The sequence below is a fragment of the Castor canadensis genome, chromosome 13 (assembly GCF_047511655.1).
Source record: "Castor canadensis chromosome 13, mCasCan1.hap1v2, whole genome shotgun sequence".
NCBI lineage: Eukaryota > Metazoa > Chordata > Mammalia > Rodentia > Castoridae > Castor > Castor canadensis.
Window position 1 is genome coordinate 35,564,207 of NC_133398.1, and position 60,948 is coordinate 35,625,154.

General features: G+C 44.1%; 1 pseudogene; it reads left to right on the forward strand.

Moving 5' to 3' along the window:
• Positions 1-48,970: 48,970 nt before the first annotated feature.
• LOC109682573 (ribosomal protein eL22-like pseudogene) lies at positions 48,971-49,425 on the forward strand (annotated as a pseudogene).
• The last annotated feature ends 11,523 nt before the right edge of the window (positions 49,426-60,948 follow it).

Genomic DNA, 60,948 nt, shown 5'->3' on the forward strand with positions numbered 1-60,948 from the left:
AACATCCATAAAAACCCCAGCCTTCACCTGAGCAGCGAGCTGGCTTCCAGTTCCCTAACTGTAGCCTTTCCTTTCTCTCTAATAAATCTTACTTTGTTTACTGGCTTTGGCTCATCATTCACTGCCTCGTGAGCCAGTTCTCCGGCCTGTGAAGGCAAGGACCCTCGACACCAGCATGTAACATCTTGGTGACGCACAAAGGGACCTAATCTCTTCTGAACCAAGGTCAGTATAGGTTGTGCCAAACTGGGATAGGCTGCCTAGGAATGTGACCATGAGCGTCCGGCACTCTGATGAAGTCTGTTTTCCAGGAGAGACCCCCCCACCACGGCCTAGCTACGGTGGAACTCTCAGGCCGACCCTCTCTCTCTCTCTCTGACTTGTTAAGGAGGATTTCTCCCTGGGAAAACTGAGGAAAAGCTTTGAGCCCACTACAGCTGAATGGCAGGCAATCTGAGGAAACTCAGTCGCCAGGTGGGGGATTATACCATACTGCCAATGCTACATGGGTGGAACCTGACTTCAGTGCACCGAGGCTTTTTTTTCTTTTTTCCTCTCCTTAAACTCTAACTCTCTCTTTCAAGATCTGACCAGCTTAAGGGGAGGTCCAAAAACAGCCGGTGGAAAGGAAAGTTTGTCTTCAAGCCAAAAATGGTGTTCTGGCCAGGGCACTCCCCAGTGTCACCCAAAGGCTGAAGATACAACTTCTTGACCTGCCCTGAGGCTCCAAAGGTGGCTAAGTCTCAGACCCTTTCACCCATGTCCGTGGCAAACAGACAATCAGATCTCTCATGCTTCCTTCATGGTTTCCGAGGCCTGAGAGTGGAGGTCACCCCTCGCTTCCAGTGCTCCAGTACTGCCTTCAGGCAGGATTGACCTGGACAGCAGTGATGATCAATAATCCCTCATATGTTGAGCCTGGAAACTCTCTTTTCCCCCAACCCTCAACCTCTCCTTCTTCTTTCCCAAGCAGTTCAGGATGAATGGCCTCACCCTTTTGTTCTAAATAGCTGTGGGCTTCCTTCAGTGAGCTTGGAAAATACACCTGTTCTGCTCCCTCCCTGGTCCCACCTTGTCCTTTACCTCTGTCTTCCCCTCCCTGGGCTTACTGGGATCCTGTCTTCCCATGAAAAACTTGTAGCATGGGACCTTATGCCTTAAGTTATTCCAACTAGTTTGTCAGTCCTCTCAGTCTGCCCTCTCAGTTGCTAGGCACCAGCGAGGCAAAAGCACTTACAAAAAAACTGCAGCTGCCACGCTCACGCCCTAACTCTGCCCCCAGAAGGGGAGGAGGGAAAGCAAACAGGCGCACTCCTGTACAGGATGCCGGCCCACTGAACACAGTGGGAACACCTGCCATAGCTAAGAGAATCCATAGAGAGGACCCAGCACATCCTAGGCCACCAGTCACACAAGGCGATGGATGCGACCTGCCACCACTTCTCCAAAATGGATGAGAGGAAAAATAAATGTGCGCAGGTGCATGTACACAGGAAGGGGGGAGGGGCGGCAGGTCACAGGATAGGATAGCTCATCCTGGGCATGGGAGCGGGCAACAGCGCTTTGCTCAAGCCCAGTTCCCAGCCCCACCTTATGCCTTGGGCCTGATCAACCCAGCCCTCATAAGCTAATTGTTATCTCAAGGCTATAGTCCCAGAAATAGCAAAATGGGTGTTACTGTGGTCTCTAAACTTCTCATTTAAAATTTCCTACACTTTTGGCCTCAGCATAAATTTTCCCTCCAAGTATTAGCACTAATCATCCCTTATGGTACTGTTATTGGCCTGGGATGCCCTCTGAACGCCCTTCTCTAACTTTACAGATGATGTATTCCTTTGTTAGAAAGGTAGCCTTTATTAAAGAGGTTGCCTGCTGTTAGATAAAAGGCAGGATCCTAGCGTTTTGTTTTGTTTTTTTCTCTTCTCACTACGTTGGTCAGGTGGTCTAACCTAACCAGTTCACTTTCCCTGGTCCTGACCATGGATCGGGGGGAAGTCATGAGACAGGGACACCTGGACTCATTGGTAAGGTCATTCCCACTCAGGATGCTGACCAGAAGGGAACTGACCCAGTTTATTGTTGTCATCTTTCTAGATGGGACCTGCCCCCTTGCAGTCTTCTTGCCTGTCTATTGAAATGTTGAAAGGAAGCTTCCAACATTGTTGGAAGCTTTGTATTGAGGCCTGGCCTCAGTTTACCTTGGGTGACAAAGAGAAGTGGCCTTCACAGGGTTCCCTAAATTGCAATACCATATTCCAATTAGACCTTTTCTGTAAAAGAGAGGAAAAAGTAAACTGAGGTCCCTTATACAAATTTTCTTTTATCTCCAGGACCACCCAGATTGGCTCCACAATTGCTATCTAGATACTCAAACACTGGCCAATCTTTGTAAACCACAGGATAAATATGGGAAAGGAGGACCAGAAATGCCCCTTATCAATGACAAGTCCTCCACCCCTACTGCTCCACCCTCTGCCCTACCTTCTAAGCCACCCTAATATTCAGAACCTCCTAATGGGTGCTTCCCCCTTCAACAGGTAATGGTAGGAAGATGGCAAGTCTATGTCCCCTTCCAGCTATCAGGCTAAGGGAAATTAAAAAAAAAACAAACATCTGGACAGCTCTACTGATGCACCAGATCAATACATTCAAGCTTTTATCTCTGTGATCCAAATCTTTAAATTGGCATGGAAGGATATTATGCTTCTATTAGACCAGACTCTTTCCTCATTAGAAAAACAATAGGTTCTGGCCCAGGCCACTCAGGTTGGAAATGGTTACCATTTACAATGAGCTCAAATACCTGTGGCACCCATGGGAATGAATGTCCCTATACCTACAGGGGCACAGGCAGTCCCCTTAACAGATCCACACTAAAAGGGGCTGGTGATATGGCTCAAACAGTAAAGTACTGCGTTACAGGCACAAGTCCTGAGTTCAAACCCAAGTACAGCCAAAAGAAAAAAATATATTTAGGTCTAAGGACATCACTCAGTGGGAGAATGTCTGCCCAGCATGTGCAAGGTCCTGGGTTCAATTCCCCAACATTGCTAAATTTTAAAAAGAATGGTAAAAAAAAAATAAGTGGCATTAATGTTACTTAATCCATCTCATAGTGAAAGGGCTAAAAAGGACCAAAGTCAAACCTCTAAACTATTCCCAGGTGACTGTAGTACAGCAAGACCCTGAAGAAAACCCCCTTACCTTTCTGCAACATCTTAAGGATGCTATCAGAAAGCATACCACAGGGGACCCAGAGTCACAGGTGGGAGAGGTTCTCCTCAAAGATAAATTTCTAACAGTCAGTCCCAGATATTCATAGAAAACAGTCTGTGGCTGAAGGAAAAAAGTCATTGGATCAACTAATACAACTAGCCATGTCTATATACTATAACTGGGACATTACTAACGGAGAGAAAGATAAGAGACATCATGACCTCATTGCTGCCCCACCTGACTGGGGCCTGCATCCTGAACTTACTACCATGGTGGACAGGGGGCATTTCTGCAGAGGATGCTCAAAAGGGGGGACAGCATGGGAGACAGCCCCACCCCCAACTAGGACCCTGCCCTCTCTGCAAAGGTAACCACTGGAGGTCTAAGTGCCCCCATCTCTAGATGGAAGGTGAGGTGCCTCCTCCTATGGGTTGATGGGTCCCGGCCTCCTGTCCATGCTCCACTTCTTGGCATCAATGTTGAGGAGCCATAATGGCAAAAAAGCAAAAGGTCATTTTCCTCCTAGACAGTGGAGCTGTTTCTCTGTCTTACCATTCTCTCCTGGTCCCCGGTCCAATGACAAGGTTATCTTTCGGGGCATATTTGGCCAGCCCCTAGAGTGCTATTTTACCCAGCCTCTGGCCTGCTCTTGGGGAGACCTCCTCTTCTGTCACTCTTTCCTCATAGTACCTAAAACTCCAGTGTCCCTGCTGGCATGGGATTTACTATCTCAATTAAAAGCTTCAATTCTCCTCCCCTCAGACAGCTATCTCTGCTGCCCCCTCCTTCAGGAACAAATAGATCCCACAGTGTGGACTGATGGGATGACTGTAGGGTAAGCCTGGACAACCCTCCCTATTCAAATAAAACTCAAAGATCTCTCACAGTTTCCACACCCAAAAACAATATCCCCTCAAGCCTGAGGGACACGAAGCCTCATGCCTATCATAAATTCCTTAAAAAAACAAGGACTACTAATTAGTTGCTCCAGCCCCTATAATAAATTTAAAATTCTTAGTTAATCTTAAAATACAAGTTACAAAGTAAACAAGTGGAAAGGATATAGATAGGTATTGGGTGTTCTTAAAAGTGTGTAATAAAAGCTTTGGTGTGTGATAAAATTAAAGTTGACTGTAATCTAAGAATTGCCTAAAAGATTTTTAGGGTCATGCCAAACTAAAATCAAATTCTCTGTCTATAAAATAATAAGGTTATCTTAATATTGTTCTGCTCTAAGTAACATCTACAAAAAAAACTGTTATAGGAAAAGATTTTATCAAAGAAATTACTTGTGTTTTCTGTTGATCTTGTCAAGCTTTAAGTACTACTAAATCAGAGTTCATTTATGTATTTGCTCATGTGTCTTAAATGACCACCTTATAATTGTGTGGTGTCCATACTTTATCTAAATATGGCACAAACATTTACAAAGTTAAAAGTGTCAACTTACATAAAATAATGAGCTAAAGTTCTATTTTATCCAAAAGTGTTACATTTAACCTAAATCCTGACAGCCCTTGCCTCCCACAGGTCACCTACCTACATGTGTTCTTAAAGGGACAGACTCACTCCCTGAGTCATGAGGGAATCAATCCAATCCTCTGTTTTCCACTCCCCCATACCATAAAACAGCTTAGAGCTTCCTTGGGAATTACAGGATTTTGTAAAATCTAGATCCCTAGATATACAGACCTTACCAGACCCCTTTTTATGCTTCTACTAATATTCCTATTTGGGTCTTGTATCATAAATGTTCTCTCCAGATTTATATCTCAACAGGTCCAACAAATCAAACTCCAGCTTTTAGTCAGGAATACTCACCTCTGCCTAGGCATGAGCCCTCCATCCCGTTCTATCTGGGGCCCCTAGAAACTACACAGGTCAACCCCTGAGACAAGTACCCGCTCCCTTATCCCTCCATAGCCCCATTGTCAGCACAAAGCAGCTAGATGAGTCATCATCAACTCTCTCCCCAACAGCAGTTGAGTGCTTGTCTCAGAGAGGGGATTTGTTGGGTCTGAAGACCTAAGGCAGATGAGTGAGTATCCCATCCCCCACAGAGGGTAATATCATTCCTGCATCCTGAGGAGATGGGGGCCTGCATTCCTGCGTCCTAAAGGAGAGATACAGATCTGCCACAGGGCTGATGAGCAAAATGCTCTCAAGATTGTTCCCTTCCCCCAATAAGGTGCAAACCAAACCAGTTCACCTGAGAAAGCCCATGAATCCATGGCCAATGAGAAAAACTACTGTTAGGGTCCGAGTATCCTATTCCTCCGTGAGACAGAGAGTCACACGTGAATGCAATCAACAAAGCAGGGTTTATTGAGCTGGCAGGCCAGGGTCTAGCTCCCACACAGACACGCAGGTCCGGTCGGGCAGGCAAGACCCCGAGCCTCTTTAGGGAGGATCTTATATAGGCCCCTACTGGCTGTTATAGCAAAAGCCCGCGCAATACATAGCCAATGAGTTTGTAACACCGCATACATTTTCAGCCTATCCATTTAAGGGTACATTATTTCTTAGCCTATAGATTTAAAGGTCAGTATTTGCGCCACATTACATTTAGCAAGCAGGCAGGGCACATCTTGCACGTACATCTGGTCGTCTTTCGCAACCCGTTCGCGTTCCTCACATTCCACATGCCCGAGCCCTGCTTATCTTATCAGCACAGGGCATCCGGTACCGGTTTCTGCTAGGGGGATCTGCTGAGATAAGCTTATCCCTTTCATTCCCCCCTTTTCTCTAGCCTAAATTGAGGAATCATTCTCAAGGGGATGAAGGGCCTAATATTGTTGGCAAAGGACCAGAAGTTGGATAGTGTTAATTCGACCTTTGACAAAAGCCCTAAGTCGGTTTAAAATCCAAGGTCCTATGGTGACTAGTAATAGGAGGATTATTATTGGCCCTGCTAGTGCAGATAGGAGGGTAGCTAACCAAGGGGACTGGTTGAACCAAGATTCGTACCAGCCTTCCCCGGCCTCTCTTTCCCTTTTTCGTTGCTCTAGGCCTTTTCGAAGTTTGGACATGGAGTCGCGAACAACCCCGGTATGGTCGGCGTAAAAGCAACATTCCTCCCCTAGAGCAACACATAGTCCCCCCTGTTGGAAGAACAACAAGTCTAGGACCCGTCAGTTTTGAAGCACTACCTCAGATAGAGAGGTAAGGGATCTTTCTAGGTGACTAATGGAGGTTTCTATTCTCTCTATATCCTCATCTATGGCCGCACGCAGCGAGGACATCCCTTTATGTTGAGTAGCCAAGGAGGCTATGCCAGTTCCTGCCCCCGCTAACCCTAGGCTGAGTAGGGCAGCAATAGTTAATGCGGAAATAGGCTCTCTCTTCTTTCTCTCACCCGTTTCTGTATCCCAGTATGAATATAGGCTCTCCTCAGAATGATAGAGGATGCGGGGCAGCACAGCCACTAGGACACAGAAATCTTTAGAGCCGTTAAACACATTAGTTGATAGGCAAGGGGTGAGCCCAGACTGTGAGCATAACCACCATCCATTGTCTTTTGGAATTACCCATTTAATACCATTGCCCCAGGTGTGATTGTCTTTTATAACAGCACATAGGTCCTGTTTTTCCCTTGGCACCTTTCCTAAGCAGGTTCCTTGGCTGCTCACCTGTTGTATGGTCAGACCTCTCTTACGGTCTCCCCAGGAACATTGGGTGGGGTTTTCACTAGTCGAGGTATTGTAGGTGACGTTTAGCCCTATTGCCTCATAGAATGGGGGCCTCACATCATAGCACAGCCAGCAGGAGGTAGTCATATTAGGGTTGGTGTGGTTTAATGTTAGGAATGCAGCATCTACCAGATTCCAGAGGGGGTCTGGGGACCTGGTCATGAGACTGGGCTTCACCAAGGGAGGGCCGGTGTTTAATGGTCCTGGAGTTGTAATATTAGCCTTTGTGAGAGGCTGGGCAGGGACTGGGGTTGTGTGGGGTCAGAGAGGTGGCTCTACATAGGGCGGCTTAAGTACTTTGTTGGGGCCTACCATTTTGGGCAGTGGCCCCATGGGCTCAACTTTTAACCTGATTACTATGGATGAGCCAGAATGTCCACCATATTTATAAAACACAAGTCCCCACCTTCTGCCTTGTATCCACCCAGGGGTGTCCGCTTTGCCATTGTCAGTGAAGGTGACCTTGATTCTGTCTAGGTCGGTGGGTTGGCATTCTTGGGTGGGTAATGGCCAATTTTTAGTTTTCTCGTTTCTCGTACAACCCATATCCGAGTCAGACGAGTCATGGCATCCTGGTATCCCCTTATTTACAAAGGCAAATTTAACCAGGTCCGGTCTTGTCACCCCCCATCTCCAATTACCATCATTAGATGTAACACATGCCCATGACTTACAGAAGAAGTCCTGCATCCCCCCACAATCTCTACTTATCTTGTGGCCGGGGCAAGCATAAAAACCATAACGTCGGGCTGACTCCGGGGCAGTAACTTGTAGGCAGGATTGATGTCTCTGAAGCAAAATTGAAGCTCCGGCCACCAAGTTCCTATGGGGGCAGTGCAAGTAGTCTCGTTGAGGGTGGTATGTGTCTCCCCATCGGTGAGTATCCAGGTTTGCTTATAGGGCTGGTGAGGGTTGGTTTCTGCGAGGCTCCTGCTCTTGGCATTGAGCAAGATCAGAGTGACCAGCCAACCCATCGGTGGCTGCTCCTGAAGACTCTGCATGTTTTCGGGGCCACAAGAGCTTCAGCTTCAATGGGTTGTCTGGGTGCCGCCATACAGTCCACTCTCCAGCCTTTTTTTGTTCTTGATGATTGGCTTGACACATGTGGGAGTGATGGATCCAAGGCCCAATGCTGTCAACCTTGAGGGCGGTGGGGGTAGTAAACAGTACAACATAAGGTCCTTTCCATCTAGGCTCTAGGGTTTTGGACTGATGCCTTTTAGCCCATACCATGTCACCCGGGACTATGCCATGTTCCGGAGTTGGGACCCTCTCAGTAGTATGGTATGTTTGAATCGAGGGCCAGATTTGTTGTTGCACCTTAGCTAGAGCCTGTAGCATAGTCAAGTAATTTGGGGCCAGATTACCTAGTCCCGGGCTTAAGGTCCTTTGAACGATGGGGGGTGGAGCCCCATACAGGATCTCAAAGGGAGTTAGCCCATGGACATACAGGGAGTTCCGGACTCGGAAGATGGCTAAAGGAAGGAGTGTCACCCAATCACCGCCAGTCTCCAGGGCCAATTTGGCTAGTCTCCTTTAGTGTCCTATTCATTCGTTCTACTTGCCCTGAGCTCTGGGGGTTATATTCACAATGTAGTTTCCAATTGGCCCCCATAGCCTGGGCTAGTCCCTGCAGGACTTTACTAACGAAAGCCGGACCATTATCTGACCCAATTGCCTGAGGCACCCCGTACCTGGGTATGATTTCCTCTAGTAAGGCTTTTGCCACTACCTGACTCATCTCCCTCTTTGTAGGAAATACCTCCACCCAGCCCGAAAAGGTATCTATGAACACTAGCAAATATTTGTACCCAAACTTCCCTGGTTTTACTTCGGTAAAATCCACTTCCCAGCTTCTTCCCAGGGCCCTCCCCCATTCCCGAATACCTGTGTGGTGCCCCTCCCTTCGTCCTGGTTTCATAGCTGTACAGCTAGCACAATCCTCTACAATTTGACGGACGGCTGCGGTCTGGTTCGGGAATCAGAGTTGTGCAGATGTCAGCAAGTCTAGCAATTTTCTCCGCCCCAGGTGGGTGGACTTATGTAAGTTAGCTAACAGGAATCGGCCGAATTTCTCGGGCAGGATTAGTTTGCCTTCCAAGTCACTTCTCCATTCATCCTCCCTTTTTCTAGTGATGGAGTGGGCTCTCATCCAAGTGAAATCCTCCAAGGAGTACTCTGGTCGGGGGGGTAGCGAAGGGAGCTCGGGGATAGGCACATCTATAGCCGCGACCATGGAGGGACTCACCATTGCTGCTCTCCTAGCTTCTTGATCCGCCCTGTTGTTACTGACAGCTTCCGGAGTCTTAGCAGACTGATGGCCTGGGACATACATCACTGCCACTGCCTTCGGTTTTTCCACTGCTATTAATAGACGCTGGACTTCGGCCAGGTTTTTCAAGCCTTTTCCTTCTGCTGTGCGAAATCCCCTTTCGCGATAGATGGCTCCGTGGACGTGGATGGTACCGAAGGCATAGCGGCTATCAGTGTAGATATTGACTCGTTTTCCTTCTGCCCTTTCCAGGGCCTCAGCCAAGGCAATTAATTCTGCCTTTTGGGCTGAGGTTCTGGGTGGGAGGGCGCTGCTCCATACCGTGTTTCCTTCTTGGTCGACCACTGCTGCCCCTGCCCTTCGGACTCCATTTTGGACAAAACTGCTTCCATCAGTGTACCAGTTTAATTTACAGCCGGACAGTGGGGTGTCCTTTAGGTCAACCCGTACCTGGGTAACTTCGGAGAGGAACTCCTTGCAGTCGTGGACAGGTGTCTGTAGTTCCGGGTTGGGCAACAGGGTGGCAGGGTTCAAAGTTGCGGGACCTGTGAAGGTGATCTGGGGGGAGTCCAGCAAGAGCGCCTGGTAGTGGGTGAGCCTGGCATTTGTCACCCATTTTCCAGGGGGTTGTTTAAGGATTCCCTCCACGGGGTGAGGGGCCGTAACTCGGAAGGCCTGTCCAAACGTTAATTTGTCTGCTTCTTTCACCAACATGGCAATGGCCACTATGATGCGGAGGCAGGGGGGCCATCCTGACGTGACTGCGTCTAATCTTTTTGAGAGATATGCTACGGGTCTCTTCCAGGGACCTAACTGCTGGGCCAGGACTCCTTTGGCTACCCCCTTTTTCTCATCCACAAACAGAGTGAACAATTTTGTGGGGTCTGGTAGGGTCAAGGCAGGGGCCTGGAGAAGGGAGGCCTTTAGCTGGTCAAAGGCCCGCTGTTGTTCCTCTCCCCATCTCTAATCCGGAGCCTCTTTGGTGGCCTCATATAGGGGTCTGGCTATCTCCGCAAATCCCAGAATCCAGAGTCTACAGAACCCTGCAGAGCCCAGGAATTCTCTCACTCCCTAGTGGATGTGGGGGGTGGAATAGTCAAAATAGTCTGTTTCATGGCATCCATCAGCCATCTGGCCCCGTCTGCGATCCGATAACCCAGATATGTCACTGACCTTTCACAGATGTGGGTCTTCTTGGCACTCGCCTGATATCCCAGCTCACCTAACTCCGTTAGCAGGTGTTCAGTAGCCTCGCTGCACTCCTCTCGGGTTTCTGCCGCCAACAGTAAGTCATCAACGTACTGTAGTAGAGTGACTCGTGGGTGGTTCCGGTGAAAGTGCTCCAGGTCCTGGCTCAGGGCCTCGTTAAACAGGGTGGGAGAGTTTTTAAATCCTTGTGGCAGTCTGGTCCAAGTGAGCTGTCCGGTCTGGCCCCCATCCTCTTGCCATTCTAATGCAAAGAGTGGCTGGCTGATTTCTGACAATGGAATGCTGAAGAAAGCATCTTTCAAATCAAGGGTTGTATACCATACTTGTGAGGGCAGTAGGTGACTGAGCAAGGTATAGGGATTCGGTACAGTGGGATGAATGTCCTCCGCCCGCTCATTTACCTTTCGCAGGTCTTGCACAGGCCTATAGTCCCCACTTCCCGGCTTTTGGACGGGGAGCAGAGGAGTATTCCAGGCGGACCGACATGGCCACAGTACTCCTTCCTTTATTAGTCTGCAGATATAAGGGGCTATGCCTCTTCGAGCCTCTTTGGGCATAGGATACTGTTTTACCCGAATGGGAAGAGCGGAAGCCTTCAATTGTATAACTACGGGAGGGAGATGTTTGGCGAGGCCAATTCCCGCAGTCTCTGCCCAGGCCGTGGGAAACCTTTTTAGCCATTGGGCTATGTCCCCTCCTGGCTCCTGTCAGCTCTCAAACAGTCGATATTCGTCAGCCAATGATAGGGACGGGACGTGTATCGGGCTCCCCTCCTGATCAGTCACAATTATTTCATCTGGTTCAAAATAGATACGGGCCCCTACTTTAGTGAGCAGGTCCCGTCCAAGCAAGGGAGCGGGGCTCTCAGGGACAACCAGGAAGGAGTGTGTGACCTGGTGTCTTCCTAAGTCTACCTTTCTTTTGGTAGTCCATGAGCATAACTGTGTACCCGTGGCCCCCTGAACGACACTTGTTCGTTCCTTGTTCAAAGGTCCATATGCCTTGTTTAAAACTGAATACTGGGTGCCGGTATCCACCATGAACCCCATCGGCTTCCCCTCCACACGCATAGTTACCCAAGACTCGGGGAGGGGGTCCGAGCCCCGTCTCCTTCAGTCCTCTTCTCTGGCTAGAAGGACTCTGGCCTGCTCCACTGTTTGTTCCCTTTCCCTGTTACCTCCCGGTCTCCTGCTAAACCCTCTTTTCCCCTTTAACTTAGGGCATTCTCTCTTCCAATGCCCAGTCTCCTTGCAGTAAAAACAATGCTCCTTATCTGGGGTCCTGGCGCGTCCCCCTTCCCTGGGTAGGTCCCGGACACCTGCTAGGAAGATACGGGCCATTTCTCTTTGCTGCTTTCGATTCTCCTTAGCCTGGAACTCCCTGTCCTCCTTTCTCAATTTTTCTTGGGTCTTCCTGTCTTCCTTTCTCCGCCTTTCCTCACTTTCTTCTGGCATTTCCCTTGTGGTAAAGACCTTTTCTGCTATCTGTAACATTTCCCTAATGGTAATCTCCCCTAGGTTTTCCTGTTTGTTGAGTTTTCTCCTAATGTCTGGAGCTGCCTGATTGATGAATGAGAATACCACAGCTGACTGGTGAATCTCCGCCTCTGGGTCAATAAGGGTGTATTGACGGTATGCCTCATAAAGGCACTCTAAGAAACTGGCCGGGCTTTCATTTTCCCCTTGGACAACTGCCTTTACTTTTGCAAAGTTGGTGGGCCTCCTAGTGGCCGCTCGGAGACCGGCCATAAGAGTCTGGTGGTAGATTCGGAGACGCTCCCTACCTTCTGCGGTCCCGAAATCCCAATCAGGGCGGTGTAAGGGGAAGGCCTCGTCTATGGCTGGTTGGAGGGTTGTGGGTCTCCCGTTGTCGCCCAAGACGTTCTTCCTGGCCTCGTGGAGGATGCGCTCCCACTCCTCCATCGTAAAAAGAGTATTGAGCAGCTGGTGACAGTCGTCCCATGTGGGGCGGTGTGTATGCATGACGGACTCCAGGAGATCTATGAGACACTTAGGATCTTCTGAAAAGGGTTGGTTTTGCGTCCTCCAGTTATATAGATCACTGGAGGAGAAGGGCCAGTACTGAAACTGTTGCCCCCCTCCCGGTCCCCCTTGGCCTACCATCCGAACTGGAAATGTGGGGACAGTTTCCTTTCCCTGTGTTGATGAGGGCCCATCTTCTCCCTCCCTTTCTCGTACCCCTCGGGGGCGGAGTCTTCGACCCATTCCTCCTCTGGTCACCTGTCCTGTTGAGGAGGATGAGGGAATTTCCTCCTCCGGAGCATTGGCCTGACCAGGGGGAGTCACGTATGGGGGCGGCCGATCCTCCTCTACCCCCGCGAGGGATGGGTAAAAGGGGGAACTCTCCGGTAAGACCGGGGGTGGTAAAGAGGGTGTCCTATTTTGAGGACTGGTCAGGGAGGGAAGGGTAGGTTTCTCTTCCTCTTTTATGACCAAGGCAGGCGTGACTGGGGTTTTAGCCCTGGGAGCCGAACTGGAGGGGTGAGTCAGAAAAGCTGTTAACCAAGGGGAGGGGGGTTCCCTGCCAAATCTTCCCAAACCAAAATGTAAGGGACCTGATCTGGGTGGCCTTGACTGCCTGGTCAGAAAACGACAGCCTTGACCTTAGTGATCAGGTCTAGGGAGAGGGAACCTTGATTGGGCCATCCAACTCCGAAGGTGGGCCATTCTGCAGAATAAAGGGTGTCGAACTTACCTTTCTTAATGACCAGACCCGCATTTAATGCCCTATTTTTGACTTCTGGAAAGTGAGAGAGAATCAAAGACTTAGGGGTTGTTTGTCCCTGTCCCATTGTGGGATGAGAAGCAACCACCAGGAGAGATAGAACAAAAAGGGTGAAAGCAACAATAACTCCACACACACAGAACACTCTCCACCACTCGTTTGGACCGGTCCTTCTCTCACACTGGTGCGCACCCCATTCAATCTCCTCACCGTCCAATTTGGATATCAGGCTGAAAGGCGTCCACTTGACGAGTGGTTGGTCGACTAGTTCAATTAGTTCCTCACCTGGCGCCAGGATTCCTGAAATGCTCGAGCCCAAATGAGAGGAAAGCCTCTCCCAGCAGGACCCTGCAGTCCTCCTAATGAGATTCCCAGAATGAATCTCCCCGGGGATTGGCCAAATCCCCACCGTGGCCCAAATGGGAACACTCTAGTTCCCTCCAAATGAGGATCTCAGATCCTCCTAACGCCTAGGACTTGGAATCACCTCTGCTTTCTCGTGGACGAGCTCTGTCTCTCGAAAAAGAGGATCTCGGTGGGACCTCCAAATGTTAGGGTCCGAGTATCCTATTCCTCCGTGAGACAGAGAGTCACGCGTGAATGCAATCAACAAAGCAGGGTTTATTGTGCTGGCAGGCCAGGGTCTAGCTCCCACACAGACACGCAGGTCCGGTCGGGCAGGCAAGACCCCGAGCCTCTTTAGGGAGGATCTTATATAGGCCCCTACTGGCCGTTATAGCAAAAGCCCGCGCAATACATAGCCAATGAGTTTGTAACACCACATACATTTTCAGCCTATCCATTTAAGGGTACATTATTTCTTAGCCTATAGATTTAAAGGTCAGTATTTGCGCCACATACATTTAGCAAGCAGGCAGGGCACATCTTGCACGTCCATCTGGTCGTCTTTCGCAACCCATTCGCGTTCCTCACATTCCACATGCCCGAGCCCTGCTTATCTTATCAGCACGGGGCATCCGGTACCGGTTTCTGCTAGGGGGATCTGCTGAGACAAGCTTATCCCTTTCACTACCTAACCCAGAGTTAAAACATCCATAAAAACCCCAGCCTTCACCTGAGCAGCGAGCCACCGGCTTCCAGGCTCCGCTGCAGTACCTTAGTTGTAGCCTTTCCTTTCTCTCTAATAAATCCTACTTTATACACCGGCTTTGGTTCATCATTCAGTTGCCTCATGAGCCAGTTCTCTGGCCTGTGAAGGCAAGGACCCTCGATACCGGCATGTAACAGAACCATCACTCAGCTAGCAGGACCTGGGGTCCAGGGCTCAAAGACCAATGGACAGAGCACCAGACTTTGAATAAAAGCCCAGTTGGCACTTTCCAGTTAGCAAAGATTGGCCAACCTCCCCCCACCGCCCCCAGCCCGGTTCACAAATGGGAAAACTAGCCCACCACTGGAAGGTGATCATTCAGAGGCCAGGCTCCAATACAAGGGTTTCTGAGTCCTTTCTGGGCACCGGCTGCCCCCCAGGAAAGAAAACCAGCAGGCAGGATGGGGTAACAACTTCAGGCACATGACCCCAAGAACTGGGGAAAAGGGAACCTTTGCAAGTGTGGAGTCAAGCCCTGTCCCTCCTACTATGTACCTGGCTCACCTGTGCCTGCTTTTCAAACAAGCCAGTTTAGCTTTGCTGGCTTCAAACTTAAAAATTAAATTCCTGCCTACTTTTTTAAAAATCTGAGTTTATACATTCAACATGCTTGCTTCCTCCCAGCCTCTTCCTTCTTATTCTTCCCTGCCCTTCCTCACACCGAATCCTAACTCAGTACCTGGGACATAGACGTCTCCATGATGGTCTTGTGAAGAACAGGTTCATTTATTTGTAAGCAGCTCCTGTGCCAGGTGCTGAGGGCACAGAGATGAACAGCAGTGACCCCTCATCCTGGCTAGTGGCTGTCTCCTTGAATTTTTTCCCCACAGCACAGGTCCAGCTTAGAGGAGCAGCTCAGACACCAGGGATTAAGTGAGCAGAGAAGCAGATGTTTTCATTCTGCCCCAACACTTTTTTCTTTTCTTTTTTTCTTTTTTTGGTGTTGGGGATCAACCCAGGGCTTTTCACACACTAGCTGAGCTACATCCCCAGCCCTTGATTTTTTTTTTTTTTTTCTGAGACAGGGTCTCACTATATAATCCAGGATGGCCTTGAACTTGTGATCCTCCTGCCTCTACCTCCACAGTGCTGGGACTACAGATATGCACCACTATACCCCACTAACCCCAAGGCATTTTAACCTTGATGAAAAATAAAAGCAGAGAAGTCGATAAGCCAGAACTGTTACAACCTCTTAGTATCTGTTTTTGTCTATCTCTCCCATTCTGTATCCATCATTGTCCTTCCCCTCTTCTCTTCCCTCTCAGACGTACCAACTGGCTCTAGTTCATATACTTTCTCACAATTTTTCCATGGATTTGCTTAGAAATAAAGGGAAGCTCTCACCTGTACCCAACCTATGATCAAGGTGTCTGGTAGCAATAATCAGCTTAAAATATAATTGGCAAGGGCTAAAAGGCCACATGGTGGAAATTTTTATTGACTAAAGATTGGCCAGAGAATCAAGTCTTCTTGACATTACATCGATTTGCTCAGTGTGGCTCAAGAAACTTGAACTTGGTGGAAATAGTGGCCATGAAAGAAAAGCTGCAATGGCAGATGCTATCATGAGTCAGTTAAAGAAAACAAAATCAAACAACTAATGGAGAAATTAAGTCTTCAGTGTGAAACCACAGCCTTGATGGAAATAATTTCAGTAAGATTAAAATGAGAATGGGAAAATTGAAGGGAAGAGATCAAATCAAAGAGAAAGTGACCAAAGGAGTCAATTAGCCTGCTTTTCAAAATAATTTCTCATTACAGTTAGTCACTATAAATCTTATTAAAATGTTGATAGCAGCAGAGTCAAATGCCCAGACATGAGGTACAGTGAGGGAACATGGATGAGTGGCCTTGGTTTACCTGCCTGCTGTCTCTTCTTACCCTATGTACCCTCAGCTGCCTGTGACGAGTTGCCCTGGTTCCTCCTGATTTGTAATCTTCGCTGTCTTACTAGTGGTTTTTTTACTTTCAAAGGAGTTGAGTTTTTACACTAATCGCTACCTTCTAAATCAATTAATGAGACTTAAAAGGTCATTTATCATTGGAGATTGCAATTGGAATCAGCAAAGCACTACGTTGGCCTGTAGACGCTAAGGAATTGCATCCTACATTGATAATTGTACCCTGGCTTTAATGAGATTCTTATTAACATATACATTATTAATTAGACCATTAATGCAGATGTCATTCTGAGTCACACCAGGAATCCCAATGGCTTGTGTGGTTATTAAACCTCACTAATTTGCACAATGAATTAATATTATATTAAAGGTTCTCTCCACTGTGTATACTAAATTAAACGCTTACTTTCGACATCACCACAGCATCCACACGTACTTGCTAAGGAAAGGAGTAAGAAGGAAGCATTTCCATTCTAAGATCTGAGAGCTTCTTGTCTTGCCAACAACTTTGGTGGCTGTAAGTAGACAGGGAAGGAAAAGCTAGGAATAGGAGAGCAGGAAGCCCCCTACTTGAACCCCCTATGCCTCAGGAAGAGCCTGCTGTTCCTTCATTAGCAAGGGGTCCTAATGTGTCTCCAATGTTTTCAATTTTTCCTTATTACAAAGTATCATTTGTTCATTGTAAATAATTTAGGAAATACACATAAGCAAAACAGGAGAAAAATTTTATTACCCATTCTCTCAGCATTCAGTAATTACCTCTCTGAATATTCTCATGTGATATTTTAGTCTGTTTCTCTATACTTAAATCTATAATACTCTGCACATTGTTTGAAAACCCACCTTTGTAAGTTAATATTTCATGAACACTTTTCCATATCATTAAATGTTCTTCTAAAGCATGATTGTCACATTACATATCTAGCATCTTCACTCTTAGTGGCTTTGGGACAATGTCCACTTGGTTGAGCTACAGTCCTCTCATTATTCATTCAGACACTAACTTGCATATTACCATGAAGGTTTTTTGTAGATGTGATTAAGAGTCATAATCAGGTGCCTTTGAAGTAAGGGAAAATAGCCTAGACAACCCAAGTGGGCCTAATTCAATCAGCTGAATGAGCAGAGTTCTTGCTGCCCTGAAAAAGAAAAAAATCCTACCTGTGGACAGCCTTTCTCGATATCCCCCCTGAAGACTCCAGACTCACCTAACAAGCCCCACAATTATGGAAGCTGATTCCTCAAAATACAATTCTCTCTCTCTCTCATACACACATACTTCATCCCTCAGTATATGAAAGGTATTGGTTCCAGGACCCAGAGGATGCCAAAACCCACAGATGCTCAAGCCCCATATGTAAATGGTGTAGTATTTGCACAGAACTCTCACAATCCTCCTGTCTACTTTAAATCATTTCTAGGTTACTTATAATACCCAACACGATGTACACGATATGTAAATGGTTATTATACTGTATTGTTTAGGGAATAATGACAAGAAAAAACTCTGTTGAGTCAGATGGAATTTTATACTCTATCCTTAGTTGGTTGAGCCCACAGATGCAGAACCACAGATACAGAAGGCCACTAAATATACATACATAAATGTGTATATATATATATACATATATAACACATATATATGTAATTTTATATATAAGCAATTTTATAGATATATATGTATATATATAATTCCTACTCAATCTGTTTCTTTGGTTGAGCCCTACTTTTTGATATGGCTAAACAATAAATTATATATCCAACCCCCTATTTTTGGTCATTGTGCTGGATTGCTTTGCTGTTGGCTTGGCACCCTTGCTCCTGTTTCAGGCTGGAACTACATTTCCAGTCTGCTGTTTCCTGAATGGTTCCAGGATAGAGATGGCAATGGGAGAAGCTCATACAAAATTTGGCAGAAGCAAAGGGGGAGACATTGTTGTTGAGAGGGTGTGGCAGTCAGACCTGTGATAGTGTCACCAGACATGGCAGCTTTGACAAACATGGAGGCTTGGCAGATCTGGCCATCAGCTCCTGTTCCAAGGACCCACATTGGTGGCCAGATGCGATCTGTTTCTCAGATTCCCCCAGCGCTACCTGCTCCTGTGCATCAGGCAGTAGGGGAGTACAACAGCTTCTCCAACCCTTTCTTTCTCCTTGTAGGACTCACTCTCACAGCTACTCCTACTTGACACAATCCCTAACTCCCACATGAAACCTTGTACTCCTGTAATCCTTGGAATGGCTGTGTTTCCCTCATGAAAAGTACTAGTGGTTCAGGGAAACAGATCCTTAAGAACGGGGATGAGAAATTCTTTCACTAATTAGGGACATTAATGATACCATGTCTAGGTCATGGTACTCCATGACACAAAGTGGCCAAACATTGAAGCCAGGTACCTATGGAAAGAAAGGCAGGTGACCAAGCAAGCCCTGCAGTAGAACAGCATGGTATAAACCATAGTGTTAGCTACTTCTAACTATGCTGGAAAATGGGAAGGAAGGAAATTGTGAGCTCAGGCTTTAAGTGCCCAACTCGAGGCCCAGGTAGGAAAAGAGAAGGTTTTGGTGACTGCTGTGAAATAATCCTTGGGTTCAATGTCACAGAATTCATTGATCTGACCAAGTTCCTCATCACCTTGAAACAGCAGGCAGGACAGAACAGTGAGTGACCTTTTATGGTACCAGCTGGGTGACAAGCCTTTGCAGGGCTGGGGGTTCATACTTTAACTCAGTGACAAATATGTGGTACTATATCTCTCAAAACCAGGATTCATGGGTCCAGGAATCTATGGGAGGAAAGAGAAGTGACTCACCTTACTACTATCCTTTATGGTGTACAAGCAATGTTTTGTGTCTGTTCTTGAGACTTTGGACTTTCTGGGGTAGAAGTCTTGATTCCTAAGAGAAGACTACTTCCAGAAATGGACACAACAGTGGGTCCATCCAACTGGAAGTTGAGATGCCACCTGGCCACTTTGGGCTCCTCTTGCCAATGAACCAAGAGACAAAGAAGGATGTTACTGTACTCACAGAAGTACTTAGTCCTAATTACCAAGAGGAAATTGAGTTACTTCTACACACTGAGGGCAATGAGAAGTCTTTCTTGGATCCAGGTGATTTTTGTGGGATGGCTCTTAATACTTCCATGCGTTGTAGTAAAAGTTCATGGTAAACAATGCATAGTTGAGCAATGCAGGCTCTTCAGGAATGCCGATTTGAGTTACCCCACTGGACAAGAAATCGTAACCAGCCAGGTGCTTGTTTAGGGCAAAAAAGGGTAAGAAGAGAGATAGAAGGGAGTAGACAGGAATTAAAATGTTCTAGAAGTGAAGCATACAGACTCTTTGCTCTGACAGTGTCCCCTTGTTATTGTAAGGACTCTAAAACAGCAAATTCTTTTAATTGAAATTTTACAAGTTTTCCAATAATAAAAAGCCATAATATTCCCAAACTTTACCCACTTGGTGGAGTGGCCTCTGTCTCTAGCCTGCTGAGGACACACAGCTCTGTTCTCAGAGGAACGACTCTAGTCTTCAAGGCAACTTACGGCAAATTTCAACTAGATTTTCGCATAGAAAGTTTTAGATGAGTATCTTATTCGTTTCTTTTTTTTTTTTCAATTTTTCTTTTATTATACATATGTGCATATAGGCTTGGTTCATTTCTTCCCCCTGTCCCCACCCCCTCCCTTACCACCCACTCCACCCCTTCCCTCTCCCCCTCCTCATTACCCAGCAGAAACTATTTTGCCCTTATTTCTAATTTTGTTGTAGAGAGAGTATAAGCAATAATAGGAAGGAACAAGGGTTTTTGCTGGTTGAGATAAGGATAGCTATACAGGGCATTGACTCACATTGATTTCCTGTGCGTGGGTGTTACCTTCTAGGTTAATTCTTTTTGATCTAACCTTTTCTCTAGTACCTGTTCCCCTTTTCCTATTGGCCTCAGTTGCTTTAAGGTATCTGCTTTAGTTTCTCTGCGTTAAGGGCAACAAATGCTAGCTAGTTTTTTAGGTGTCTTACCTATCCTCACCCCTTCCTGTGTGCTCTTGCTTTTATTATGTGCTCATAGTCCAATCCCCTTGTTGTGTTTGCCCTTGATCTAATGTCCACATATGAGGGAGAACATATGATTTTTGGTCTTTTGGGCCAGGCTAACCTCACTCAGAATGATGTTCTCCAATTCCATCCATTTACCAGCGAATGATAACATTTCGTTCTTCTTCATGGCTGCATAGAATTCCATTGTGTATAGATACCACATTTTCTTAATCCATTCGTCAGTGCTGGGGCATCTTGGCTGTTTCCATAACTTGGCTATTGTGAATAGTGCCACAATAAACATGGATGTGCAGGTGCCTCTGGAGTAACCTGTGTCACAGTCTTTTGGGTATATCCCCAAGAGTGGTATTGCTGGATCAAATGGTAGATCGATGTCTAGCTTTTTAAGTAGCCTCCAAATTTTTTTCCAGAGTGGTTGTACTAGTCTACATTCCCACCAACAGTGTAAGAGGGTTCTTTTTTCCCCGCATCCTCGCCAACACCTGTTGTTGGTGGTGTTGCTGATGATGGCTATTCTGACAGGGGTGAGGTGGAATCTTAGTGTGGTTTTAATTTGCATTTCCTTGATTGCTAGAGATGGTGAGCATTTTTTCATGTGTTTTCTGGCCATTTGAATTTCTTCTTTTGAGAAAGTTCTGTTTAGTTCACGTGCCCATTTCTTTATTGGTTCATTAGTTTTGGGAGAATTTAGTTTTTTAAGTTCCCTATATATTCTGGTTATCAGTCCTTTGTCTGATGTATAGTTGTTATTCGTTTCTTATATAATGGTTATTGTAACCAAGTTATTTTGTTTAAAATAAACAAAATTTTAGACCATAGTCACTTTATGAAACTTTACACTTAAGATTTGTGTACCATATTTATGTTACACAAAAAACAAACGAAATGAAGTATTTTAAAATAGAAAATTTAACTTTTATCCACAATAACTAGAAATAGACTAAAATATTTTTAAAATATCTAAGGGATACCTCTTGTTCCCTACCCACCTCTTGTCCTCTCCACCACCAAGTTTTTTCTTTTTCTTTTTTTTTTTTTTTTTTGTGGTATTGGGGTTTGAACTCAGGGCCTACATCTTGAGCCACCTCACCAGCCTATTTTTTGTGAAGGGTTTTTTTGAGATAGGGTCTTACGAATTATTTTCCCTGGCTGGTTTCCAACCCCAATTCTCCTGATCCTACCTCCTGAGTAGCTAGGATTATAGGAGTGAGCCATCAGCACCCAACTTCTACCACCATTTTTGCTCTAGCTGTTTTTGAGGCGGCCATCTGTATGCAAATATGGCTCCCACCCCTTGCCCATGGCACTCATTTTCTGCTCCTGAGTGACAAATGTGCAAACTTTGAAGTGCAAGGGAGTGACCCCTTCACAGGTCTACAACCTTACACCAGTGGGGAGCTGGGCAGCACAGGAGACACGCTCCCCTTCTTTTGCCTAGTGGGCAGATGGCTCCCCAGAGCGCCCCAGCCAGAGGGCCCAGGTGCTCACAGAGGTAGCCAGCTGCATAACTCAGGTTAGCTTCTCCACCTACCCACAGGCATTGTCTCAGCCTCTGCTTTTTAGAGAAACTGAGGCTAAGACATGCCTCTTGCTTTCAAACGATAATAAAAGACAAATTATCATCGCTTTAATGCTCAGTTGCTTCAATATCCTTTTTTCCCTAGAAATGGTTGCTAGATTGGACGGATTACAAATCATAAGTAATGTTAAATACATTTTATCTCAAAAAGTTATGTTCTCCATTAATAACCAATATTAGCAAAGTTGAACCGATTCTGAGAGCTATGAAGGTATTCAGAAGCGTGTCTGGTAAATTACTGCTCAAGTGTATTGCTGTGTTGCTAAATGTCAGCAGGAGAATTTAGAAAACAGTTTGAGGCTTTACTTCCTCACAGGTCGATGCCCATCAATAGCACAGCAGTCAGTTTCTATTGTAAATTTCCACATAGTTACAGTAGTTCAAGTTCATCATAATTCTGCAAATTATATATGTCATTTAGAAGAATGAAAGACCATAATATTTTCAGCACTTTCTTCTAAAAATAATACTGTTGTATCCAATATTTCCCAAAAGAAATTGATTTTGAAATTTTATACTGTGCTGATCACAGAATTCAGAGTTCCAAGGAGTCTTCTGGCTTTTTTTCTCATATTCTTTTCTTGAGAGAAGTTGGACGATTTGTTTAGACTCAAGAAAACATTTTGGGGGGGCTGGTAGAGTGGTTCAAGTGGTAGAGCACCTGCCTAGCAAGCGTGAGGCCCTGAGTTCAAACACCAGTACTGGACCAAAAACATTACATTTTGAGGGGGAGGATGGGGCATAGGGAAAGATACATTTTTCTTAAACATCATCATTGAATTTTTCTTCAAATAAATTTTAACTCCTTTGATATTTTCAAAGGTATTTTGTATGGTGATCCATGCATCCTTTTTTTTACTTATGCTACCAGTTTTCCATAAAACATGTCAGATTAGTACCAAGAAAATTAATTTAAATGTGGACATACTCTGAGGATTACATTCTATGATCTGTATTTCAATAAACTAGGTCTCTCCATTATAAAATATATTCTTCCTTCAAAAGCAGAAATGGAACAATATGAATCAACCCTGTTTGAACAAAACACTTTACTTCCATCTGCCAGAAAACTGTGATACATATTTATGTGCGTGTGTGTGTATGTAACACCCATCTTTAGAGTAAAAAAATTATAATAAAAGCATTTTCTAATTTTCAAAACATTTTGAAATTTTGAAAATTTCTGATTTTCAAAATGAGGTTGTTTGTAAAGCAAATGGCTCCCTGACACATGATACCCTTATGCAGTATGAAGTAACTGCATGTAGAAGCCCTGTACGCGCTGCATCCCTCAGGGTTTCGGGCCTTTAGCCTATTACTGTCCACTGTCCCCCATCCCCTTCACATTCCCTCTGCTCCAGCTGAACAACCATGTCCTACACCAGGCCTTTGCATCTGCTATGGTCTCTGCTCTGCCTGCCGTCCCTGCCCTGCTCTGCCCCTACCAAGTGACATCCTAACCAGTAGGAAGCTCCCTCTCCCTACCCTTGCAAGAACACTGTTTGCAAGACTTTTGGCCCTGACCTCCTGACCAGATTGTGAACTCTCCAAAACAGGGAATCAATCCACTTCACCTCCACTTCCTGGGTGAGGCCCAGGTTATAACAAGTCAGAAAAGTGGGATGAATCAAAGAATGCTAGGATCCAGGGAACTCTGAGAAACATTTCTTGGTGGTGGCGCTGGCTACTATTGGTGTGGTGGCGCTGGCTACTATTGGTATGTAGACAGGGCTGATTCTCTGACGATTCTTCGGAGGGGTGGGGGGGGTCCCTGCCCCCAGGACCAGGGAAGCAGGTAACTATGAAGAAAGAACTTCCTTAATCAGCCTCCAACTGAGCTCTTCTGTGGACACTGGGACCTTTGTTAACTGACTCCATAACATAGCATTTATTGGGCATGTAATATGTGATTGACCTTGAAATAAACTGGACATAGAATCTGCCCCAGGGAATTCACAATCTGGTGAGGAAAACACATGTGAATCCATGGTGACAGCCCAGGTGCTTTGGTTAGGTGCTTTGTTAGAGGTTCATAAAAGTGTTGTCTGGAGTCAGGGGTGAGGGGTTATGAAAGCGATATTTGCTAGAAGGAATTGGCTGGTGTGGACAATGGAGGCTCAAAAGTCCCAGGGCTGCTGTTGGCATCCTGGAGATCCAGGAGAGCCAATGGTGTAGGTTCCAGGAGAGCCAATGGTATAGGTTCCAGGCTGAGTCTGAAAGCAGAAGACCATGTCCCAAAGTCAGTCAGGCAGAGAGAAAGAATTCTTTCATACTTAGCATTTTATTCTATTCAGATCCTCAACAGATTGGATGAGGCCCAACCACACTGGGAAAAGAAATCTAGTCTACTGATTCTAATGTGAATCCTGTCCAGAAATGATGTTTAAATAACTGGCTTCTCCTGGGCCCAATTAGGCCAGGAGAACTGAGATGTCCCAGAAGGCTTGAGTGGATGTGGCACAGCTGAGGAATGGGTTTAGGGCTGAGATGCAGGGTGAGGAGGCGCTTCTCAGAGGACAAAGCCTGAAGATGGAATTCCAGGCAGAGGATACAGCATGAACAGAGACATGGAGATGGGAGGAGCCTGGCCTGTCAGGAACCATAGGGCATTTTTATATGTGTAGGTTATAGACCCTTGAGACAGGTATAAACAAGTTAAATCACGATGCCTGAGAGTTTATACTTTATCCTGAAACCAATAGAGGCCCATCCCTCATACTTTTTTTGAGGCATTGTCCCACTATATAGACCAGGCTGGCCTCAAACTCCTGATCCTCCTGCCTCAGCCTTCCAAATGCTGAAATTTCAAGCATGAACCACCACACCTGGGAATAGGGACCTTTTGATAGGATGTGAACAACAGAGTGACATGGCCAGGTTGGAGTTTTGTGAAGATCATCCTGATGTGATCCATAGGTCTTAGAGGGTGAGCCAAGCAACATGACCCTGAGGAGCCCGGAAAGGTAAAGAACAATCATATGGGTCACTCAGAGATCTGGTGAAAATAGTTCCTGATTCAGTAGGTCTGGAATGGCCCCAGATTCTGCATTTCAACAAACTCTCAAATGACGCAAATACTGCTGGTCCATGGCCCACACTGTGAAAAGCAAGGCAATGAAACCTATATCCTGGTCAGTCACTGGGGGTTGTGAATTTATAGACTCCCCCTTCCCATTCCAGGTATTCACTTCTACAGGATTAAAACCATTTTCTCTGGGCCTGCCTGCCCCATCCCTCTCCCACAGACAAAGAGAAATTAGGAAGTGCCTATGTCCTTAAGTGGAAGCAGGAGGTCATTGGTAGATGGACGTGGGTCACAGGTCATGTGTCTCGAAGCTGATGTACAGGCAGCTCCTGGTCCAGCAATAAGCATTAAAGGAACTCATTCACACAGGATGTGTCCAGCCCAGCTTCTGGAGTACCATGCTCAGTTCTGAAAGGAGCAATGATGAGTCTTGATTTATCTGGAGTGAGAAGACAGGGGGCAGCACCCGATTCTGGGAAGACCCAATGATCAAGATCTGTGACATCAGCCTGGAGAACAGTCTCAGTGTGACTTGATCATCTCCAAGTTTCTGAGGGACTGTCACAGGACAAAGGAACAGACATGATCTGTTATACCCAGGGACTGGGTTAAGACTAACCAATGGTGTGGAACCGCAGCAAGGGAAAAACAAAACAAAAAAAGAAACCTCACAGATTCCCAACGGAGTTGCCAAATAAGGGATGAGCTATATTGAATGGTAGTGAGCAACCTGCAGCCCAGTTGATTCCAGAGCCAACTCAGTTGTGACTCTGTGTAAATAACAAGGTACTGGTCATATTTTACATAATTTGTTTACACCTACTACTTTTTCCTGGTGTACCATGTTCCAAAGAAATCTTCCACCTTGATAGGAGTCAGGGATTGTGCTTGACCTCTGTCACTGTTTTTCTCTGTGGCCTTAGGAATATTTTCTACGCTTTCTGGACTTCAATTCTAACACTGAGCATCACACCCTGCCTCACCCAGTGCCAAATATGATAAGTGGAAATTGATGCAGGGTGAGGACCATCTTAACGTTTAATACATGGTTGATGAATTGACTTGGGTTCCACACAGCGTCTGGGACTGTTGAGCTAAATTGAACTGAAAATTGCATATGGCACAAAGCACAGAATGTTAGTGCTAGATTAAATTTATAAACCATTAGTCCCAGCAGCTTACGCTTCTTTCCCCGTCCTACTTTCATTTTCTTCTGAGGGATGAAGAAAATGACAAAAGTTGTTCTCGCTCTTCATAGAAAACACTGTCTCTGAATCATCTCACCTGTGCTTAAAAGTTCCGACTCCGAGCTGGGAACAATGGCTCACAACTGTAATCCTAGTTACTTGGAAGGTTGAGATCAGGAGGATCACAGTTCAAGGCTAATCTGGGAAAAAAGTTCTGGAGACCTCATCCCTCATCTCAATCAATAAAACGCTGGATGTGGGCTGGAGGCATGGCTCAAGTGGTATATCACCTGCCTGGCACATGTGAAGCTCTGAGTTCAAATTCTAGTACCACCAAAATAAAAAAATGTTGGGTGTGATGGCATGCTGCACAGGAAGTATAAATAGGAGGATCATGGTCCGCCGAGCTGACCCAGGCATAAACACGTGACCCTATCTCAAAAAGTAACTAAAACTGGTTGCCAGTGGCAACCAGTCATTCCAAGCTACACAGGAGGCTGAGATTAGGAGGACAACAGTTCCAGGCCAGCTGGGCAAAAAAAAAAGTTTATAAGACATCATCTCAATAGAAAAAAATCTGGGCTTGGTGGTGCCTACCTGTCATCCCAGCTACAGAGGCAAGCAGGACCACATCTCCAAAATGATCAAAGTAAAAAAGCTGAAAGCATGACTCAAGCAGTAGAATGCCTGTCTCACAAACACAAAACCCTGAGTTCAAACCCCAGTGCCACTAAATAGTAATAATAATAACTAAAACAAAAAGGACTGGGGTGTGACTTAAGAGGTACAGCACCTGCCTACCAAGAAAGACCCTGAGTTCAAGCCCCAGTACCACATACAAAAAAATTCTAAATCTGATTTTGAACCAGACCTAAGCTCCAGGCCTAGTTGACCTCTGCCCACCAATGTGGTACCCCATGTACCACAAAATTATTAAGTTCTATTGTTATGGTTTGATTGTTGTGAAATGTCTGCCATGGCTCATGTTCAATGCTTGGTCCTCAGCTGATGGCACTGTTTTGGGAGGTGGTGGAAGCTCGGGGAAGGGTGGGGGTCACTGGGTGACCCCTTCCTGTCTCTGACTGCTTCCATCAGCAATGAGGTGAAAGACCTCCTCTGCCATACTCTTCTGCTGTTATGATCTTCTGCCCAAGCAAATGGGACCAAACACCAATAGACTGATCCTGCTGAACCATGAGCCAAAATAAATCTCTCCTCCTAAGTCTCTCAGGTATTTTTTTACAGCTACCAGAAAAGTAACTAACACCCACACCCACACACCAAAACCTGCCTTCTGCTGAGTTCCGATATCCGTGACTGGCATCACCATCCTTTCAGTCTCTTAGTCAGAAGTTCTGAAGTCATTCTGAACTGTCTTGATGTCTTATAAACTGTGGCAGACTCTTGAGAGAGGAAAGTAATGAATGACTCCTGAGTTTATTATTTTTACATCAGTAATAAACTCCATTTTTTGTAAGCTTAGAATAATAATTTTTAAAAGACAGAATCAGTCTGAGAGTGCACCTTTCAACAAAGCATACAGGTATTTGCTGAAATAGCCAGATTATAAATTCTGTACTCATCATAGGTTTCCACACACACACACACCCTGAAGCAGCAGCCTCTCCCACCAGCTTGACCTTGCTGGCAGCCAGGCTGGACCACACTTGGCCACCTAGGAGAGGTAGCATCTGCTTGAAGGGCTGCAGAGGTCACAGCATGGACTGGGGATCAGGAAACCTGGTTTTACTTGCCCTGCCTGTGTAATGAGGGCCTCACTGTTCTGAACTGGATTAGAGCATCAGAGTGCAGACCCCCGGGCCTCGTGGATCGAGTGACGAGACCCTGGCAGGCTCCCAAGTCATTCTGATGTGTTTAGTTTGCTGACATCATTTTGAAAATCACCAGACTAGACCATTTCAAGGGATCCTTCTAAGAATGACCCTGATGAAGCTGAGACAGTCAGCCCCTCCTCTCTGGTGCTCAGAATAGGAACCAGATCTTAAGTGTGACTGGAACTGCTGCAAACCAAGGTTGTGTGATGTGTCATCTGAGCCAGGGAGCTTGGAACCAGATTAAGGAATGGACCAGCAGAACAGCTATCTGGGTTGGGGATTTATAAGGGGAACTAAAATATTTGTGGAAATATAACAAAATGTATTCCCCAGCCAGAATGCTCCTCAAGAATAGAATCAAGTCAGGATATAGTGGTTCAGAGCTGTAATCCCAACTACTTGGAAAGCCGAGATCAGTAGGATCTCAGTTGGAAGTCAGTCCTGGCAAAAAGTTCACTAGACCACATCTCAATAAGCTGTGTGTGGTGGCACATGCATGCCTGTCATCCTAGCTACATAAAAGGCCCTAGGTAAGAGGATCTACTTCAGGCCAGCCCTGAGTAAAAATGGTAGAGTTCCTGCCTAGCAACCAAAAGGCCCAGTGTTCAAACTCCAGTGTCATAAAAACATGGTGGCATACACCTGTAACCCCAACTACTCAGGAGGAGGAGGCAGGAGATCATTGTCCCAGGCTGACCTAAGCAAAAGCATGAGACCCTATCTGAAAAAGAAATCACAAGCAGAAGTGACAGAGTGCTTACCTAGCAAACAAGAGGACCTGGGTTCAAACCCCAGTGATGAAAAAAAGGGGGGGGGAGGGGAAGAAAGAATGGTACCGTGCATGGCTACCAAGAATTCTCTGATAACCTGCTTGGTCCAGTAACAAGATGGTGAACTACCTTCCAAATCAGGGCGCCTACTGAAAGCAACAGAAACTGACTCACTCTTGCTGGTAACAGCAGAAAGCACCCTTCATGGAAATATAGTGAGCAAGGAAGAGTTAGGACAAGGCAGGATTAGAAAATAGATACGGTCCAGACCACAGCTAAAAGCCATCATAGACAAGAGGATTGAGGACCCCACTACTAACCCCAAATCCTGCTAGTTGCACCTAGCACTGACATTGGATGCTACCACCTGCCACACTGCCACCACAGTCCTTGGGGGCTAGTGGTGTTGCAGCACTGGAGCAAGTACCTGAGTGCCTGTGCCCTGGTTGCAATGGAGCCCAGGGGTGTCCAGCCTTCTCTGCATCCATGGTAAGAGCCAGACCCCGCCTTCTACCAACACAGGTAGGGTATTCAGGTGTCCACAGGACTCACGTCCACTCCAGGAGGACCCCCTTACCTGTAGAGCTCTGGTTTTACAGAATGGAATAGTCAAGTTTGGGACCAGAAGTAAATGTCTCAGGACAACAGAAAGACAATGTTACCATGAGTTATCCCTCTTTCTTTTGAAGCTGAGTGAAATAACTCGCCTGCCTGGAGGACACCTCCATGGCTCCCCTAGAGCCTGCCCACTCCCTCACCTACTGGGAGGTGAGTCTCCCTGATATCCAAGGGAGTCTAAGCTGACCTGTGCAATGTGTCATGGGGGCCTTTCTGCAATTGCAATCTCGTGGCTGGAGAGTACAGTGACCTGTTTCTGGATCCTCACAATTATGATGGGGTGGTCTGACGAGAAGGAATGCACTGAGACTGAGAACTGACACACTCTTTTTTTTTTTTTTTTTATTCATATGTGCATACAAGGCTTGGTTCATTTCTCCCCCCTGTCCCCACCCCCTCCCTTACCACCCACTCTGCCCCCTCCCTCTCCACCCCTCCACCCCCCACCCCCCACCCCCACCTCAATACCCAGCAGAAACTATTTTGCCCTTATTTCTAATTTTGTTGTAGAGAGAGTATAAGTAACAACAGGAAGGGACAAGGGTTTTTGCTGGTTGAGATAAGGATAGCTATACAGGGCATTGACTCACATTGATTTCCTGTGCGTGGGTGTTACCTTCTAGGTTAATTCTTTTTGATCTAACCTTTTCTCTAGTACCTGGTCCCCTTTTCCTATTGGCCTCAGTTGCTTTTAAGGTATCTGCTTTAGTTTCTCTACGTTAAGGGCAACAAATGCTAGCTAGTTTTTAGGTGTCTTACCTATCCTCACCCCTTCCTTGTGTGCTTTCGCTTTTATCATGTGCTCATAGTCCAATCCCCTTGTTGTGTTTGCCCTTGATCTAATGTCCACATATGAGGGAGAACATATGATTTTTGGTCTTTTGGGCCAGGCTAACCTCACTCAGAATGATGTTCTCCAATTCCATCCATTTACCAGTGAATGATAACATTTCGTTCTTCTTCATGGCTGCATAGAATTCCGTTGTGTATAGATACCACATTTTCTTAATCCATTCGTCAGTGGTGGGGCATCTTGGCTGTTTCCATAACTTGGCTATTGTGAATAGTGCCACAATAAACATGGGTGTGCAGGTGCCTCTGGAGTAACAGTCTTTTGGGTATATCCCCAAGAGTGGTATTGCTGGATCAAATGGTAGATCGATGTCTAGCTTTTTAAGTAGCCTCCAAATTTTTTTCCAGAGTGGTTGTACTAGTCTACATTCCCACCAACAGTGTAAGAGGGTTCCTTTTTCCCCCGCATCCTCGCCAACACCTGTTGTTGGTGGTGTTGCTGATGATGGCTATTCTAACAGGGGTGAGATGGAATCTTAGCGTGGTTTTAATTTGCATTTCCTTCATTGCTAGAGATGGTGAGCATTTTTTCATGTGTTTTCTGGCCATTTGAATTTCTTCTTTTGAAAAAGTTCTGTTTAGTTCATTTGCCCATTTCTTTATTGGTTCATTAGTTTTGGGAGAATTTAGTTTTTTAAGTTCCCTATATATTCTGGTTATCAGTCCTTTGTCTGATGTATAGCTGGCAAATATTTTCTCCCACTCTGTGGGTGGTCTCTTCAGTTTAGAGACCATTTCTTTTGATGAACAGAAGCTTTTTAGCTTTATGAGGTCCCATTTATCTATGCTATCTCTTAGTTGCTGTGCTGCTGGGGTTTCATTGAGAAAGTTCTTACCTATACCTACTAACTCCAGAGTATTTCCTCCTACTCTTTCCTGTATCACCTTAAGAGTTTGGGGTCTGATATTAAGATCCTTGATCCATTTTGAGTTAATCTTGGTATAGGGTGATATACATGGATCTAGTTTCAGTTTTTTGCAGACTGCTAACCAGTTTTCCCAGCATTTTTTGTTGAAGAGGCTGCTATTTCTCCATCGTATATTTTTAGCTCCTTTGTCAAAGATAAGTTGGTTATACTCGTGTGGCTTCATATCTGGGTCCTCTATTCTGTTCCACTGGTCTTCATGTCTGTTTTTGTGCCAGTACCATGCTGTTTTTATTGTTACTGCTTTGTAATAGTTTGAAGTCAGGTATTGTGATACCTCCTGCATTGTTCTTTTGACTGAGTATTGCCTTGGCTATTCGTGGCCTCTTGTGTTTCCATATAAATTTCACAGTAGATTTTTCAATCTCTTTAATGAATGTCATTGGAATTTTGATGGGAATTGCATTAAACATGTAGATTACTTTTGGGAGTATTGACATTTTTACTATGTTGATTATACCAATCCATGAGCATGGGAGATCTCTCCACTTTCTATAGTCTTCCTCAGTCTCTTTCTTCAGAAGTGTATAGTTTTCCTTGTAGAGGTCATTCACATCTTTTGTTAGGTTTACACCTAGGTATTTGATTTTGTTTGAGGCTATTGTAAATGGAATTGTTTTCATACATTCTTTTTCCATTTGCTCGTTGTTAGTGTATAGAAATGCTAATGATTTTTCTATGTTGATTTTATATCCTGCTACCTTGCTGTAGCTATTGATGGTGTCTAGAAGCTTCTGAGTAGAGTTTTTTGGGTCTTTAAGGTATAGGATCATGTCATCTGCAAATAGGGATATTTTGACAGTTTCTTTACCTATTTGTATTCCTTTTATTCCTTCTTCTTGCCTAATTGCTTTGGCTAGGAATTCCAGTACTATGTTGAATAGGAGTGGAGATAGTGGGCATCCTTGTCTGGTTCCTGATTTTAGAGGGAATGGTTTCAGTTTTTCTCCATTAAGTATGATGCTGGCTGTAGGTTTGTCATATATAGCTTTTATAATGTTGAGGAACTTTCCTTCTATTCCTAGTTTTCTTAGAGCTTTTATCATGAAATGATGACACACTCTTTCATTGGTGCCACATACCTAGTTTCCCCGTGAGGGTACTTGAGCACTGGGGTTGACACCTTTGTATGCCCCTCCTCCCTCTTGTTGGTTTTCACTTGTCCACAGCTAATCATTTTGTAGGTAAAATTACCAAGCGCAAGAAAGTCAAGGAGGATGCCCCATCTGCAAGGACCCAGAGGAGCAGGCTTTTCCCCTTTACCATGGTGTCCGTTGGGACCAGCTTGGGTTGAATGGGGCCTATATCAGTCAGCTTTTGCTAATGACCCTAACATGTTGGTGACTCACAGTTAACAGCTATTTCTGGCTCATGGCTACATCTGCCGTGCATCAGTTTTGGCTATGTTTGCGTCGCCTTCATTGCAAGATGTAAATTAGCTAAGAGCACCTTATTTTGGTCCCTGGAGAGAAGGAAGAGCAATACTGGAATATGTGATGACTCTTAAAGCAGCTGCTCAAAACTGGCCATGTCAATTTCCCTCACTTTTCATTAGCCAAAGAGAGTCCCATGACCAAATCTGATGTCAGTAGAGTGGTAGAATTGTAATCCTCTCACAAGAAGGGCAGGAAATCGTGGGAAAATATAATCCAATCCACCATAGAGCCATCCACAGAAAACTGCGACAGAAGCCCCCGTCCAGTAGGCTCTGATCTACTGTCCTCTGTGTTTGCCCCCAGCTGTCCCCATCTGGGAAAGTATTCCTTCTGCACTTTCTCTAAGGTTTGGCTCCACAGTGCTTGTCCCATTTGAGAGATGAAGAGACTGAGGTCCATGGAGGTGACCAAGGTAACCAAACTCAACCCTAATGCCCTTCCCTGGAAAAGTGGCTCCATGCCAACCCTGTCCTCTTTCTTGCCTTCCCTGAGTTCCTCAAAAGAAAGGCTCTCTATGGAGCTATATACCTGCTATTAATCTATGTGCCTGTCAGTTTCCAAGCTGCTCTTGGTTCTGCCCTCACATGAGGAAACTGAGGCTCACAGGGTGAATGACTTGCCCAGGTCACACCCATAGAAGGCAGCAAACCAGACTGGAATCCAGGTTTGCCCAAGTCCAAAGGTGAGGTCTCACCTGCCCCTCATCCTGGCTCAATCCCTTCCTCCCCAGTCACCACCACATCCATGGCCATCCATGGCCTCATCATAGTCAGACTGTCACTGCCATGGGTCTGTTTCCCTCCCGACCAGTTCTAACCTATAATGTGACCCACAAAGCCAGCCAGCCCTTCAGCCGGTTGCCAGTCACAGAAATGAGGATAAATGTGGCTGTCAGTGTCTTTGTGCCTCTTTGTTTTTAATTTACTTAGAGTTGGGCAGCAGAGATGGCAGGAGAAGAAGCAGATGGCTCAGTGTGACAGATGGGATCCTATCTCGTGACACAGGACAAGGTGAGGAGAAAGCACAGGCTCTGTTTGAGACTGTGCTGCAAGAGCTCTGGCCAGGACCTTGATGCATGGCCAGCTTGCCAGCCTCCAGGGCACCAGGCATGACTCTCAGGGCTGGGCCCCACACCTTCTCCTGCCAGAGGGGACACTGAGGCAGGGCAGGGACTAGAACTAAGGTAGCTCCCATTGCACCTCTCCCAGAACTCTGGGAAGGACAGCAGGGAAAGAGGTAGAAAGGACAGGAATCTTACCTTTGGATTTCACGGTACCTCACCCTGGGTAGGTCCTGGAAGGACACGGTACTGTTTAAAGGCACAAAAGGAGAAGGGCCAAAGATGAAAGCCCCTTTTGGCTCCAAGTTCAGATTCAGGCAGGCAAAGGTGGCCCAAGAAGAATTGGAGAGCAGGGGCTGGGCCAGGCTGCAGAGTTCAGCACCATAGTGAGAATTTGGAGTCTCCAAAGCAATCCAGCTGAGAGGGTGAAAGGGGGAAAGAACAGAAGCTAGAGCCTGTGATGGCAAAATGCAAGCTTAGCTGTGTTTGGGGGAAGTCTATTTTTATGACAATAATGAGAAGGACTGAGAGTGGTGGCACATCCATAATCCCAGCATTTAATAGGTGGAGGCAGAAAAAGCAAGAGCTTGCATTTATATCTCATCAGTGGTGGAGAAAGAAACAAGATGAAAAGAAAAGGAATGGAACTAACTCAGAGCCAAAGATAACCATTGGAAAAGTCCTCTGAGAATTTATAGAAATTGTAGGGCCCATTGGTTTTTCCTCAGAACAGGAATGGAGATTTAGTCAATCTAGCTGTTAAAGGCTGCCCTTGGGAGAGTGTGTTACAAAAGCCATTTGGCAGGAGGGGCTTGGGTGTAGCTTAGTGGTAGAGCACTTGTCTAGGCATGAGCAAGACCTAGCACCACAAAAACAAAAAGCAACAACAACAAAACATACAAAATCCATTTGGTAGGAGAGAAGGGAAAGTGGACACGGGGAAGCATGTTTTCCAGGAGCATCACTCAAGAGGAGCAGATGAGGACAAGCAGGTACAGGGCTATAGGACCAGCCCAGGGTCCAAACCCTTCCTGTTCACAACCACATACAATCTGTACCTAACCTTGGAGCATGGGGACTATGACCACTTCCATTTTCCATATGAGAAAAGGGACTAAGAGATAACATGACTTGTCCAAGGCCACCCAGTATGTAAAAGACTCAAACATTCAAAATCAGCTCTGAAAGTCAGCTGTTTCTTCTCCCATGACACCTGGTCCCACTTGGGCATCCTAAGCTGGAAGGGAAGGGAAGGTTTTTGTCCTCGCTGAATGCTTTTCCTCACCTGTCTCCATGGGAGTTACACAGTATACTTGCTGTTTCTCGAGATGGCAGGGCTGGGTTCCGAGAGGTAGAACAGGCACTGTACAACTATAGCAGCAGCTGAGACCTTCAGCCACAGGGCCCCAGAGAAAGGTGCACTGTGCTCCCATTCCTGATGTGCCCAGGCTCCTGGTTACACAGATGGACCCAGGAGGAGGGCCATCCTGCTGGCTGAGAGATGAGGAAGCAGCAGGCAAGCAGGGGTTGGTTCTTGGAGGACTTCTGTACCTACTTACTGAGGACTTAAGACAGGCTTTGCTATCAGACCAGGGGCATCCAGAGATCCCCACCAGACATCCTTCAGATGGGAAATATAAATGCATTCAATAAAAAGCCTTTAAGAGGTGAGGCAGGATGCCAAACACCCAGATGCTAGCAACAGTGGGAGCCACTGCTGCCCCTCGACTAAAAGGGCAAAGGGAAGAAATGGTGTCATATAAGGCTAGTGAAAGCTGAAGCAACAGAGAAGTAGCCACTGGCAAAAAGGACCCAGACCCTGTGAGGGACATAATGCCAAAGCAGAAAGGGAGCAGGGAAGAAATGCCCTGAATTCAACCTCCTTCTGCCCTTTGATCTTCCATGCTGCTTCCCAGAGTGTGAACCTCATCCTATGCCCTGCAGCAAAGGAGCCTAGACAGTCCGATCCACTGGGGTCAGTTCCAGAGGCATAGAGCAGGGCAGGGAAGTCAGAGAAAAGCTGTTGTACAAAATAATAACGGAAAATTTCCCAAATCTAGAGAAAGATATTCCCATACAAATGCAAGAGGCCTCCAGGACACCAAACAGACCAGATCAAAATAGAACTACTCCACGACATATCATCATTAAAACAACAAGTTCAGAAACTAAGGAAAGAATATTGAAGGCTGTAAGAGAGAAAAAACAAGTAACATACAAAGGTAAACCCATCAAAATCACAGCAGACTTCTCAACAGAAACATTAAAAGCAAGAAGAGCGTGGGGTGAGATCTTCCGGGCACTGAATGAAAATAACTTCAACCCCAGGATACTCTACCCAGCAAAGCTATCATTCAAAATAGATGGAGCAATAAAAGTCTTCCACGATAAGCAGAAACTAAAACAATATGTGACCACAAAGCCACCATTACAAAAGATTCTGCAAGGGATCCTGCACACAGAAAGTGACACCCAACTTAACCATGAAAAGGCAGGCAGCACCAAACCACAGGATAAGAAAAAGCAAGACAGTAGAGAGTAACATCAAGTTAGGTACACACAATCAAACCTTAAAAAAACTAAGATAACTAAATGGCAGGAATCACCACATACCTATCAGTACTAACACTTAATGTTAATGGACTTAATTCACCCATCAAAAGACACCGTTTGACAAAATGGATTAAAAAAGAAGATCCAACAATTTGTTGCTTACAGGAGACTCATCTCACCGACAGAAATAAGCATATGCTTAGGATGAAAGGCTGGAAGAAGATTTACCAAGCCAATGGCCCCCGAAAACAAGCAGGAATAGCAATACTTATCTCTGACAAGTAGACTTCAAACCTACATTGATCAAACGAGATAAAGAAGGACATTCCATACTAATAAAAGGGGAAATAGACCAAAAGGAAATAATAATCATCAATCTGTACGCATCCAATGTCAACGGACCCAATTTCATCAAACATACCCTGAAAGACCTAAAAGCATATATAAACGCCAACACAGTGGTTGTGGGAGACTTTAACACTCCATTATCATCAATAGATAGGTCATCCAAACAAAAACTCAATAAAGAAATCCAAGATCTAAAATATGCAATAGATCAAGTGGACCTAGTAGATGTCTACAGAACATTTCATCCAACCTCTACACAATATACATTCTTCTCAGCAGCCCATGGAACCTTCTCCAAAATAGATCATATCCTAGGGCACAAAGCAAGCCTCAGCAAATATAAGAAAATAGAAATAATACCATGCATACTATCTGACCACAATGCAGTAAAAGTAGAACTCAACAACAAAAGTAAAGACAAAAAACATGCAAACAGCTGGAAACTAAATAACTCATTACTTAATGAAGAATGGATCATCGATGCAATAAAAGAGGAAATTAAAAAGTTCCTAGAAGTCAATGAAAATGAAAACACAACCTACCGGAACCTATGGGACACAGCTAAGGCAGTCTTGAGAGGAAAGTTTATAGCCATGAGTGCATATATTAAAAAGATTGAAAGATCCCAAATCAATGACCTAATGATACATCTCAAACTCCTAGAAAAACAAGAACAAGCAAATCCCAAAACAAATAGAAGGAGAGAAATAATAAAAATAAGAGCTGAAATCAACGAAATAGAAACCAAAAAACCATACAAAGAATTAATGAAACAAAAAGTTGGTTCTTTGAAAAAATAAACAAGATCGATAGACCCCTGGCAAACCTGACTAAAATGAGGAGAGAAAAAACCCAAATTAGTAGAATTAGGAATGCAAAAGGGGAGATAACAACAAACACCATGGAAGTCCAGGAAATCATCAGAGACTACTTTGAAACCTATATTCAAATAAATTTGAAAATCTAAAAGAAATGGACAGATTTCTAGATACATATGATCATCCAAAACTGAACCAAGAGGAAATTAATCACCTGAATAGACCTATAACACAAAATGAAATTGAAGCAGCAATCAAGAGTCTCCCCAAAAAGAAAAGTCCAGGACCTGATGGATTCTCTGCTGAATTCTATCAGACCTTTAAAGAAGAACTGATACCAACCCTCCTTAAACTGTTCCATGAAATAGAAAGGGAAGGAAAACTGCCAAACACATTTTATGAAGCCAGTATTACACTTATCCCAAAACCAGGCAAAGACACCTCCAAAAAGGAGAACTATAGGCCAATCTCCTTAATGAACATTGATGCAAAAATCCTCAACAAAATAATGGCAAATCGAATTCAGCAACACATCAAAAAGATTATTCACCACGACCAGGTAGGCTTCATCCCAAGGATGCAGGGGTGGTTCAACATACGAAAATCAATAAACGTAATAAACCACATTAACAGAAGCAAAGACAAAAACCACTTGATCATCTCAATAGATGCAGAAAAAGCCTTTGATAAGATCCAACATCATTTCATGATAAAAGCTCTAAGAAAACTAGGAATAGAAGGAAAGTTCCTCAACATTATAAAAGCTATATATGACAAACCTACAGCCAGCATTATACTTAACGGAGAAAAATTAAAACCATTCCCTCTAAAATCAGGAACCAGACAAGGATGCCCACTATCTCCACTCCTATTCAACATAGTACTGGAATTCCTAGCCAGAGCAATTAGGCAAGAAGAAGGAATAAAAGGAATACAAATAGGTAAAGAAACTGTCAAAATATCCCTATTTGCAGATGACATGATCCTATACCTTAAAGACCCAAAAAACTCTACTCAGAAGCTTCTAGACATCATCAATAGCTATAGCAAGGTAGCAGGATATAAAATCAACATAGAAAAATCATTAGCATTTCTATACACTAACAATGAGCAAACGGAAAAAGAATGTATGAAAACAATTCCATTTACAATAGCCTCAAAAAAAATCAAATACCTAGGTGTAAACCTAACAAAAGATGTGAAAGACCTCTACAAGGAAAACTATACACTTCTGAAGAAAGAGATTGAGGAAGACTATAGAAAGTGGAGAGATCTCCCATGCTCATGGATTGGTAGAATCAACATAGTAAAAATGTCGATACTCCCCAAAGTAATCTACATGTTTAATGCAATTCCCATCAAAATTCCAATGACATTCATTAAAGAGATTGAAAAATCTACTGTGAAATTTATATGGAAACACAAGAGGCCACGAATAGCCAAGGCAATACTCAGTCAAAAGAACAATGCAGGAGGTATCACAATACCTGACTTCAAACTATATTACAAAGCAATAACAATAAAAACAGCATGGTACTGGCACAAAAACAGACATGAAGACCAGTGGAACAGAATAGAGGATCCAGATATGAAGCCACACAACTATGAGCAACTTATCTTTGACAAAGGAGCTAAAAATATACGATGGAGAAATAGCAGCCTCTTCAACAAAAACTGCTGGGAAAACTGGTTAGCAGTCTGCAAAAAACTGAAACTAGATCCATGTACATCACCCTATACCAAGATTAACTCAAAATGGATCAAGGATCTTAATATCAGACCCCAAACTCTTAAGTTGATACAAGAAAGAGTAGGAAATACTCTGGAGTTAGTAGGTATAGGTAAGAACTTTCTCAATGAAACCCCAGCAGCACAGCAACTAAGAGATAGCATAGATAAATGGGACCTCATAAAACTAAAAAGCTTCTGTTCATCAAAAGAAATGGTCTCTAAACTGAAGAGAACACCCACAGAGTGGGAGAAAATATTTGCCAATTATACATCAGACAAAGGACTGATAACCAGAATGTACAGGGAACTTAAAAAACTAAATTCTCCCAAAACTAATGAACCAATAAAGAAATGGGCACGTGAACTAAACAGAACTTTCTCAAAAGAAGAAATTCAAATGGCCAGAAAACACATGAAAAAATGCTCACCATCTCTAGCAATAAAGGAAATGCAAATTAAAACCACACTAAGATTCCACCTCACCCCTGTTAGAATAGCCATCATCAGCAACACCACCAACAACAGGTGTTGGCGAGGATGCGAGGAAAAAGGAACCCTCTTACACTGTTGGTGGGAATGTAGACTAGTACAACCACTCTGGAAAAAAATTTGGAGGCTACTTAAAAAGCTGGACATCGATCTACCATTTGATCCAGCAATACCACTCTTGGGGATATACCCAAAAGACTGTTACTCCAGAGGCACCTGCACATCCATGTTTATTGCGGCACTATTCACAATAGCCAAGTTATGGAAACAGCCAAGATGCCCCACCACTGACGAATGGATTAAGAAAATGTGGTATCTATACACAATGGAATTTTATGCAGCCATGAAGAAGAATGAAATGTTATCATTCGCTGGTAAATGGATGGAATTGGAGAACATCATTCTGAGTGAGGTTAGCCTGGCCCAAAAGACCAAAAATTGTATGTTCTCCCTCATATGCGGACATTAGATCAAGGGCAAACACAACAAGGGGATTGGACTAGGAGCACATGATAAAAGCGAAAGCACACAAGGGAGGGGTGAGGATAGGTAAGACACCTAAAAAACTAGCTAGCATTTGTTGCCCTTAATGCAGAGAAACTAAAGCAGATACCTTAAAGCAACTGAGGCCAATAGGAAAAGGGGACCAGGAACTAGAGAAAAGGTTAGATCAAAAAGAATTAACCTAGAAGGTAACACCCACACACAGGAAATCAATGTGAGTCAATGCCCTGTATAGCTATCCTTATCTCAACCAGCAAAACCCCTTGTTCCTTCCTATTATTGCTTATACTCTCTCTACAACAAAATTAGAGTTAAGGGCAAAATAGTTTCTGCTGGGTATTGAGGGGGGGAGCGGGAGGGGGTGGAGTGGGTGGTAAGGGAGGGGGTGGGGGCAGGGGGGAGAAATGAACCAAGCCTTGTATGCACATATGAATAATAAAAGAAAAATAAAAAAAAAAAAAAAAAAAGAAAAGCTGTTGTAGATGGAAAAGAACCAGCCAACCCTGCAATGTGACTATAGGAGTTTTCCAAAGAACTCCTCTGATTAAGGCTGGATAGATCCTGTGTTATTTTGAGGTGACAGTTTGGAAATGATCACTCTGTAGTTAGGGACAGGCTGACCTTCACTGCTTCTGCCCTTTAATGAGATCTCTGCCTTTCTCATTGACCCAGAGCGTCTTAGAGCCACTTGTCTCAGACCACAGACAGAAGGACAGCAGAGCAGGCTAGAGAGGATTCATGCTCTTACCTCTTCCAGCACTGGGAGAGCCACTGGGGAGGGACAATACCAGAATTTGACCTGACACTAAACCCTCCCTTTCACACTATGACATGAAGCATTCGTGGAGGACTCAAAACTCTCATAAAACCTAATCAATATAAACAGCCACCTTCATGGATTGTTGCTATACACTGAAAATCACACAAGTCTCCACTGAAACACAGATCTTTTCCCTCCCCTCTGAGTTTTTCTCCTCTCCCCTTAGTCCTGCCCCAATCTGAAACTAACCACTAGAACTCAAAATCATTCTTGGAGAGAAAAACTAATTTGAAACCTCAAAGTCACTGGCAGAGGCACAGATGGTCCTCTAAGCGATCCTTCCCTTGACAGTGAGAGAAGGGGGTTGGGTGTGAGGGAAAGCTCCGACTGACAAGAGGATGTGGCAGAGACTCAATGGACTTCAATAGATTAGCAAACCCACATGGTTAGCATCAGCCAGAGCCCAGCTGTCCTTAGCCAGGGTCCCTAAACCCAGAGTTACTACAGTTTTGATGTCCCTGTTTTTTGAATCAGTAATTCAAGATTTACTTGCCCTCCTCCAAACCTCCATATTCTCCACATTCTTCAAGGCCTATCTCAAGAGGCATTGTCATCATTCATTCATTTATTCAACAAATATTTTTGAAACCTGCTTTAGGACAAATGCTTAAGATGCAACAGTAATCAAGACAGGCTTAAACCTGGCTCTCAGGGGTTTCCTTCATCACGCTGCTTCTCCCATGTTGATTTCTTAAACATCCTTCTCCAATGACCCTCTTGCACTTGACCTTCAACCATCTTCACATCGGTCTGTGTCTAATCCTTCCCACCAGAATACAGCTCCCAAAAGATTGAGACTGCTCCTCTAAATGGACCAGCACAGTGCCAAACACGCATCAGATCGGAATCCAGCAACGATCCTTCAAATAAATGAGGCCAATCCATCGCTTAACCTCAGCATCGTCTTCTGCATAATGGGAAACATCTCAGGGTTTTCTGAGTTGATGGATATGAATGCACTTTACAGTTTATAAGCCTCTAAGCCCCAGAAGGGAATAAGATTTTATTCACCACTAGGACCGCAAGGCAGTTAACCAGAAGGGAGAACCCTCCAGATCAGGGGTACCAGAGTGAATCTCACTAGTACCTGAGAGACAAAGCAACTGCTTAAGGCGCCCCCCACCCCAAACCCCTCCCTCCTTCTAAGAGGCAGGCCAATTTCCATTGGCTCATTTGTAATCATTACAGTTGTTCTCTGCATTTTTCTACTCTTTGCTCATGGAAGATGCCCCTAATCAGAGGAAGGGGCAAAGTCAAAGCAGCTAGAGATCTCCTTTTGTCTGCAAACCCCATCCAGTCCTACCTGCCTTGAAGCTGGAGGCAGGGTTGTCAGGAATGGGGTGCCTGTGCCATCTGCCCTTAGTGTCCAGCAGCTTATGACTTCTAACTTTTTCCTGGGCTGACCTGTGACGGAGGAGTTGGGGAGGTGATACCATTATTGGAGGGAACCCCTAGACCTTTTCATTAAGTGAATGCATTCCATCCATAGTTCATCCTCACCCAGGCAGGTTTTCTCACTCTTTTGACAAGAAAACAGACAGGTGGGGCCGTTTTGATTCAGGCTGCCTGGTTTCTTCCCCAGGGAAGCTGCTTCCTCTGGCTTGCATGATAATTGAATTTCACGGATGGAATCTTCCACATACTTCTCAATTAGGGATGTGTACAGGCAGCGAGATTTTTCAGGTGTTGATCTATGATTGTCACTCTCATTTTACCTTTAAATTAATCTCCTTAATTTCTGCCAGCTCTAAATCTGGCTTTGCTAAATAGCATTATTCTGACTTAAATGGTCTAATCTGTTGGTCGTAAACTGGGTACAGCTGAAAATCGTGTACGCAGGAGCCATCCCCATTAATCACAGCTGACAAGAAGTCAGAAATCAAGAAGCAAAAATGTCTCTGAAGGCAAAGAGGGGAGAGTCGGAAAAACAGGCAACCAGGTGTGATGGTGGAGCTAGAGGGGTAGGGACTCATCCCAGTGATGGCCAGATGGCCCTGGGTGAGTCCCTGCCTTCTGTGAGATTCAGTTTCTACCTCTGCTTTAAAAAAGAAGATGAGGGAGGAGGCAGGAAGGAAAGGAGGAAGGGAGGGGGGAAGAGAGGCAACAGAGTAGGGATCAGGTGATCAGAGTCCTCAGAGATCACATTCTCTGAGTCTGTATGTGACCTTTCAGAAAAATGCAACTGATGTGATACCTTGGTGTTGAGATCCACAGCTGCTACTGAACCTAAAGAACACCAAAAGAAGGCTAGTGGAGTGGCTGTCTAGCAAGCGTGAACTCCCTGAGTTCAAGTCCCAGTACCTCAAAAAAAAAAAAAAAAAAAAAGAATCCACAATCCCAACCACTCCACCACGCATTTTCCAAAACAAGGAAAGCAAGAGGTTTGGATAGGAAAGGAACATGAATCAGTGGCACAGCAAGACTCTGTACTCTTCAAGTTCCATCCATCTGAGCAGCCCAAGGAGGGGACCGAGTATGATGAAAACACGTAGGCTTGCTGCCTGGGCTCCCAGCATGAGGACAAGAAGTGCTGGTTCAGTTCTTTTGTCAAGCCACAGATCCAGTCACAACCCAAGTCCAGCTGGATAGAGGTGTGTGTGGTTTCTTTGGTTTTTCCCATTTTCTTTTAAAACCTGTTTATTGAAGAGCTGATTTTTATTGAGATTAAGGCTAGCTGTGGTGGTATATGCCTCTAATACCAGTCTTTGGGACGCTGGTCTAGACTACATAGTGAGACCCTGTCTCAAATATCAAAGCAAACAACAAAAAAGAATATAAAGTTTACACAGAAGCTGTGCGGCAATGGCAATTTTAGTTCTTGCAATCTCTGGAAACGTGTTTATCTAGTTAGTGCTAGCCGTTGTTCAGGCACCAGGGAGGCAGGTCAGGGACAGTGCCAGGTCCTTAACTTCCCTCAGCCCCCTGTCCTATTTCTGGAGTGCCCAGGCCACCTTTGCACCCCTGTATCCACTCCTGGCCTGGGGCCAGTGCTTGCCACAGGGAGCAGCACCCACAGACCCCCTGGATTCCAGTGTTTGCATCACTATTGGTCGGGTCTCCAACCCTCCCCATTTCTCTGGCTTGAGGGGATCCTGAAACTCAGGACTTTCAGTTGTGAAGAAAACAAGCTGGCGACCCTATGGCCAACTAGCCTGCTCCAGAATGGCACTGCTTCCACCTTCATCACTCTCCCCCCAGCGGCTGCTACTGCAGGTGAAGCAACCCCCAGCCCATCTCTTGCCCTGTCCTCCAAAATGGGGCCCTTTCAGATCTGGTCTTTGCCTAGCACTGTCTGTCACAGGTTTTTCTAACCCTCACACCACTGCCCTCAAGTGCTATTTCACACTCCCCGCAGCCCCACTCCATAAACCACCTTCCCTTCCTCCCTCCCAGATCCATTTGCTCTTCTAAGAGCATACAGGACAGCAGCTGAGCTGGAGCTCCCTCTCCTTCTGCTGTCTGTGTCTCACCTCCCACTGTATCTAGACGCACGCACCCCCCACCACCACCACCTCTCCACACTCACTGTCCTCTTGGCTCTCCCATATCTACAGTCACTTAATGACATACTCATGCCTGGAACCCTTGTATGCCCTCCTCCTCCAGCTCACTCCTTCCTCCATTCCTGCACTTTGGCTTCCACCTCCTCTAACACTGCTGTCTCCATCTCTCCAATGTCCTGCTAATTGCCAAATCCACTAGATACTCACTGTCCTTTGTTCTAAGTGTTTTACAGACATTAACTATCTGAGAAAGACTATGTGCAGTTAACATAAAATAAAATGATACAGCAACCTAGTAAGATATGTAATATTTACCTCCATTTCACAGCTGGGGAAACTGAAGTACAGAGAGGTTAAATGCCTTACCCAAGGTTTCACAGCCACTGGTAAAGATGGCTCAGAAGTCTGTGCACCTCTAAGTCCCTTCCAGGACTTCTCTGTCAACTTTGCCTATGATTCCAGTCCCTTCCTTCTAATCTTTGTGTCCCTAGGACCTGGGATAGGGTCTGACACCTATTGCCAATTGAGACATACTCCTGACCTCAGGGAAGTCACAGTCTAGAGGAGGAAACAGACAAGTGACCAAGCAATGGATGTTATGAGGAACCTGTTCAGAGGACTGTGGGGGCTCAAGGAGGAGAAGATGACAATTGTGATAAAAATAAATATCAGTTATGAGCCAAAATATATATATATATTCTTTCCAATAATAATAATAGCATATCAGTGACATCCATTTGACAGCAGCTACCATTGGTTGAATTCTATTATGTCCCAAGAACTACACTAAATAGTTTATGTTATTGAGTCTTCAAAGTAATCTTGTAAGGTAGATATTCTTTTTAAGCTTATTTTATAGATGAGAAAACCAAAGCTTAGAGAGGTCCTCAGGGGAAGGTGAGCATAAATGGAGTCTCAAAACAGAGCAGGGTTCTGGAAGGCTTCCCAGAGGATGCCCTGCACAAGCAGGGTTTTGAAGCCCAGATAGGAACCATCAGCACAGGGGATTTCAAGGAGAGGGACTCAGAGGCAAAAGAGCTGGAGCCACCAGGGAAGCTCAGTCACCTGGAACAGCCAGAGGTCAGAGGCCAAAGAAGAGTCAGAGAGGTGAGGAACAGGGAGCCTCACAGGTTTCCTGGGCAGTGGCTGTCAAATTGTGGTGTCCAGATTGCAAAAACCCAATCCTGGGTTTCTTCCCAGAGACCCCAAATCAGTAGATGGAAGATAAAGTTCAGAATTATTTTGGGGGGGGTCACATATGCCTTATTAAGATTCAGATATACTTAAACAGCTTTGTGAAATATAACGGACCAACAATGAACTGTACATATTTATGGTCTACTCTTTGACAAGGTTTGACATAGGTGTATACCCGAGAAACCACTACCACCATCAACACAGCACAGCCATCATCCTCAGAGGTGTCCTTCCTGTGTGAACCCTTTGACATTGTTCTAAAGCTGAGTGCTGAGATCAGATCTTATACCCAAATTCCCTGTTTCACTTTCTGTAACCCTGGTCTTGCACACAGAACTGTGTCTTCTTTCATTACCATGAGTTTGGTGCTCAGCAACGTGACCTCAGGGGAGCCACCCCCTTTAGACTGTCCTTTGTGTGATATGTCAGGAGCTGCACGGGGGCAAACTAATTAGTGACAAGAACAGCCCAAGGAAATCATGATCTTTGTTTTTGAGGTTTGCAGAACTAAAAAAATATCTGTACTAGGCAATTCCGATCAGATGCACATTAGCCACAAACCTCCACCTGTGAGAAGTTACCTGGGAGTGTGCAATCGCCCTCTCCTATAAAAACGCCTCCTAAATCAGCTTCCTGGCAAGGAAGCACTGCTGTCATCATAATGAGGTTCTTTCTCCACCACTGCCTTGCCTCTTGACTAGCCAGTTTCTGTCATGCAGTGAACAGACATGGTAGCAATTCTTTTTCAGAATTCTTTTGGCTGTTCTGAAACCTGACCATTTTAGTATAATTCCTAAAAGAAAAAAAAAATCCTATTAATTCCTAAAAGAAAAAAAAAAAAAAAAAAGCCTGCCTCTGGAAGTGTTATTGGGTTTGTGTGGCATCCATGGGTGAATTTGAAGAGAACTGACATCTAAATAGTATTGATTCTTCTTTTTTAAAACAAACAAACAAAACAAAACCTTTTTATTTCTCTTAGAATATTTTGTTTGGGAGTATAGGTCTTTTCAATTTTTCTTAGATTTCTTCTGGTTTTTTTTTTAGCTTATTTTTTGATGCTACTATAAGTGGTATTTTTTCTTTATTATTTCCTGTCTTCAGCTTATTTGGGGTTCATTGGCTTTCCTATTTCTAGTTTCTTAAGGTGAGATCTGAGGCTATTGGTTTGAGACTTTTTTTTTTCTTAAATAGTTATTTAGCATCACACATTTCCTCATAATTACTGCCTTGGTGGCATAATACAAATTTCAACATTGTATTTTCATTTCCTTGTGTTCAAAACATATTCTACGCTCCTTTTCATTTTCACTTTGATCATTGGACTGCTTAGTAGCATGTTACTTAGTTCCCAATATAAGATTTTGCAGAGATACTTCTACTGATTTATAATTTGATTCCGTCATGATTTAAGAAGGTACTTTGTAGGATGTGGATTGGGTTTAAATGTATGAGACTTCTTTTATGACCCATGTATTAGTCAGACTTCTCATCAATCTGAACAAAATACCTGAGAGATCAGTCTAAAAGGAGGAAGGATTTATTTTGGATCACAGTTTCAGAGACTTCAGTTCATAGTCCTTGGCTGCATTGACTCTAGGTCCATGATAATATGGCAGAAGGAAGAGGTGGAGGAGGGGCTGCTCATCTCATGGTGGACAGGAAACAGAGAGGAAGGGACTGGGGACCGGGAGATTCTTCAAAACACATCCCCAGTGACCTACTTCTTCTAGGTAGGTCCCACCTCCCAAAGTTTTCACAAACTCCCAAAGTAGCACCACCAGCTGGGGACCAAGCATTCAACACAAGAACCTATGGTGGACATTTCACATTCAAACCATAACAGCCTAGAATGATGATCTATCTCAGTAAATGTGTCATGTGCACTTGAAGAGAACCTACATCTTGCTGTTGTTGGAAGAAGTGGTCTATAAATGTTAGTTGGGTCAAGTTGCTTGTTAATGCTACTTAAGCCTACTATATTCTTATTTATTTTTTCTGTCTACTCATGTATTGATTGAGAGAGGGTATTGAAATCTTCAATGGTAATTGTCAAGTCTTCTGCTTTAGTTCTGTCAGCTTTTGCATCTTGTATTTTTAAGCTTTATTTATTGATTTTTATTCATATGTGCGTACAAGGCTTGGGTCATTTCTCCCCCCTGCCCCCACCCCCTCCCTTACCACCCACTCTGCCCCCTCCCTCTCCCCTCCCCGCCCCCTCAATACCCAGCAGAAACTATTTTGCCCTTATTTCTAATTTTGTTGTAGAGAGAGTATAAGCAATAATAGGAAGGAACAAGGGTTTTTGCTGGTTGAGATAAGGATAGCTATACAGGGCATTGACTCACATTGATTTCCTGTGCGTGGGTGTCACCTTCTAGGTTAATTCTTTTTGATCTCACCTTTTCTCTAGTTCCTGGTCCCCTTCTCCTATTGGCCTCAGTTGCTTTTAAGGTATCTGCTTTAGTTTCTCTGAGTTGAGGGCAACAAATGCTAGCTAATTTTTTAGGTGTCTTACCTATCCTCATATGTCCCTTGTGTGCACTCTCTTTTAATTTTTAAGCTTTATTAGGTACAAAACCATTTAGGATTGTGTTATCTTGATTGGCCCGCTTTATCATTAACAAGTAAACTTCTATTCTTTGTTTCAAAATATGCTTTATTTGATTCTAATATACCCACTCCTGTTTTCATTAGTATATTTTTTCTATCCATTCTTGTTCACCTTATTTGTATCTTTATATTTAAAGTATTTTTTATTTAGCAATTACTTGGCGCTTTCTTTTTAATGCAATCTAAAGGTCTAAAAGTCTCTGCTTTTTAATTAGGGCATTAAGGTCCTTTACATTTAATGTGCTTATTGATATTGTGAGGCTTAAATCTATCACCTAGCTATTTGTTTCCTATTTCATTCAGCTATTCTTTGTTTCCTTTATCTTTCTTCTTCTTTTTTCTTTTCTTGGCAGTACTGGGGATTGAACTCAGGGCCTTGCACTTGGTAGGCAGGCACTCTATCATTGAGCCACTCCACCAGTCTTATTTCTTTTATCTTTTCCTTACTTTGATGAACTAAATATTTTATGATTCCATTTATCATATTTGTTGACTTATTAGTTATAATTCTTTGTTTTATAAGTTTAGTAGTTGCTTGGGGACTTATAAAATATATCTTTTATTTTGCTTTGGTTTGTTTTGGTTTGGTTTTTGAGGCAAGGTCTCACTATGTAGCCTAAGCTGGCCTCAAACTCATGTTCCTCCTGCCTTAACCTCTCTACTCCTTGGATTACAGGTATGTACCACCCTGCCTGGCTTAAAATACAAATTTAGTTGAATGTGGTCTATGATATTATACCACTTTACTCCTTAATGTACAGGATAAGAATCTTATATTAGTATATTTTATCATGCCCAACATTTGTACTATTATTGTATAAATAAAATATATTTATTTTATACTGTAATTATTTTTATGTTAATAGTAAATGATCTTTAAAATAATTTTAACTCTTGGATCCCATGGCTGACTATTAAGATGGCGCCGCAGAAAGACAAGAAGCCTAAGAGGTCAACTTGGAAGTTTAATTTGGACCTTACTCATCCAGTAGAAGATGGAATTTTTGATTCTGGAAATTTTGAACAATTTCTTCGGGAGAAGGTTAAAGTCAATGGAAAAACCGGTAATCTTGGAAATGTTGTTCACATTGAATGCTTCAAAAATAAAATCACAGTTGTTTCTGAAAAACAGTTCTCTAAAAGGTATTTGAAATACCTTACCAAGAAGTACCTTAAGAAGAATAATCTTCGTGATTGGCTTCGTGTGGTTGCATCTGACAAGGAGACTTACGAACTTCGTTATTTCCAGATTAGTCAAGATGAAGATGGATCTGAATCTGAGGACTAGTTTGGTCCCTTCTTCAGGGAGACAAATAGGCTTATTTTTATCAGTGAATAAAAACAGTGTACTCTTAAACTTATTCTTTTATTTAAGAGATAGTATTTGATTTTGATTTTCGTTTGATGAGTTCTGTAGCAATATTTTAGAAGTTTATAACTAGTAGAATTTGCCAGGATTTCTGATTTTTATTTATACACGTTTCAATATAATGTATAGGAAATTGAAGCACATTTCATATATAGCCTTACATTTTGGGATTTACAAAAACCAACAGTCTCGTTTTTGTACAGTTGTAAGTGTCCTGGTTGCCTAGAACAATTATTGCACATAGGTGTTTAGTTACTGACTTATTTCCTGCCTTCATAGGATGATAATTAGCATAAAGGCTGAGTGAGTTCTAAGCTGATATTTAATTGTCTATTAAAAATATTCTGGGCCTGGTGCCACCATAAACTTTAAAAAAAAAAATAATAATTTTAAGTAATATGAAAAAATCTTACATATTTACCAAGTTACTATTTCTAGTATTTTCCATTACTTTCTGTGGAACCATAATTCTATCTGGTATCTTTTTCTTCTGTCTGCTCAACTTCCTTTAGCGTTTCTTTTAGAGTAGGTGTGTTAATTTTGCATTCTCTCAGTTTTTATATGTCTGAAAAGTTTTTATTTTTGTCCTTGTTTTTGAAATATGTATAATATAAATGTATATGCATATATCATTGCTGCAGCTCATTGAGCATCTTAAATCTGTAGCTTTACATTCTTCATTATTTGCAGGCAGAGGAAATACTCTGTAGGATGTCTGTCTTTTAAAACTTTTTGATACTTTTTTATAGGCCAGCATATCACCTATACCAGTGAACATTAATGGGCACTTGAGAAAAGTCAGTATTCTACAGTTGTTGGTATCAAAGGGCTTGAAAATGTTGTTCAGGTTTTTAATATCCTATTTTTGTTCTAATCATTCTATCAATTACTGATAGTATAAAAGCTATAGATCTGGCTCTTTTTCTACGTGGATTTGTCAGTGTTTGCTTCATGCATCTTGAAAGCTATCTTATTACACATGTTCACATTTATCATTGTTTTGTACTTGTGATGAATTAGGCCTACTTTTCATTATGAAGGATTGCTTCTTTATCCTGATAACACCTCTTATCTTGAAGTCTAAATAATGATATTAATATAGCCATGCCAACTCCTGTGATTAGTGCTTTTGCATAATATATCTCTATCCTTTTACTTTCAACCTATCTGTATCTTTGTATTTAAAGTATTCCTTATAGACAATGGGCAATCAGCCCTTATTCTTTTAACCAATCTGAAAATTTTTGTCCTTTCATTGAAATGTTTAGTTCATTTACATTTAATACTATTTTCATATGATTTCCTTCAGGATGGCCATTTTTAAAATTTTCTTTCTGTTTGTTTAGTTTTCTTTTCTCTGTTCCTCTTTTGTCTGCTTTGAAGTTGAGGGCTTTTTAAAAAATTATTTTTATTTACATTATTTTATTCATTTTTCCTCTTTCCAACATTTTATTATGAAAATGTTCAAATATACCAAAAAATTGGAAAAGTTTTGCAAGGAGTACCCATGTAGCCACCATAAATATTTTATATACCTGAGAAAAGAAGAGGGAAAACCTCAACTGGTCAACCCACTTTCCTTATTGGGTTCCTTATCTGTTCTTTTAAAAAGGGTAGAGGTAAATGCATTTAAAGTATTGCATTAATAGAAATGTTATTCCCAGAACATGGGAAGTAAGTTCCATCTTTACACACTTAGGAGACCTTCACTGTGAGAGGAAGCAGGACAACCGGACAACCTGGACAGTCCAGAGGGAGTGGCCAGAATGAGGTGGTGGTTGGATGCTGTGTCATCAGAAGGAAGGAGCCATCTGTGCTATACCTAGAGAAGAGCATAGAAGATTGGAAAGAGGCATTTATAAGTCAAATCCTTATTATGGGATTTTTTTTAGGCCACAGGCCCAAACTCCTGAGTTTCATAGGTCAGGTCCAGCCACTCACCCAACAAAAGATGAGTAATGAGGGGCAGAGAAAGGAAGTTGATTACATGGCCCAAGCAGCTGTGGGAAGAGGAAAGGCAGCATTTCAACCCATCTTCAGCCATCTTCCCTGAATAGACATTTGCTTTAGGAGGAAGAATTGGGGGCAGGGGAGACATATACATAATTAAGCAGTTCCAGTCAAGGTGTGTTCCAGTGATCAGAGGTGGTCTGGTGACCACCTCTGACCTCAGGACTGGTCAGGTGAGGGCTTGGTACAATAAGAGTCATTTTCTGCCTGGGAGACTTGGGAACAGTTTCCTCCATCTCTTGTTGTTAAGATGTTATCAATCAGTCCTGTCCTTCCTGGATGCCAAGATGGCTTCAGGAGAGAATAACTCAGAGCACAGCTACAAAATGGAGGTTGGGATGCCTAACTTTCATCCTTTCATTTGTGGGTCCAACTATGAAGTCAGTGCCCCTCAGCAAAAGCAGCTATAAGCACCTGTCACATCCATACAGCCTCATGAGGACAAGCAACCTGTGGGAGAGTCCAGGAGTCAGAGTTAGACGGATGCTCCAGGGAAATAAACATAGCTTTAATCAACAGAAGATCTAACAGAAAACGTTGCCTCAAATGAGCAAGAATTCCTCTGCAGATAATGGCCCTCCCTCCATTACTAGAGTTTAACAAATATTTATTGACCCTTTAAGAGCCATACTGGGCTAGGCACCACAGACAGAGTGGCAAACAAAACAGTCAGGGGTTCTTGTCCTCATGGAGGAGGTAAGAAATAAATAATCTAGAAGACTATCTCCATGGTCATTCATGCAGGAGATTTGCTCCAGCAGGAATTGGAGAATAGGAATAAATGTCTTATAACTCTGAAACTACACATCATTGAATCACAGGAAATTCTATGTAAGAGGTGGCTTCTCTGATTATATTATTAACATTATTATTGTTTGTTACTATTATTCATTTCCCATTTTCTGGGCACCCACCTTTGGCTGTGCAAGGAGACAAAGCTGCATGACATGGGATCCTTGTCCTCCTAGGGGAAAGGTCATCAAGTTCCTAGACAACCATCTAATGGTGTAGCAAGTGCTATAATTATAAACTGAGAGCCCAAGGAGCTACTGCCTGCCTGGGAAGCCATAGGTGAAGTTCCAAGGGGTAGGAGGCTTCCTAGATACTCTCTGTGAGAGTGGATGGGATCTTGAAGACCAGTGAGAAGAGATCTGGAGGATCAAAAGCAGGTCAACTATTGTGTCAGTTCTATTCACACTCACCTTCAGCTCTCCAGGAAACTTGGCAAGTGTGTGGCGTCCTCACCTGCTCTCTCCAGCAAACTTCCCCATCTCCTAGTCCCACCCCCTTCCTTCTTGGTGGTGGTTTAGCTCAGCTGGGCCTCTTAGCCAATTAACACTCTTTGCATCTGAAAAGCTCAAATCATTTCCTGGAGGTGTGAGAGATCAGAGTAATTAAGGTCTCTTTCTAATGCAAATCTAAGCCAGAAAGGAAATATTTGTCTCCTTGGAAAATTTGGGTCCTAAATTCTCCAGGAGCTGGGGGAATCAGCCAGGGGAAGGGTAGTGATGGCTTCAAGAACTAGCAGCCAATTTGTTTGGATGCTCTCCAGAAATATTCCATTCAATTAAATAAAAAGTGACTTCACAGGGCAATGGAAGTGGTCTTTAAAGGTAAATCAAATTCCGACTCTCCCCTGGTCTCATGCACTGAGGTAAAATGCAAACCTCTCACCAGGGTCTCCAATGCATCTGGCCTCTGCCTTCCCCGAACCTCATCTCAGACACTTTTTATTAAGTGCTTGTCACACTTTGTAATTATTTTATTTACTGGCTGGCCTTCCCACATCATTAAGTAAATATATCCCTGTTGCTGTTCACCCTGGAGCACAATATATAAAGTTGTCCAAGTGAAAAACAGCTCGACTGCAAATCAACATTTGCAATTTGGAATGTGCCCTAGAGCCTTTCACAATAAGGCTCATATTCAAAACTACTGTTGTTTCCCATTCAACACCATCTTTCTCTTGTCCTGTGGCCAGTGTGACATAAGGTCAGCCATCACAGACCTCTTACTGTACCCAGGGTCCACTCTTCTGCAGAGTAACTAATGAGGGCACCGATCACCGGCCCAATTCCATTTTGTCCCTCTCTGGTTCTATTTTTTGCCTCTTTCACCTTTTCCTCCCGAGTCTCTCCCTACCTTAGATTTTGAGTCAGCACAGCGGACTACCTCTGTACTTGCATCAGGTGAGAGAAGAATTCAGGCAGGATGCGGAAATGGGGTGAAAGCGACAGTAAAGTTTATTAGGAAGAAGTACACTTGTAATAGACTGAAGGTGGTTGTCTCTAGGTGAGAAGACAATATTGTTACAGGAAGCGGGGGAGTCTCCCAGTTTCCATGCAAAATTGCAGGTACTTGAGATTCACAAACATGAAAAGAATTTTAAAGTGTTTTACAACAAGGAGTCTTTCGAAAGTTTTAGCAAGAATTTGTTTAAGTGTAACAGGGAACAACAGTAGGAAGAAATGGGGGGGGGCACTTCCTGCTCCCCACGCAGGAAATGGGAGTAAAAACTCAATGGTAGTTCTCATCCATAGTCTATATTTTCCAGAGCTGGGAGAATACTCGTGGTCATGTCTTCTAGCAAGCCCTAGTTATTAGACAGCGGATCTAGGTGCCCATCTAGACCTACTCCACACTCAGGGACAATAGGTGAATTTTAGAACTTCCCTTTCTGACATTCTTTCAGTCTCTCTACCCATTAGGAGCCTTGCAGCTTGTTAACATCTCAAAGAGGAAGGCCGATGCAGATAACTCTTGTGTCTCCCTATTCTTCTAACTTAACATCTAAAAGCAGGGGGAGGTGGCTAGCTGCTCTGGCTTTTCAGTTTTTAGTTCCTCACTCCAATATCTGAGTCTGACCCTTTTGATATTTATTAAAAGTAATATAATTTCCCTGTTTCCTTGAGACAGGGTAGACTTAGGGAAAGTTCAGAACTTAAAAAAAAAAAATTTAGCCTGACTTAGAGCACCCACTCTCCTCTCCCTAACCTCCATTTCAACTGCAAATCCTTTGATAAATTGGAGTGGAAATTTCCTCCTGCTTGGACTTAGGGTGCCTAAGAATTAGCATGGGTGTGTTCACGAGTCTACCCACATCTTCTCCCTGGCACGAAGGCCATTGAAGATGGGGAGTGACACAGATTTTCTCCCCACCTCCAGGTTAAGGATGACATAAAAACGACCTAAAAGCAAATCCTTTCCTTTTTTTTCTTGCACGGCACCTCCATTCCACTTAGCAGAGTCCCCACCTATAATTCCCCTTCCTATAATAAAACTTCATTATTTCCCTCACTACATCCACATGTTCTATTTGGATTCTTCCTAGTCAGAGCACAAGGACTAAGATCTTCTGGTTAGAGTCATCAGCAAAACCGGAGTTTTGGACCCAAGGCCCAAATTCCAGAGATGCCATATGCCAGGTCCAGCCACCCGCCCCCAAAAGCCAAATAAAGGCATGATGAAAGCAGAGAATGGCGGTTTATTACTCAGCCCGGGACGTGCCATGGGAAGAGGCAGAGTAGGCACTCAGCTCATCCTCAGCCCTCTTCCAGGTACAGACATGAGCTATAGGTTTAAGTGAACAAAAGAACTGGGGGCAGGGGACAAAGGTATGCATAGTTAAACAATCCAGGTCACAGGTGTGTTCTTGTTGGCCATTATCTCAGTCCAAGCGTTCCCAGAGGGGTTCCAGAGAAGCTGTTCTCACTGTCATCACTGGAGGGGAGCAATCTGGTTCCCATGACATGATTGCTTCTGCTCCAGGGTGCAGCCTCATCATTATAGGTAACTGTCCTCGTTTGGAGGGGTGGTCTGTTCTATGTGTTCCACTATTCTTTATGGGAAATTTTAGTCCCTTGTCATAAAGATGTTATCAGTTCTGTTCTTTCTGGAATCCAAGGTGATTATAAAGTGACTGTAAAAAGAATGCCTTAGAGCAAAGACATACAAAATGGAGGCAGGTATGCAAAGCTTCTCCTGTTTTTAGTTAATTTGTGGACCCAAGTAAGGAATCAGTGATTTCAGCAAAAGCAGTTTGAGTGCCTCTTACACTACAGCATCCTCATCTATCTATCCTGCCCCAGCAAGAGTCCAAACTAACCCCCCCCACCCCCCGCGGGCAACAATAACTTTCCCATCATAACAAAGGCCCACCTGACCATATGGCCCTGCCTGACTAATCCTGAGGTAATAATCAACCAAAACGTACCCCTGACTGGGACGGTTCAGTTATGCATACCTCCTACCTTGCCCCAGTTCTTCCTCCATTTAAAGCTAAAGCTCGTGTCTGTATACTGAAGATGGTCTCAGGGTCACTACCCTCCATTTGTCTGTCTTCCCAACAGGGCCATGCTCAATTAAATCTCCTTTTTCTGCCATTCACCTTTACTCATCTCTTTACTTGGCATATTGGGACAGGTGACCAAGCCTAGTCCATTTGGGACTTCTGAAGCCAGGGCTTTTCACCCTAAAAACTCCAATTTCATGACTAGATGCTTACCTCTTTGAGGTGCTCCTCGGGCTCCTCAGTACTTTTCATACTCCACAGTTGTTAAGTTGGACATTCACAAACATACCTTTCCATTGTGACAAAAATTCCTCCAGCTAAGGCAGGCTAGAGAGCCACAGATGGGGGGAAAAGGAGACAAACTGCATAGCAGCTAGAGATGAATGCAAACTGCAAAAGACATCCTGTGACTGATCAAACAGTAAAAACACAAGACCACCCAGACCAGCTGGGACCAACATGGCTGACCAAGATGACTGCTAACTGTGCTTTGCTTTATTATAATGTCATCTCCGTATCATTAGCCTTGCAAAATTGCCTGCTCCCATCATGCGTTTGATGCCATGACAAATCTGAAAAACCCTTATAAAGACAGACAAGGGGAACAAACCCTATTCCAGTAAATCCCAACACATTCCTGGAATTCCCTGTCTTTTCCCCACCTAACTCCATAATAAACCTCCCTCCATTAAAGTTTGCCCATAAGATATCCAAAATCTTGAGGGTGAGACTGTCTCTTAAGAAGCCCGTATGTACCCGCATGAGCATGTGCTTCCCCACCCCACTCCCCCACTCCCCATATACCCCACATACCCACCCCACACTCCCCATAATAAAATTTCCTCCCGGTTCCTTACTTTGTCTCATCTCTGAATTCTTTCTCTAATGGTGACAAGAACCTGGAAACACTGGGTAGATGACTTAGTATGGTCTATCTCTGAGACCTCCCCAGCCTTCACCACTGACAACAGTTAAGGGAACAAACTGACAGAAATGACATTTTGTTTAAGTAGGTTGTTGACTCTGCTTTCTCTTATCTTCACAGTTGCAATCCTTGCTTTGAGAAGGGAGGGATTTGTGTCTATCTTGGTCACCATTCTATCCATAGCATCTGTGACCTGGCACTTGATGAATGTTCCAGAAATAAAAATGTTTTGAATAAATAAACTTTCTGAAACTGTCTGTGCATAGACATGATGTTGACATCAGAGGCACAGAGGTGGGCAAACCCAGATACAGCCGTTGAGAAGGAGCACATAGTCTGAGGAGGCAAGAAGACCAAGGATTCATTTGTTCACTAAACGCCTGAGTCTCCCCTACATGGAGTCAGAACAGAAGTTCAACAGCATAAGCAAATTCCAGCATTATACATTTAGGGGAAAGAAAGGAAGAAGACATGACCACTTTCCCATGGTGTTTCCATTCAGCTAGATCTACACTCCCTGATGGACACATAGAGTGGGTGATATATAGGAGGGTGACTTTAGACAGAAAAAAGGCAGTGAAAAGACACAATGGCATGAAGCAACATAACGGGGTAGGGTGTAGTGGGAGAAGGAAGGAAGGAAACAGAGTAATATTAGTAGTAGCAATGAAGAATGTTACTGGATGAAGGTCCAGGCTGCTTGCCACTTTAAGTCCAATACTTGGGAGACAAGATTTGATAGAAAGGAATCTGGATCATTCCAAAGGCCAGCCCTGAAGAAGATGGTGGAGCTATTGTCTCAAAGCTCAGGAAAGCTTTGAGGAAGCTCAGGGCCTTTCTAGGAAGGGAATGAAACTACAGTAAACAACGGACAGGACAGTTAGGCACTGACCAAGGTTTTTGTCATCCAAGGCAGATGTCTCCTTTTTTATCTCTGGATGGAACATTACAGGGCTTCCTAAGGCCAGTGTGAATTTTCTTGAAGCTGACACATTACTTTTCTGCAAGTTAAACCTCACATGCTTTGTCTCAGTTGATGTACAGAATTAAAGATTAAGGAGAGGCTTTAGGAAGGTCACTAAATGTTCTTGGGTTCTGTAAGTCTAAAGAAAGATTATTTAGCAGTTAACAATTTAACCATTTAGGTGGAGCTACTCTTTAGAATTTAGAATATCAAAGTCAGACACAGTGACTCATTCTTTTTCTCCCAACTATTTGGGAGGCAGAGATTGAGAGGATCATGGTTTGAGACCAGCCCAGGCAAAAAGTTAGTGAGTCCCCCATCTTAATAAACAAGCCATGCATGGTGACATATGCCTGTTATTCCAGCAGGTAGCCAAAGGTAAGAGGATTGAGTTCCAAGGCCAGTCCAGGGCAAAAATGTAAGACCTACCTGAAAAAAAATAACTAAAGCAAAAGAAGGGATGGAGGCATGGCTCAAGTGGGAGAGCTCCTGCCTAGCAAGTATGAGGCTCTGAGTACAAACTCCAGTACCACAAAAAATACCTGTATCTAATTATGTATCTATATATCTGTATCTCTGTATCTCTCCTGTTTCTCTCTTGGATCCAGAAATATACTTATTATCAAAACAGTTTCTAGGTGGGCACCAGTGACTCATGCCTGTAATCCTAGCTACTCAGGAGGCAAAGATCAGGAGGATCTTGGTTTGAAGTCAGCCCTGGACAAATAGTTTGCAAGACTCTACCTTGAAGAAACCCTTCATAAAAAAGGGCTGATGGAGTGGCTTAAGTTGTAGGCCCTGAGTTTGAGCCCCAGTACCACACACACACACACACACCCAACAGTTGCTGATAGCCAAATTGTGGAGACTACAGCATGCTTTTAAGGAGAGTTTTAAGATTTGATCTTCCCCACAACATACTAGGTAGGGGTGGGGTGGGGTAGGGCAGGAACAGGAGGTATTTAAGTAATTGTGGCGAGGTCAGATTTGGGCTACAGAAGGAAGGATACCTTTACAAACCCCCACCCCCACCACCCCTTTCCTGTGTAGCTGCTCACTTGACTCATCCAGCAGCCTTGAGGAATAAAGCAGCACAGTATTTGTCCTCCCAGTGCACAGAAAAGGACCCTGAGGCCCAGTGAAGTGGGGACTGTCCAATGTCCTTTGGAAGTCCTGGTTACCATATGCCAAGAATGGTGGCTCACCGCACTGCATCAGACCACCTCCCTGAGCTTTCAGCACACTCCAGTGCCAACCAACTGGACTGTGGGCAACAATGCTAACAAAATGTACAGGAGTTCCACCATACTCAGATATTGTAACCCCTTCTGGAAGTCTATCCTAATAAAATCTTTTGCAAAAACTGATGCAAAAGGATGTCTTCTGTATCCAGATACTTATTCTGGGAGAATTATGAATAATTTTATACAACATACACATTCAACAGTGGGAGGCCTCCATAGCATGGTGCTATGGTTTGGATGAGTGTCCGCCAAAGGTCCTCGTGTTAAAAGTGTTGGTCCCCAGGGCAATCTATTGGGAGGTGGTAGAACTTTTAGAAGGAAGTCCTTAGTCTTTGGTGGCATGCCCCAAAGGAGATGTTGGGGCCCTGCTCTCCTTTTTTGCCTCCTAGCTCTTGATGTCAGAGGTTTGCTCTGCCATGTGCTCCTGCTATGATATGCCCTTGCCAGAGGTCCACAGCAGAGCTGCCTGCTCTCAGACTGTAACTTCTAGAACCATGAGCCAAACTAAATCTTTCTCTCTTTATAAGTTAGCTGCCTCTAGTATTTCATTGAAATGATGGAAAGCTAACTAATACAGACGTGAAATTTAAAAATGCAAAGAATATTAACAACATAGGATAAAGTGCTATATATGTAGGTATATATGTATGTATGTGCATTGGTGATAGTAGAGATTGAACTCGGGGCCTTATGCTTGCTAGGCAGGCATTCTGCCACTTGTGCCAAGCCTCAAGCCATTTTTGCTTTCATTATTTTTCAGATACGGTCTCACATTTTTTTGCACAGGGCCAGCCTTGGACAGCAAGCTTCCTACTTCTGCTTCCTGCATAGCTGGGTTTACAGGCATGCACCATCACACCTGGCCCTGAAATGTTATTGAGAAGGAGAGCTTCACTTAAAACTTACAGAATATAGTAAAAGCATGGAAGAAAAATGACTAAAAGGTTTGCAGTGGTTCCTGTGATTATTGGCATAGTGGTTAAGTGCAATGTCTGTTTTCTAAACCTTCAAAAATGTATTATTCGATAATATCTATAATGGGCCTCCTCTGTGCCAGGCCCAGTACTCAGTTTTGGGGATTCCTTGGTGAACTGTACAGACCAATTCTCTTCCCTCTGGGGCCTGAGGTCCAAGACAAGTAACTAGACAATCATAGATCCAGGGGCACAGAGCCTGCAGTGTCCAATACAGGATGGAAAGGGATGACATGGCAGACATGCATACTGGTTTGATAACTGAAGAAAGTTGATGTCTAAAAGACCAGCCCACCATTGCGCAGAAGTTTAAATAGTTTTAAAGCACTCCACAGCAGCAGAAGTAGCTGGTGAAGGAGAGGCCCCACGCAGAGAGCTCCTGGGGAGCCTTTCCTCTCTCTGAGCAGCGGGGCCAAGAATGTAGTACTTAGCATCTCGGCTTCCATGTGACAAAAATATTTCTGCAAGTGTTCCTCATGGGACAAGTTTCTTCCAGCCAGAAAGCATGAGATTTGCCTCTTGCAGGGGACAAACTACCCAGGGCAATATCTAGGGTCACTTTCTACCTCACAAGGGTGCACTGCCAGACTTCTCATACCTATAACTCTCTGAAAAGGGGAAGTCAATGAAGAGATTTTGGAAGCACCCAGCTGCAGGGCTCTGAGGGCCCATGCTACCCTCACTCTGCCTGGACATCTTATCAGCCAGCCACTCAGGATTATCTGGCTTTGTGGTGGAACACTGCCCTTGGCTCTTTTCCTGGTGAGTCAGAAAGATAACATTCATTCATTTTAAATCCATTTGTGAGATTTTATTGTATGTAACTAGAACTCTTGCTACTCTCAGAAAGTTGGGCCAAAATGAAACACCATCATCCCTGTTTACTAGCCCCTGTGGTGGTCCCTCTCTCTGGGGTTTCTTTCCCTATCTCTGTATGTTCAAATCTTCCCCCCTTGGATGAGGTCCAATGGAATGATGAATCCTCCTTCCAGATCCTCCAGCTAGGAAAGATTCTAATGCTTCATTGAGTCATTAAGGGTTGTTATGAGTCAGGCACCACAAGGAGCTCTGAGAAAACGTGGAATCAAAGCTGTCCTGTCCTC